Source organism: Lycium barbarum, chromosome 10 (assembly GCF_019175385.1).
Source record: "Lycium barbarum isolate Lr01 chromosome 10, ASM1917538v2, whole genome shotgun sequence".
In the NCBI taxonomy this organism is placed as follows: Eukaryota; Viridiplantae; Streptophyta; class Magnoliopsida; order Solanales; family Solanaceae; genus Lycium; species Lycium barbarum.
In genome coordinates, this window is record NC_083346.1 from 59271165 (window position 1) to 59343253 (window position 72089).

General features: G+C 38.2%; 2 protein-coding genes across 2 annotated transcripts; both read left to right on the plus strand.

Moving 5' to 3' along the window:
• The first annotated feature begins 20937 nt into the window (after positions 1–20937).
• LOC132613824 (E3 ubiquitin-protein ligase CIP8) lies at positions 20938–22248 on the plus strand. The gene has a single exon (XM_060328087.1). The coding sequence runs from the start codon at positions 20989–20991 to the stop codon at positions 22084–22086; it is 1098 nt and encodes a 365-aa protein (XP_060184070.1). The 5' UTR covers positions 20938–20988; the 3' UTR covers positions 22087–22248.
• A 7548-nt stretch (positions 22249–29796) lies between these two features.
• Positions 29797–31113, plus strand: LOC132613011 (uncharacterized). Its single transcript, XM_060327073.1, has 3 exons — positions 29797–30715; positions 30771–30965; positions 31085–31113. The coding sequence occupies exons 1-3, from the start codon at positions 29797–29799 to the stop codon at positions 31111–31113; spliced, it is 1143 nt and encodes a 380-aa protein (XP_060183056.1).
• The last annotated feature ends 40976 nt before the right edge of the window (positions 31114–72089 follow it).

The window sequence follows — 72089 nt, forward strand, 5'->3', positions numbered from 1 at the left end:
ATTACTTTGAACATTTTACACCGTAACTCACAGAATACCGACACGAAGAAAAGGCCCAACATAGAAATACTCGATAGTCCAACACATATATACATATGCTAACCGACAAGGTCACTACAACATCCCGAGTATCCTAAAGCTGACAAGGCTAACAGGAAAGTATCACAGACCAAAACAAGGCCAACATGACCATACACAGAATTTACATACCCCATTATGTCTATGAGCCTATAAGAATGTACATTTAAGCATACATTACATTAATTTGAAAGTACCAAAAGATAGCAAGTCTGGAGTAGTGGCACTTGTTGATACTGCTGAAGCTGGAAGTCCTACTGCGATTGCTCTCCAATAACTCTGTCAGAGCCTGCACCACGAAATACAGCGTCCCATGTAATGGGACGTCAGTACGGGTAAAAGTACTGAGTATGTAAGGATGGAAGCAATAACATAGGTAGAACGGAAATATAAAGAGAGTAGAGGTAACCTGTCAGCTGAGAACATACAATATGCAATGCATGAATCTTAAAAATCATATGCAAGCAACCGCGCGCGCACACACACACACACACACACACACACACATATATGCTGCGTAACGTGCAGCCCGATCCATATATGTTAGTGCCGAGGAACGTACGGCCTGATCCATAAATACCGTATGTTAGTACCGAGGAACGTACGGCCCGATCCTTAAATATTATATGTTAGTGTCGAGGAACGTATAGCCCAATCCATAAATATCATATGTTACATATACATAATGTAAATAATATGCATGAAAGCTACAACTTTAGCAGAGTGACGCAAGGTCGGTAACCTCTGATTTATATTATGGAATTCGTGTCAAATCCAAAGAAATAACTTAACAATGGTAAACATGATAATATACCAAGAATCAATCAAATAACCAAGACTAATTTGGGTTACAAAAACTTGGGCAACATTTCCCCTATATTCTTTACTTCCTCCAAATACTAAAACAACTCCCAACAATACCAACAACATCAACAACAATATCATCAAGATCCTACATGACAAATATGTACAATTCCATCCAACACTTTCTTCAACCTTAATCCATAAGACAACAATACCAACACAACAAACTAAACTCTTATTCTCTTAAATATTCTCAAAATCAATGTTAATAAAGAGAGCTTCTGTCATGACCCGGCTAGAGACCATGACGGGTACCCGGGGCTAACCACCGAGCACCACTCATTCTATTACTTATCATGCTCATTAAGCGTACATTCATTAACATGATACTCAAATCATAGGAAAAACCATTTTTCATTTGGAAACATAATTACTTGCATATACATAAGCCCTTCGGCTATCAAAATAGTAATATATACATATACCATAGTAACATCGTGAGACCATGCTACCCACACATACGTATCTATGAGCCTCTACTAGAGTACTAGACATATGGATAGGACAAGGCCCCGTCGTGCCCAAAATACATATACATATATATATATATATATACACAAAAGGGATAGACCCAATTAGCACCTCCGGAATAATGGAGTGCTTCTGTAAATCTGCTGATAGCTCCTATAGGCCTGCACCGTCTCCCTGTCTACCAGTGGGCATGAACACAGTGTCCAAAGAAAACGGACGTCAGTACGAATATTGTACTGAGTATGTAAGGCATGAATGAAATAAACGTGATAGAGAAATCATAAGTCATAAGGTGAAGGTAAGACCTGCGTGACCTTTAAGGATGAATATATTTCATACACATATCATATATACATAATCGTAGTACATGAACCATCATAGCGCATGCATCATTGTGTCATATAATTCATCATCGTAGTACCGTATCTGCTCATACACATAAAGTATTATCCGTATTCGGCCACGTAGGGGCTCAACAATATCCGTATTCGGCCACGTAGTGGTTTGACAATATCCATAATCGGCCATGTAGTAGCTCGACAATTTCCGTATTCAGCCACGTTGTGGCTCGACAATATCACATACATGCCTTCCGTACCCGGCCATAACAAGGCTCGGTATATCTCATCATCACCATTGCCATCACATACATCTTATAAGCTTATCGTAACCTTTCATTAAAGCATACATTTGAATTTAAAGACAATCTATAACAATATCGGGGTGACATAAGGTCGAGAAACCCCGATTACATTATGTAGCATTCATAAGTATTCTGCCTCTCCTTGAAGTAATTAGCATATAAGGTGAGTGTATACGTCAAACATCATTAATAGTTCATAGTTAACATCGTTAGCTTTGTAGAAACATTATACCATGAACTCTAGAATCTTTAGACTTAAGCTCATCATCTTCATTATTGTGCTCATAATATGTCTCTTATCTTTATTTCACGTGGCTATTTATGAACATAGACCCTTAGTTCCGGAATATAAGAAAGTCATGGAGAGGTAGGGAACATAATATCATAGAAGTTACATGAGAATCATTAGCTTCGTAAGAATGTCATATCCTGAGCTTTAGGACTTCTAGACTTATATTCATCATCGGTATCGTCATGCTCGTGACATATCTCTTTTCTTTATCTTGTATGAAGCTCTTTATAATTATAGACTCATAGTTTTCGATACGTAGGAAAATCATGAAGAATGAGGAAATATCATATCATAGGATTCATGCCTTAGAAAGAAGGGACTAGCCTTACATACCTTTTTCTTTAGCTATTCTACTGCTTGATCGTTCTCCTTCAATGCTCACATCCTTACCTTCAAGGGAGTTCGTATTAACATTAGTTATCGATTATAAGAACGTGTTACTATTTCTAGGAAAAATTGGGCAGCATTTCCTTTGTTTCTACTACTTTCTCCATATCATATATCAACTCCCAAACATAGATAACAACATTCACAATATCACAAGTAACAATCATCATTCATCTACATTACCCACATTTCGAAATTTCGAAATTTCACTCCAATTTCCCCATAATCGTGGTTATAGTTCACTACCGCGTTTTCTCACATATAATACTTATTCCATGTTCTAAATGTCATTTATAGCGGACTTATAATCACAACATACCAATATTCATAATTCACCCCAAACTACTACTCAACAATGACACTAGTCACACATTCATGACCCATTTTCTATATCTTTCTACAATCCAAGTGTTTTAACTTTTCAACACCTTAAACAACATAGAATGATCATAAAACTCACCTTAGATAATGGAAGAATAAGCCTTGAGTGGAAATTCACTTCTTGCACAAAAACCCTAACTCACTTCCCTTGGGATTTCTTGGCTTAGATGAACTTTGGTATGTTTTCTACACTTGATTTTGCGGATTTGATAAAGTTGATCATGAATCTTTCTTGTGTTCTTGTGGATGAAAAGTAGATAGGGTTTTCTAGAGTGTTCTTGAAGTGGGAGGTGAAAATGAAATGAAATAAATGAACTTGGGTCCTCTTATATAAATCATACAATCTGTCTCGACACGAACATACAGACCAACATACGGTTCGTACATTTTATACGGGCCGTATGTCTGGTCCAGTGAAGGTTGCCCTTCTGGGCTAAATATACGGCCTAACATACGGCCAGTATAATTTATACGGCCAGTATGTTGGGCCGTATAATGCCCAGCTATTTCGATTTCGTTCTCGTCGACTCATTTGATCTCCAATCTTTATGGAACCTTCTTGACACTTGTTTAACACCTCAATACCAATCTAAGGGACGTTATCACTCTTCTCTAAGACATCATTACGCCATCCTTAACTTGTCACTTGTAATTCTTACTCGACACACAACATACCCCTTGCTTTCCTTGACAACCTTATTCCCTCACCTCAAATGTCTTTAAAATTTCAATTAGGATCATCAAATGCTATTTCTTACTTATCAAAACATTGTATACGTCGTGCCTTTCGTTAGTCTATTCACTGTACGTTAACGAAAAATTTCCAAGGTGTAACAGATTCATGCCTTACCTTTGCTAGAATAGGAAGATCTTTAATATTTACTTTGAAACCAAAGCCAACTCCAACGTAAGACAAAACTATAATCACGACTATACGTTACCCAGACCTCGATCAATATTCCGTCACTCGATATTACTCAAAATCCTCACTTTGTGTTATATATATGCTCTCATAAGTTTGCTTAGCTTTCTAGACTATTTTAGGAAATTATTATAGAGGAAAATGGGGGTTTTAACCTATATATAGGGGATTAGAGTCGGTTGGCACCGACTCTAAAATCCTTCTGCGAGTTGGCGCTGCCTTTGGCTGCCTTCGCACTGAGTTAGCCAGTGCTACTCTGCATGTTCGCGCCACCTGTTGGTGTGTTCGCCCAGGGTTAAGCCCTGTACGGTAGTCCGTCTTAAAATGCTCATAATTCTCTATTCCGATGTCGGATCGACACACGATTTATTGCGTTGAAAACTATACTTCCCGATCTTCAATTTAGGATTTTCTTTCACTCCAAACCTCCTCATGTACTAAAATATATCCTTTCCTCAAGTAGAGCCAAAATTGCCCCTTAAACTTTCTCTAAAATACAACAGACTTAATTTCCTTGATTCACTTACTCTCCGATCCTTCCGTAACTTATTATATGAACTTAAACCCTCATAACATAAGATAAGCGCATCTTATCTCATGTATCCTTGGAGATATATCCAATGTCTATACTTAAAACAGCCAACGCCTATGAATTTCAACGTACAAAACTACGGGGTGTAACATGTATGCCCTTTTGAATTTGACCCCAAAAACCGTGGATGGGCTTCTATGAGGCCCACTACGTATCTATATCGAGTCAACCCAACTTGGAGCATACGTTTGGACCCGAAGATTTCCCCAAATGCATTGACATAATCTTGTTGGGCTTGGTCGGCCCAATATCCCTATCTCTTTATTTATTTATGCATTTAAATTCTATATTTGTGTATTTATCTATAAATTGGAACCCTTAAGGTTATCCCATATTTAAAGTTTCTTAAACCCGATTTCTAAAACTATGTAATAATCTATTTTGCAAACCTTAATAAGACTTATGACTTCAAACGGATTGGCTTAATATGATTTGGACTAAAACGACTGATTCTATAAAATTATGGGACTGATTTTATAAAATTATGGGACTGATTTGGACGTTCACGAAATATATGGACTTGAACGTATGGACTAATTTGGACTAAACTTCTGGGACTAATTGTGACTATTTAGACTAAAAATTAAAAACAAATGGCTAAAACTTGACCAAAACATAAGAATAAAAATGGACTATATAGTACACTATTAATATATGAATTATAATAGTATGCCTAAAAGTTATTTTTGTTAAAAACTATTTTTATACTAAAAATATATATATTCAAAACTATTTTGGGTGGACTTACGTAGGGTCCTACTTAGGCTAAGAGCCTTCGGGTATTAGCCTAAGTGTTCTAGTCCGACACCCCAAACGCCCAATTTTGGGTAAAATTTTATCACTTTTGATTCTTGAAATGCGCTATTTTTAAACATGACTAATATTCATTTGCGGAAATATTAAATAGAAACTAATTTTTATCACAAACCAATTTATATCTATATAAACATATTATTAGAACCCGTAGGTAAACCGCAATTGAGCGAATCCTTAATACCGGTGTGCCTAACACCTTCCCCGGGGGATCACCAGAACCCTTACCCATACTTTGGTTAGATTAGGATTCTTTTAAAATTTAATTGTTTTGAATAAACCCTTTTCGAACTGATTTTCCTAATTTCCTAAAAATTAGGTGGCGACTCTAAAACAAGTCCATTTAGAGCACCATCCACATAGAAGTATATTTTTTCTTTTTCCCGGTACGATTGACAACCGTACTTCCCCGGGACACTTCCCTTTTTAAATGAGGCAAGTGCAAATGCGAATCGGAAAAAATAAGAAACGCTACATGCATATATAGACCCGAGACCCCTCAGGCGCTATATGCGCGTATATTATGTATTTTATATATATGTATATATATATATATATATATATATATATATATATATATATATATATATATATATATATATGTATGTATGGGTATGGGGAAGGTGACAACATTATATACGCACTACCACCTGATCAGCTGGTCATAAGATGATACGATGATGATGATAGTGATGATGACGACGACCGATACGATAGGATGCCCATAGTGGCTTGACAGGCGTTATATACGCATATATTTATATATATGACCTCATGCATGCATGCACAATATTCATACGTATCATCAACCCTCAGAGGAAGTTCAGACGCATAGTAATTATATACATGATTCACTCACAGGAACAGTTCAGACATACAGGTTGCATTCATTTACCTTACAGTTTCTTAAATCTCATTTATGTTACTTATATGCCTTACATACTCAGTACTTTTTCCGTACTGATGTACTTTTGTTTGTGGAAGCTGCTTTCATGCCCGCAGGTAGACAGCGAGATGCTACAGATCCTTAGGCTGCCACTTCAGGGTTGGTACAAGAGCACTTCACTTGTTCCGGAGTTGCAGTTCAGAATGGTATGGTTCTTTTGTATATGTATGGGCATGGCGGGGTCCTGTCCTGTCCTTAGTATGTTATGCATTCTATATAGAGGCTTGAAGACAGATGTGTACATCTAGATGTTTTATGACCTCCTCGTTCTATACTTTTGATATATCCGATGGCAGCCACGTCGGCTCGTATATATGGGCATAGTTTGATGATATACATATATATACACACATACATATATATATATATATATATATATATATATGTGTGTGTGTGTGTGTGTGTGTGTGTATGTGTGTGTATCTTGGGCAAGTGGTCCTTCAAGTTGTGATATTTACGAGTTAGCTTTATGGCCAACTCAGATCCGACTATGAGATGTACGTTTTGAGGTTCTCAGTAGGCTAGTTCCGGATGCCCGTCATGACCCTCTGGTTGGGTCATGAAAAACTGCTTGCTTCTCTCAATCTCAATAATGAGACTCAGTTTTGCCTTTTTGAGTTCATCTTCGAGTTCCAAGCGAGCTCTAATGGCTTTGCCCTTTCCTTTAAGATGCGCCTTTGTATCCCTTTTCAATTCCTTTTCCAGCATAATATTCAGCTAATTAGTCTCATAAACTTGTTGCCTCATCTCTCCAATTGACACCAACATCTTGTCTCTTTCGAGTTCAGAATCACTGATTTTATGAACGAGTGCACCTTTCTCAGCGATAAGGGCATGATATGCATCAATTAGCATGCCTGACAATGACTTGAGTTTATTCTGAGAGTAGGCTTTTAGGTTCTTCTTTACCTCAAGAAGATTTACCTCTGCCTATTCATTACTCTCATCACTTTCATCTGAGTCTGATTTTTCCATGAGTGCAAAAATTGACTCATACTTAGAGGCTTCATTTTCTGAGACTACCATTGATATGTTCCTTTTTTCATCATCTTCTTCAGACTCACTGGAAGAGTCCCTCAACGCAACAAGTGCTTGTTTTATCATAGCATTGGCAACTTCCTTTCTTCTGAACCTTTTATCGGGAAACTAGTTCCTTCTTGCAGTTCTTTCATAGCTGTCCTGCTTGTTTAGAGGGGCACACTTTAGCAAAATGACCGGGTCTTCCTCACCTATGGCAAGAATATTCATTTCCTTTGAGATTCTTGCTGAAGCTTCCCATCCTCTGGATTCCACCATTTTTTCGAATCAATTTATTGAATCTCTGTGTGCCAAATTTGATTCGTCATCACTTGAGTCTTCCCTAGCTGCTTTGAGGGCTACGCTCCTTTCCCTTTGACTTCATTCTTTTCTTCTTTCTTCATAGACATCTTCATCTCATATGTCTTAAGGTTTTCGACAAGCTCATTGACAGTCAATGTGCTGAGATCTTTGGCTTCGGAGATGGTTTTTACCTTGCTATCCCAGGATTCAGGTAACACACCCAGCAACTTTCTTACCAGTTTGGTGGTTGTGATGACTTCTCCCAGAGAATGAAGCTCATTTATAATAGAGGTGAGTCTAGTGTGCATATCATAAATAGATTCTCCCTCTTTCATCTTGAACATTTCAAACTGAGCATGTTGATCTTAGAGTTCTTCACCTGTGTTTTTCCTTCATGGGAAGTTTGAAGAGCTTCCTAGATCTCTTTAGCAGTTGAGCACGCTGAGACTCGATTGTATTCATCAGGTCCTATTCCACACACAAGGATCTTCTTGGCTTTATAACTTTTGTCCACTGTCTTCCTGTCAGCATCATTGTATTCTTTCCTTCTTTTGGCAGTGGTTTTTATACCATCTTCACCTATGTGTACTGGAATATAGGTCCACCATCATAGATGATATCCTACAATTATCTTCATCCATGATGAAGTCATGCATTTTAGTCTTCCACCACCCAGAGTATTTTTCGTTAAATCTGGGTGGCCTAGTGAAAGATTGACCTTCTTCTGTATTGGGTGGAGCAGCCATTTTACAGATTCTTTCTAGGTGTTAACCTTTTAGAAAGCACCTGCTCTGATACCACTTGTTGTAGGTTGTGTGTCCATCAAACAGTAGATGAAGGACCTGGTTGTGTACCAGTTCCCTTATGCAAAGCAGTAAGTAAAGAAGGCAAGATTTTACCGTGGAAAACTCCTTGCTCAAGGGATTAAAAACCACGACCTACCCCAGTAGGATTTGAACTCCACTATCCAAGCAACTTCAGATCACAACCTATTGCAAACTAGGAATTAACTCCCATAATCCCTCACCCTTACAATAGTTGCAACCTAGGAACTAACCTTCGTAGTCCCTCCACCCTTGCAATACTCCGATTGCAAGCACCTCCACTTGACTAACTCTAGCTAAGAACCACTAAGGTTAACTACTTCTAGCCAACCCAACTAATACACCTTAAAGTACACATTAGCCAAGGGTACCACTTAATAGATTGAAAGGTAAACTGCCTAACAACTACTAAGAATTTGAAATACCTACTACAGCTTCTTATAAGAGAAAAGTAGGTTTACAAGTTAAAGCACATAAACAAAGCTTAATGCAAACTTAGAGAATAAAACATCTTCAATGTTGGAGCATATCCTTCAGTTTGTGATTAGCTTTGTTGAACACTTGGAGTGTCTTGTGACGGCTGCACCTTTTGAGTGATTTTTTAGTTTTCCAAGTGATGCACAATGTTACACCTCGGAAATTTTCACGTCGTTTGCAAATTAACGTAAGCTCAGAGAGGTTATTGAATTCTTATAAGGTTAAGGAATACTCTTAACAAGTGCTAAGCAAGTGTCTAAAGGTTCTGGGATAAAGCAAATCGAAGAAAATAAGTTTGTCGAAAATTTGGCAGAATTTTGGACAGAAATTTTGGGTCAACTTTAGAGAAGTATATCTTTTAGTATATGAAGAGTTTTGACGTAAAGTAAAAGCCTAAATTGAAGTTCATTGAGTCTAGTGTCCAACGCAACAAACCGCTCGTCGATATGACATCGGAGTAGAGAGTTATAGACGTTACAAGTTAGGCTGGCAGAGCAGAAACGCGCAGCTACAGTGTGCGACACGCGCGCTACAGTACCCAAAAATTCTAAGTCGGTCCCAACCGACTCTAGAACACTATAAAAGGGGTTTTACCCCTTATTTAATCCAAACCCCTGTAAACATATCCCAAATCCTCTAGAATATTCCCCCAACTTCCACAACATGCACATATATTCCTACAAGTCTATATGACAATTTTGGTCATTTTTATTTCATTTTTAGCATAACCGCAACTCCTAGAAAGCCCTAGAAACCTCTTTAAATATATTCCAACATATTTCCAAGCCTAAACCAAGGATCAAAGTGAATATTAAAGTGGTCAAGGTTTCCAAGTGAGGTCTACACTTGTCTCCTCTTCTTGAACATGTTTGGGTGAGTATTTTTAAGGTGGAGTAACCATGGAATTGAAGTGTTCTTGAAATTTGATGTAATATTTCATCTTAATTTCATGTTTATGAGCTTGTTTGGTAATTATATTAAGATTTAAGGAGAAGAAAATTGGAGGAAAAGTTCAAATATGCAGTTGATGATATTTTGAGTTGTGAATTAACTTGAGTTATAATTATTAGAATGTTTTGAGAATAATCTTGTTATGAGGTATAATAATGATGTTATGGAATTGTCGTATATGAGTGTATAAGGGTTTGTGTGAAGTTGTTGCTATGGACTGATTATGAAAAGAAGTTTTGGGATTGAATTGAGTATAGTTTGAATGTAATCTTTTGATTATGGAATTGTTGATGTTTTATTGTGCTTTGGGAGTTGTTTTGAAGATCGGAGGGAGTAGAAGATATAGGGGAGATGCTGCCCGAATTTCGACAGATTCTAAAGGGGTTTAATTTGAAGGCTTAAGATAAGCATATGACGATAAGCCTAACAATAATATGAATTCTCATGAATGTATATTTACGAGCTTGGGAGGATAAGCGTTAAGTACTTAAGGAGACCCAAAAGGTATGTTAAGGCTAAATCCCCTTCTTTCTAAAGGCATGATTCTTTATTACAAACCTATATGTGTTTTCCATAACATTCTTATTCTCAAAAACTAGAAGTTCATGATTCTTAGAGTTTCTTATGATACTTAAGATTAGTATGTTCCATGGTGATAATGATGATGATGATGATGATGATGATGATGATTCCATTTGGATATTCCAAAGCTTATGGTTTTGATGCTATTATGAGATTATTGAGCTTATTCCATGATTTTCTTAATTTCGTTCATTATTGTTGATCTCACCTTATGATAATTGTTCCTTCAAGGTGAGATGTAGCGATGATGATTGTTCCATAGTATAATCGAAAGTTACTGACCTTACGTCACTCCGATAAAGTGGTAGCTTTTATTTGGGCTCTCATGCATGCTACTTATATGTATATATGTATATATGGGATATGGGGAAAGGTGAGGCGTTATATACGCATAACCACCTGATCAGCTAGTATACTATGATATCGTCCCGGACACGGGATATATGCTTAAATAGATCGGGCCGTTCGTTCCGCGACAACATATGTAATGATGATATGATATATAGATCAGGTTGCACATTCCGCAGCACTATTATGTTATATATGTATGAAAAATGTTTTTTTAAAAAGAAAGCTAAGCATGTATGATGTTCGCCTCCAGAGGCAATCAGATGTACAGGTTATCCTTATCTTATATTATGTTCCCTATCTCTTGTTATGTTGTTATTCATGTCTTACATACTCGGTACATTGCTCATACTGACGTCCTTTCTTGTGGACGCGGCGTTCATGCCCGCAGGAAAACAGGGAGACGGACCAGACCTTTAGGAGCTTCACCAGCCGAGTCTCAAGAGTGCTCCATTTATTTCGGAGCTGTAGTCTATTGGTGTTACTCATCTGTGTATATACTTGGGCATGGCAGAGTCCTGCCCGTCCCGTCCTTATAATTTCCAGTACTCTATATAGAGGCTCGTAGACATGTGTGGATAGTTACAAGTTTCATAACCTTATCGGTTTATATTGTTGTATTATATTTTGGCAGCCCTGTTAGCTTACGTTTACGGGCATAGTTATTGACGATTATATAGCGATGTGTTATTATCTTGTGATATATGCCCTTACATATTATGACGCCCATGAACTAGCTTTGTGGCCCACCTAGAAATAAGTATGAGATGTATGTTCAGTGGTGCTCGGTAGGTTAGCTCCAGGTGCCCATCATGGCCCTTTGGTTGGGTCGTGACACACAATATGTTGCAACATGTTGTATATATAGTGGGAAGCATGTGGAATCGATAGAGACCACTCATTCAATATTTGACCTAAAACATGGGCTAGCTCAACTGTTGTACTTGTGCAGTGGGTAGCTTGGCTTTACAGCTGTCTCCGCTTACCGTGCAAGGTGCACAAAGAACAGATCACAGACCAGGTCTCTATCTGGTTCTGAATCAGTTTGACAATCATCAAAACACGAATACACTTGAGCTCATCATAATGACTATCCTTTCTTTTCTTGGCATGATCCGTAGATAAAACGTTAACTCTAAGAATTATCATATTTACTTTTTTATTCCTAGATATATATATATATAACTATTATTAAGAACAAAGGTTAAGAGAAAGAGATGAACAATATAACAAGATTCGTGACTGGACAGAGTCCAGATTAAAACAAAATGAAAATTTTGGGAGATAGACAGAAAATTAATTAGAAATATAACTACATGATAAGAAGAAATATAGGAGTGAGGAAGTACCGAGTAGGATTGTTAAAAATTTATTTGAAAACAACATTAATTTCCTGCTTTGTCCTTTGAACTTTTCTTATTGAAAAATTTACTACCCCCCTCTAAGTTTGGTATCAGAGCCAAAAGATTTTTGGAACCTAAGACTCATCTAAGACTATATGAGAAGACCTTTTTCTGCTAGAAGAAAAAAGCAAGCACCTGTACCTACTGTTAGACAAGAGTTAATGAGACAACACCGTTTTGCTAAACATATAAGTTTTCACTATCGCATGATCTACATTACTCGAAAAAGACTAGTAAACCTTAGAAGTTCAAGAAAGATCCTTACCGAACACATTAACTATTTAGACACAACTTATAGAGAAGAACTGAATAATAATACAACAGTATTAAGTTTTCGAAATAATCCCCTTTGGGAAATTCATTTTACCAACGACGAGATATTTAGAACTGAAGATTATATTAGACAGCTAGAACAAAAAGTAAAGTGTATGCCTTTAGGTTAATAGATGCAAGATCATTATTTAGAAGTCAAACAAGAATTAAATAACCTATACCCAGAATATATTAAATTAAGTAGTACTAAAGAAAACCAGTTAAGACTACAAGAATTAATAGATATAATATCAGGATTAGAATATAAGTTACTAGGATATATAAAATCTAGAAAGACCTCGAAGAATCAAAAGCGATTTAGACCGTATTAATTATATGAGAACACTACCCTTTGTTAGACAAATAACTATCAATCATTGGTATTTATATAGAGATATAGAGAAAAGACGAGAATATAGACAAGTAGAAAAAGCCTTAAGTGCGTATTTGGAGATAATAAATTCAGAAACATTATCATCACTAATAAACAATAGACTCTTACAAAGTCAGATTAACGAAGAGACAATCTCTGCTATAACGTGGGAATTACAAGGTATAAGAGAAGATATAGAAAGACTTACAACTAGTATAGAGTACCAGAAGAAAGTTTGTAAAATAAAAATTCCGTTAGGGCAATAAATAAGGCTAGAAAAATAGATACATTAAAAAATCTAGAATACTTAGACTTAAGAATATACCCAGAAAAGAAATATACAACATTAAAAGATCATAGTATTATAAAGTGTAATTTCAGTAACGGAGACCATATATTACATAGTGAAGACAAACAGTTGATCACATTAATAGATTTAGTCATAAATTTTAGTGAAAAAATACAAGAAAATAATAAAGACATTACTAGAATATTAGAGGTGGTAGAAGCATCCCAGACTAAGCAAAAGAAAACTTTCGAAAAATTAGAACAAAATCTCGATTACTTAAAAACACAAGAGTTAAAATTAGAAAAGAAAGTCCAGACTCTAGTTAACAAATTTAATCTAGAAAAATTACCTACAAAGACGGAAATAGAAAAGTTAGTTAAAGTTATTACAGAAAGACTAAAAGAGATAGAACTAAAGACAACCCAAATAGTCTCTAAAATAACGCAACAGGTAGAAGTTTTAACTAGTGATATTAAAGAATTAAAAAAGACAGTAGAAGAACTAAAAGAAGTCACTCTTTCATGAGTAGACCAACCTTAGCTCAAGAAGAAGCCTCAAAATTAATAGAAAAGTCTATACCTTAACCAACAGACTATAAAGATTATATACCTAACGCTAAATCGGATCAAATAACACTACAAAAAAATATTACTATAATTTCATTAATATTAGAAATAATAAAGAAAATAGAAATAATAGTACCAAGGTTAGAATTAATAAGTGAGCGCGTTCGATTGTTAAGTGAACAACAAAAAGAGAAAAATAAAGAGACCACTAAAAATAAAGAAGTTGAAGAATTAATAGACCAATTAAAAAAGGCAGAAATAACACCTCAAAAAAGAAAAAGTCAAAATAACTAGACGCACTGGATTCCATTAATTCTTTTTGACTTATTATCGAGTCTATTTCTATTTCGTCATCACTATATTGCATATCTTCTAATATTTTATCGAATTCGTCTGATTTCTTTTGGTATATATGTTCTACTCTATATCCCCAATTATCAGTTCAAGCTTCACATAATTTAAAGTGACTTATGGTTTCTTCTATTGTTAATTCTCCTAACTTACATCCTTTACATCTAAAAAGTATATTTTTGTTATCTTTATGGAGTTTTTTTGCTTCTTCTATAGCTATGTCTACTTCAAATTCTTCTTGTATTAATTCTATGTCCATAAGGGTTGACTCAGTAGTTTCATTTTCATCTAGAGTACTTTCTTCTTCTATGTCTCTTTGTGATGTATAATTATAATTGGTAAATCTTATAGATGTCTCTCCTCTAGAATTAGTGTACATTATGTGTGACTCTGGCTGTAGAATCTTCTTTCTACTAAAGTCTTCTAATTTCTATTCTAACCCTGCGTATTCTTCAGGATTTATTTTTATAGGTTTAATTAAATTTATTCCTCTAGTTTCCATTAATTCTATGACATCTTCTACTTTAGTTTTAAACTTAGTATTACTATTATTCGTCAGTTTTCCTAAAAATCCTATGCACATTAATAAATTATTACCATTACACATTTCTTCGTATCCTTTAGTCTGTATTCCTATTTTTATATGTTTTCCAAATTCTGCTAAATTCATTATAAAGTCTGGACTAATATAAAAAATTCCTCCATTATTTGTCATATCTACATCTGTTATTCCGATTATTGACTTCTTCATGTCTGACCATCTATCATCGTAAATTACTATTAAGACTTTAGTTCCTAAATTTTTTCTAATTAATTCTTTTAATCCCATTACTATTAATCCCATATGCATTAGCGCCCTTCTAGTATTTTTTATTTGTCTTAAAGCTTCTGGATTTATTAGATTTATAGTAGTAACTTTAGTTCCTATGGCTAACAACTGTTCTTCTCTATAATGTCTATATAATTGTGTTGTTCTTGAAAACTGTCCTATGTTGTATAAAGTCTTTGGATTTAATAGTTTTAATTGATTTTGTTGGAAAATCTGTATGTCTCGGTCTACATCTATTACCTCACTTAACTGTTGGTTGTTTTCCTCTGGTGTTTTCTACTTAAAATTCTTGATAAGAAATTATTACCTATTCTATTATCTGAAAAACTTACTCTTGGTCTTTCTTACCTTTCTGATCCTCCTTCGTTTCTTGATCTAATTGGAAGAAGGTCCATTTTTGTGCTTTTCTAGTTATTTTGACTTTTTCTTTTTGAGGTGTTATTTCTATCTTTTTTAATTGGTCTATTAATTCTTCAACTTCTTTATTTTTAGAGGTCTCTTTATTTTTATCTTTTTGTTGTTCACTTAACAATCGAACACGCTCACTTATTAATTCTAGCCTTGGTACTATTATTTCTATTTTCTTTATTATTTCTAATATTAATGAAATTATAGTAAATGTTGTTTGTTTAAACTTGTCCTACCTAGTACAAGGTAACTTATCCTACCTAGTACATTATATGTCTTATATCGATTAAAAGATCATTACTAAATGTTGTTTGTTTAAACTTGTGCAGGATCCCCCATCAAATATTGTATTCGAAACGTTCAAACCGTATATAGTAAAACTATAAGAAACAGAAAGGGATTTCTCGGGCGTAGACGCGCTTTTGAGATGGTCTTTGGAAATTGGCATACTTCTTTTCAATCGCTACCAAGGTATATGGCAGCTCTACAACATTTTAATAATGGTACTGTTGTAGAGTGGCGGCTTATAGAGGGTAAAATCTTCAACTTCGTATTTTGGACATTCAAACCATGCATTGATGGTTTTGCTCACTGCCGACCACTGATCTCCATAGATGGTACGCATGTATATGGTGCCTACGACATCAAGCTCCTAATTGCAATAGGAATGGATGCCAATGGGTCAATATTTCCTCTTGCTTTTGCAATTGCCGCTAACGAGAGCAACGACACATGGGGGATCTTTTTGACCCATTTGAAAACTCATGTTATTAAGGATCGTACCGACATATGCGTGTTGTCTGATCGTCATAAAGGCATATTGCACAATATGGCTAATTTACCGGGGTGGCAGCCTCCCTTTGTTTACCATCGCTATTGTTTAAGGCACTTGAAGGCAAATTTGCAATCAACGTTTCACAATGGCACTCTGAACAAATTGATGTGGGGGGCTGCGATGGAGCATCTAAATTCATTATAAATTCTGGACTAATATAAAAAATTCCTCCATTATTTGTCATATCTACCTCTGTTATTCCGATTATTGACTTCTTCATGTCTGACCATCTATCATCGTAAATTACTATTAAGACTTTAGTTCCTAAATTTTTTCTAATTAATTCTTTTAATCCCATATGCATTAGCGCCCTTCTAGTATTTTTTATTTGTCTTAAAGCTTCTGGATTTATTAGATTTATAGTAGTAACTTTAGTTCCTATGGCTAACAACTGTTCTTCTCTATAATGTCTATATAATTGTGTTGTTCTTGAAAACTGTCCTATGTTGTATAAAGTCTTTGGATTTAATAGTTTTAATTGATTTTGTTGGAAAATCTGTATGTCTCGGTCTACATCTATTACCTCACTTAACTGTTGGTTGTTTTCCTCTGGTGTTTTCTACTTAAAATTCTTGATAAGAAATTATTACCTATTCTATTATCTGAAAAACTTACTCTTGGTCTTTCTTACCTTTCTGATCCTCCTTCGTTTCTTGATCTAATTGGAAGAAGGTCCATTTTTGTGCTTTTCTAGTTATTTTGACTTTTTCTTTTTGAGGTGTTATTTCTATCTTTTTTAATTGGTCTATTAATTCTTCAACTTCTTTATTTTTAGAGGTCTCTTTATTTTTATCTTTTTGTTGTTCACTTAACAATCGAACACGCTCACTTATTAATTCTAGCCTTGGTACTATTATTTCTATTTTCTTTATTATTTCTAATATTAATGAAATTATAGTAAATGTTGTTTGTTTAAACTTGTCCTACCTAGTACAAGGTAACTTATCCTACCTAGTACATTATATGTCTTATATCGATTAAAAGATCATTACTAAATGTTGTTTGTTTAAACTTGTGCAGGATCCCCCATCAAATATGTATTCGAAACGTTCAAACCGTATATAGTAAAACTATAAGAAACAGAAAGGGATTTCTCGGGCGTAGACGCGCTTTTGAGATGGTCTTTGGAAATTGGCATACTTCTTTTCAATCGCTACCAAGGTATATGGCAGCTCTACAACATTTTAATAATGGTACTGTTGTAGAGTGGCGGCTTATAAAGGGTAAAATCTTCAACTTCGTATTTTGGACATTCAAACCATGCATTGATGGTTTTGCTCACTGCCGACCACTGATCTCCATAGATGGTACGCATGTATATGGTGCCTACGACATCAAGCTCCTAATTGCAATAGGAATGGATGCCAATGGGTCAATATTTCCTCTTGCTTTTGCAATTGCCGCTAACGAGAGCAACGACACATGGGGGATCTTTTTGACCCATTTGAAAACTCATGTTATTAAGGATCGTACCGACATATGCATGTTGTCTGATCGTCATAAAGGCATATTGCACAATATGACTAATTTACCGGGGTGGCAGCCTCCCTTTGTTTACCATCGCTATTGTTTAAGGCACTTGAAGGCAAATTTGCAATCAACGTTTCACAATGGCACTCTAAACAAATTGATGTGGGGGGCTGCGATGGAGCATCAACAACGACAATGGGCTGCAAAAATGGATCTGATCAGGGCAGTGAGTGAACCTGCATATGTTTGGTTGATGAAGCTCGAAGTTGAAAAATGGACGCTTCATGCTGATGGAGGCAAAAGATGGGGCATGCTCACAACAAACAACTCAGAATCTTTCAATGGCTTGCTGAAATCTGCTCGAGGACTACCTGTCACCGCAATGGTGAGAATGACTTTCAAGCAGGTTGTGGAGCGATTTGTTGTTAGGACAAGGCAGGCTAGAGCGATATTAGTCGACGGCGGGGACATGGATGCCAAAGCCTTTCAAAAAGATGGAGCATTATAGAAAAAAAAGTGAGCATCACCAAATGACCGAGTATGACCCAATTCAACATGTGTATGAAGTTAGGACGGGTTATCACAACGGTAAGGGTGGAAACGTGCATACCGTTTATGAGGCAACAAGAACATGCACTTGCGGTAAGTGGCAAACGTATCACATGCCGTGTTCTCATGCTGTCAAGTGCTTGGAGAGAATGAGAAAAACGGTAACAAGTTATGTGGCGGGGGAATACAAGGTCCACAGTTACCTTAGAGCATATTCCGGCCAATTCCACCCACTTGGTAATGAAGCTTATTGGCCAAACGAGCCGTTTTCGATGGTTGCTAACAAGGATTACATCAGGAAATTGGACATTAACTCACGGAGTCGTAGACCCAATCAAATGGATGTTAGTGAAAGAACTTATTCTCGCAAGTGCTCTACCTGTAAGCAATATGGCCATGACAAGCATTCGTGTGGGCAACAAGGCCGTGGTAGTACAAACACGTCTCGAAGTAATAGAGCCTCTAGAACTTGAAGATTGTATTATTATTGTAATTTATTATTGTATTAATTTGAATTAGTATTGTAATTAGATGGAATGAATTATTTTTAATTAGTATAAACCTCTCGTATTGGATAAATTATTATTAAATCAAATATTTATATTTGTACATTCAAATATAATAAAACACTTAAATCAAAACCCTATAAATATGACAAGTTTTAAAACTTACTTCGGGGCACTTTAGAACCCCTAAAACGGCGATCCAAACGTTTAGGTGGACTTGATGTAATGAGCCGGCATTATTGTACGTAAAAAAAGATATTAAGTTTTATATAAAATATTGATATTTTGGGGTTTTGAAATATGACTAATCGTTACCCAAAGTATGGAAAAAAATGTGATTTGAAAGGTAACACCAAAAAAAAAAAAAAAAAAAAACTCTGCTGCTTCACGCACGAATTTCGTGTGTGAAAGGCTCAAAGTGCATTTTTGCAGTTTGGTCCTTTCATGCACGAATTTCGTGCGTAAATCCTATTAATGTGTTTTTTTTTGTATTAGTTTGATTCAACTTTTTTTTTTGTGCTACTTAAGTCGTGGATTCATTAAAATATCAACTGAGGGAGTGATTTACGACGGAGAAAACAGGTCTTGTTTAATAGTTTTGTACTTTAGCTATCACTATCGACGGTCTCCTTCAACTAATTTACCAACTATCGGATCAAAGAATTGTCATCATATCCAACGGCTGTAATTACCACAAGCATCTTACCAATAAACCACATAAATTCTCAATCTTTTCCTTGTTCCTTTTTTTCTTCTTTTTCTCCCCACCAAAAGTCAGTCTCCAACAATGGCCGAGCCTGACACCCCCTCAGTAGTCCTTCATCAACCGGGTATGATCCTGATTACTTAGTCAAATATAATTGATATTTCTTCCGTATCAATTTAATTTTACTGGACACAAAATTTAATGAATAAAATGTGAGTTTTAAATCTTGTGTTTTTAAATTAAAAATATGCGTAATATATAAAATAACATTTGAATCTTGTGCTACTAAATTAAAAATATGTGTAATGTATTAAAATATCATTTGAATTTTAGGATTTTAAACTTGTTCTGTAGCCTGTTTGAATTTTTAACTTACTAAATATAGAAAAATACACTATTTTTTAGACAGACAAAAAGAAAAGTATGGAACTTAAATTGGGACGGAAGGGAGTACAATTAACTAATTTTCTTAATATGTGTGCAATAACTTTTAAAAGACAAAATATTGAAATTTTGTTGTACAGAAAGAAGAATTAAATTATTAACTGAGGCAGTAACTTGATTTTCCAAGGGAAAATACATTAAAACCCCCCAACGTATAGTCGGATTAATTATGACTCACCCAACTTTTACGGGCGACCTATTACCCCAGTCTTAATTTTTCTGTATTTTAGTAGTATTTTTGGCTGACGTGGCAAAAATAAAATAAAATCTGACGAGTGAAATGAGATATTTTAATAAAAATTTATTTATATTAAAATATCTCACCCACCCCCACCCTCCCTCTCTTTCTTCTTCTTTCTCCTTTTTCTCTTTCTTCTTCTTTCTCCTCAACCACCGCTGTCGTCGCTGTCACACCGCCGTCGCTGCCAAACTGCCGCCGCCGCTGCGGCCAGCAGCAGCAGCAACAACAACGGGCAGTGACGTGGGGGTGGGGGTGGGTGAGATATTATTAATGTGTTATTTTAATTATTAATGTGTTAATTTAATTATTAATGTGTTATTTTAATTATTAATGTGTTAATTTAATTATTAATGTGTTAATTTAATTATTAATGTGTTAATTTAATTATTAATGTGTTATTTTAATTTGAATTATTAAATGAAAAAAAAGTGGCGGTGACGTGGCGGAGAGTGTGCAACACTCTCCACTGTGCAACTGGGCTTCAATTTTTTTTGCCACGTCAGCCAAAAAATGCTACTAAAAAACTGAAAAATTAAGACTGGGGTAATAGGTCGTCCGGAAAGGTTGGGTGCGTCATAATTAATCCGGCTATACGTTGGGGGTTTTAATGTATTTTCCCATTTTCCAACGAAGAAAAGATTATTGTTTAATAAAATAGTCACCAATTTATTAACCATCTGATCAAAGAATTGTCATCATATCTAACGGCTGTAAATAACATAAGAATCTTACCATTAAACCACATAAATTCTCAACATTTTCGTAGTTCCTTTTCTTTCTTCTTTTCTCCCCACCAAAAAGTCAGTCTCCCAACGATGGCCGAGCCCGAGACCCCTTCAGTAGTCCCTGCATCAACCGGGTCGGATCCTGAATCTTACTGGTGCTACCAGTGTGAGACACGCGTCTCCGTCGAAACCCTACCCGATCTTCCCAATGATGTCATTTGCAACAACTGCAAGTGTGGCTTCGTTGAGTACGTACCCTCACGCACCGATGATCAGATCGATGATGACCCCACTCTCGGCAATCAGTTCATCCAAGTTCTAAGACTCATCGCTGAAGCCGCGCGTGACAACGACGCGCCACCTCCCCCTCCTTCCGAGCACGATGACGATTACCTCCGTGTCGAACTCGACGGTTGGGGCAACGACGACAACGACGATGAAGACGATGACGAGGATAGCAATAACGAAGTCGAGGTTAGAGATGATGATGAAGATAACGATGATGATGACGAAGAAGATGACGGAGGAAACAACAACGATGATGTTGACGTTGCTGAGGCTGAGGCTGAGGATGACGATGACGATGACGATGAAGTTCGGCGAAGACGGAGGGATGTGCTCCGTCTCCGTCTCCGTGACTTTGCTGCCAGAGCTTCCAATCGGAGAAATCGGATACTCGATTGGGCAGAGATTTTAATGGGACTGGAAGACCACTCTATCGAGCTCCGATTACAAGTTCCTGATGTGGATGGCTATATCGGCAACCCTGGCGACTACGTGGACGCAGCGGGTTACGAAGCGTTACTCCAAACCCTAGCGGAGAGCGATGGTAACGGAAGACGAGGAGCTCCACCAGCTTCCAAGAGTGCAATTGAAGGTCTTGATACAATGGTGGTGAAGGAAGAGAAGGATGTAATGGGATGTGCTATTTGTAAAGATGTAGTGAATGTGGGCGAGATGGCGAAGAATTTGCCCTGTGGACATGGTTATCATGATGATTGTATAGTTCAGTGGTTGGGTTCGAGGAATTCTTGTCCCGTATGTAGGTTTGAATTGCCTACAGATGATCCTGAATACGAAGAAGAGAGAAAGAAGCGAGGAGCATGCCTTGTTACTACTAGCAGTGGTTCTTCGAGCTCGGGTACTGTTGCTGCTGATAGTGATGATAGTAGTGCTAGTTGCCTTTGATCGATGCTTTGTGATAAAATCAGCCGTTGGCATTCTTTTTAGCTTTGTTTTCCCTTTTTCGGGTCTTTGGTGAATGGTTTTCAGTGTAATTCCAACCCTCCCACTTTCTTGAATGTAATAATATGTTTATCATAATGCTGGTATGAATATGCTGTTCCACCATATCGTTTTTACTCTATAGATAATTTTGTGAAAGCTGGTAATTGAAATGGGAACACATTTGCAATCCTTATCCCAAATATAGAGTAAAAAGGAAAAGTTGGCATCACGTTTGCATTGTCTTGCTGGAATCTTCACCAAACTGTAGAGTTGCTTAAAGCTTTAGTTTTGCTTCTTGGAACTTGAATTGAGAAAGATCAGAGTTAAAAAGCTACACAAACTAGGATTTCCTTGGAAAGATGTGTAAGGTATATAGACTATGGTTGGAAGTTGGTATTAATCCTTCAGGGGTGAAGTTTGCGGATTGATGATGGTTTTTATGTTTAGTCTTGCTTTAGAATCGAACTTAGAAGCATCCTATCATGAGGAAAAGTATTGCCAGTGGAGTGGAGAATGGGCATGGAGCTGGTCTGGACTGGACTGAAGATGGGAAGTTGAAACAGAAAGAGGGGTGGGAGCTACTTCCGCAGGTTCGTTTCTTCTAAGTTGGGGAAGGAAGTTGAATAGAAGCTCTGAGTTTTCTCTCATCAACACCTTGTATTCAGTTTAATCATTTCTGGGCTATCTAATCTTAGTGGTGTTTGTAAGTTTTGTTAATGGCTGTTGGCTTAATATTACAAGAGCAGCAAGAGTTGGGAGTTGGGGGACCATTTATCTTCTATTTGCAGTTCATCATTGACTCAATAGTGCAGAAAGCTTCTGGATGGTTGCTTCTATGTGAGATCTATTGAAATATGTCCCTCACTTCCCCATTGAAACTTTGAAACTTATCCTTGCAATTGTGGTCTTCAACAAGTCCAGATTTTCTTGAGGGAACTCCCTTGCAAGTAGTGTGATATGGAACGGAAGATTCCTTGCTAATATGAGTAATGCCCAAAAACTGTTTTACATGTGCTGTGGAAATTTGGTTAGCAGAGTAAGTAGGTTTTTTCTTATGTAATTAGTACAAATAGCTTTTGGGTGTTCTTTCTGGCTAGGAGGTACAGGCGGAAACCTGGGAAGCACAGCGGGAATCGAAGAATGCGGATAATTTTTTTGTGTGCTGTACGGAGGAATCACTTGCTATATATTCCTGCAACTGTCATTTTGTTTAAGATATCCTTTTAACAAAAATAATATAATAACAGGTCATGGTAAGTTTTATTAATTTCAACAGCACCAAGTTGGTGCTATGGGGGTTATAAACGAAAAGGCAAACAAAGGTTTCTGGCTAAGCATGCAGCGAACCCATAAAAATCTACTATAATTTCAGCGTCATTTACAAGTTCCAGATTAGTCCAAGAAGCCATAGAATTAAACTTTCAAATTTTATCTTCTCTGTTGCAAGTTCTCTTTAGGCCTTTGTTCCTTCCTCAACTCTTCCTACACTGTAGCATTTCAAAAGTTTGATCTTGGAATGACTCATGGCGGTCCTACAAACATGTAACACCTACTACTCAGCTGGTAACCTCTTCTTTGCAAGTTTCCATTTTAGTTAAGATATGTTTTCACTGCATTGCTCTTATCTTGAGCTAAATGCAACCTGGGTTGGGCACTTAGCCTCCTACATTAATTTTGTTTTGGGGTCTTATACTTCAGAGTTATATTCTTTTTCAGTACTTTTTCTCCTGGTTTTATACATGGGGAAAAAAACTCGGAAAACTAACCCAAATACCCCTAAAATACAAAATAATTACCCGCCCCATGCCCCTCCTAAATTAATTACCTGCCGTACCCCCCGCCCAAAACTATTTACCCGACGTACCCCTCGCCCAAAACCCTTCCTCCATGATATCATAGCCGTATATTTATATGTCATGATGGTATCATGGAAGACTAAGAAGTCCTTCTCTTAGTCCTCAAGATACCATCTCAGTATATTTATATACCACGATGGTGCCCATGGTTTTGAGGAGTGTCTTATTGAAGGATTGAAGCAGTCTTCCATGATACAATCACAATATATGTATGATATCACAGAGGTTTTTTTCGAGAAAGGTGTGTCTTTTTGAATAAATGAACATGATCATCCATAATTGATAATACCATCTCAGCATATTTATATATCATGATGATATCATGGAGGACTAAGAGAAGGACTGAAGCAGTCTTCCATGATACCATCTCAATATATTTATATACCATGTTGGTATCATAATTTGGAGGCATCTTGGGTAAATAGTTTTGATTTTTTCTGGGGATACGAAAGTAATGGGGGTATGGGCAGGTAATTATTTGGTTTGAATGGGGGGGGGGGGGGGGGGGGGGGGGGCGTTGTTTCCCCAAAAACTCATATATACGGCCCACACTTTGCAGCCGATGTAGCCTACTGTATCGTCGGTGTATGAATAATGTATTTGTTCTGTATAGCTATAAATAAATAAATACACAACTTACACATCTATTTTGCAGCCGATGAATCCCACAGTATCATCGGTGCCTAGATAATGTTTTTGTTTTGTATGGCTATATATAAACATTGCATATACTATGTATATATGATGTATATGCTTTGTATAATCATGTATAAACACACGAAAGCAATCAAATTGAAGTGTATAGATAATGTATTTTTTCTGTAAAGCTATTAACGAAGACAGAAAAAAAGAAATAGAGTATTAGTTTTCTATTAACGTGAACAATTGGTGAATCGTTCCCTCGATTCTTAATAGAATATCTTTTACCAGTTTTGTATTTCAAACCGAAATAAAAATAGAAGAAAAAATAGATGGTCAGTGGAATTGCTACTATTAGAATCTGCCCGAATAAAAAAATATTAGATTATGTTTCATCTCTCATTACTAGTCATGTGAGGCCCGGGCTTAAGATATAAAAGTAGATATTTTAATTAAAAAAATATAATTTGTGTTAGTACAAACAGAGGCGGACCCAGGATTTTGAGTTCGGGGGTGCTGGACCCAGGAATTTTGAGTTCGGGAGTGCTCTATTAACTATTTATATCTGTTTCCTTTATATTTTCTATACAATTATACACTCCGTGATTAAGTTTAATGGGTGCCGGAGCACCCAAACTTTACACATGGGTCCGCCCCTGAGTACAAATGTACAACAACAATAACCGTATACCCATTGTAGTCCCACAAGTGGGTAATTACGTTAGTAATAATTAAATTTCATATAAGTATATTTTCAATATATGAAAGCAAAACTTTCATTCCACTCTTTTAATATTTTAACTTTCATTTTGATGAAATTATTTACTTCAAATCAAATGCGGAGCTAGAATTTGACATTTATAAGTTATGTATCCTAATTTTCTGAAGTTATTTAGTTCAAAATAAATAATCTATACATAGTTAATGAACTTTTAAGACAAATACATAATTTAACTTGTGCAGCGGATGGAGCTGCTCCTTCCTTAATTAGGGGTTAGGGGTTCGAACATGGATATGGAAAAAATCTTTGGAGGGAGCGCTTCCCCCGAATGGGCGCGATATAATGCGAATTATCTGGATTAATTGTGCTCAAATGCGGATATCGAGCACCAAACAGAAAACCAAAGAATATGAAAAATGAGGTAGGGGGTTCCATAACTTTTGAAAAGCAGATCTTGAAAACAAAAAAAATAAATTTGACTTAAATAAATAAGATTAGGATCTAAAAGTAATTAATTAAAAAATTTAAAAAAAATTGGAAATTCTTGTGAGGACTACAAAAGCCCCTAAATTTGCCTTTATATATATATATAGTAATAGAATACATATTTTGCTTTTGTCCAACAAAAGTACAAAAGTAATAAGAGTAGGAATGTGGTTGTTTGTTTAGAAGAAAAACACAGGTATGGCATAACTCTAGAGATATGCTTGATAACATAAAGAGAAAATGGTAACATAAAAGATTGGCCAATGTAAAGATTAACGAAGAGCTAATATAAATTGTCTAGTAATTCCTACAGAAATATGGGTTATTGATCCTACTTTAGTCTATGATTTTAGAGTTGATTAGTCTCAAATGAAATGTGAAAGTTGTAGATTATGAGCCCGTTTGGATTGACTTATAAGTTGCTTATAAGCTGTTTTCAGTTTTTTTTGAGTGTTTGGCTGGCCAGCTTAAAGTCATTTTGTGCTTAAAATAAGCTCAAAAAAATAATTGGGCCCATTCGACTTAGCTTATCTAAAGCAGCTTATAGGCATAAGCCAATCCAAACAGGCTCTATATCTTCTTCTGAGTTGATCTCTTGTAGGAAAAATAATAGCGGAAGCAACGAATAGGTTGATAATGGCTTACACGGTAATAAATAAAGAGTTAGGCCATAATTGATAAGTCAGATTGCCGAATGTATGATGCCGTAATTATCCCTTTATATTTATTATATGCTTTTTTTGTACTTTCTCCTGGATCAGCGGGTTGTGATGGGTTCTGCTGGTAGGATCACACAACCACAAGGACGTACACAATTGTTTTGATAAGCAATGCCACATTTAGTGAAATAAACTAATGAATTATCAGTATAATAATATCAAAAACATATCAAGTTAATAAAGTACATCACTACAACTCTCCTTGATGGATTTTTATATAATTTATTGAATGTATTCTTAATATCTCAATTAGAAATGTGCCAATTTTTTTTTTTATATTAAAAAAAACGTAATCACCCAAAAACTCATCATTCATTCTATTTTGCAAATCAATCTTAATCAATTTCATCCCCAAAATTACAAATTGCTGAGAATGAATAACTTTATGAAAAACTTCGCAACATAAAAAGCAACACGTTTCAGGGATAAAGGACAGTGTCTTACATTACTCCTATTTTTCGTAAAGAAAAGTAAGTGAGAGAGGACCTTCTCTCTACTTCCAAGTGTCCGTTACCTAGCAAATATTACCATTAATTTCAACATTACTCCGATCCAGAACTTCTCCGACAACAATGCCGACGGTGGACCTTCGGGTTCCGCCAGACCCATCGGAAAATCTCACAAATGGAATTGACACTACTAACTTTCCCCTTCTCTCTCACCCCACCCAACTCACTCGTGCTCCCCAAATCAACACTCGGCAGAAAATTCGTAAAACCCAAAACCCTCAAATTCACTCAACTACTTCCTCTGCAAGGGGTCACCAGAATGCTGGTAACAACTCAAACGAAGGTATCTCTCAAATGGAAGAATGTGATGGACCACAAGAATCTAGTCTAAGGGGCCTCACTAATTTGGGAATCGGTACATCAAAACATATCGACAATGTCGTTGATAAGGGAAGCTCTCAAATTTCATATGCTAATGCCCTAGATAGCAGAGAGAATCAGCGACAAAGAATCCAAATTCTCCCACGTGCGTTTGAAAAGCTGAATGGAAAGCCCGTGGTCATATTCATAGAAGAAGAGAATGAACTCTCAGCTCAGACCTGTAAATGGACGATAATTGGTAACTTCTCTCACATTCGACCTTTGATTGATATCATTAGGAAGGAGTTTGCTAGAGTGATTATGGCAAAAGGAAACATCAAAATTGAGGCGTACGATATGCATCATGTTTTCATTGATTTTGACAACCTTGAGGATCATCTTAATGTATCCCCAAGAAACTACATATCCTTGGGAGGTAATAACAGTATGAAAATTGATAATTGATCTACTAATTTCAAACCGGTGGCTAATGGGAATTTGGCTCCTGTCTGGATTAATCTTCTAGATCTACCGTAGCACTATTATGTGTGGGATGCCCTTTGTCGAATTGTGGAACCTATTGGCATACCTCTGACTATGAACAAAGCAACTAGTACTAAAAATAGACCAACGATGACTAAGGTCAAGGTTGAAATTGACTTGACAAAGCCACTAATCAGTGAAATTTTACTGGAAATTAGAAATGGTGAAGGCTATATGGAAGTGATTTCTCAAGCTGTAGATTATGAAACCATTCTTGACTATTGCACCTACTGCAGTATGCAGGGTCACAATGATGAGAAATGTAGAATTCTTCACCCGCAACTGAGATATGAAGGAGGAAATGACAACAACAATAGAAATGGTTTTTTTAGAGGAAATGACAACAACAATAGAAATGGTTTTTTCAAAGGAAACAACACAAGGGAACAAGTAAATCTCAAGGGCAAACTCATATTGAAACTAGTAATCCTTCAAACACAAAACAGGACAACACCACTATTCCAGTTCCAAATGCAATGGAGAAGAATGGTGCTCTTGAATCAAATGATAATGAGGGTTGGCAAATTATAGAAAGGAGGAAAGGGAAAGGGACCAGGAAAGACAACCCTAACACTACCATGACAACTCAAAGAGGACACAAAGAAGGGATCAACATCAAGGAACCAGAAGTAGGCATCACACATATGCAAATCCCTGAAGAAAATATGGAAACTGATACAACAAATCATAGTCCAAATGATAATATGGAGATTGTAGGTATAGAGGAACAAATCCTTAAAAAAGGTAACCAAAAAGAGTACTAACCCCCCGGAGATCCAAAGAGAAAGGAAAAAAAGAGTCCAAAGAAAGAAAACTGCTTATCTTGAACTGGAAGATCAAAAGGCCATCAGTGACAACAAAAATGTGATCCAAATACAAAATGGAGCAACAAGAAATAAAGACATGAAGGGAAAGAAATTTTCTTCTAGAGTTTCTATTACTCCAGAAGTGAAGTTTGTTGAATTTCCATTGTGTAGCAAAGGCCTGTTATTTGGGCTGAATCCTGCTCTTTTCACTGGTAGGAAGGAAAAGGAAATGGAATTGCAAGATATAATATGGCTACTGATTCTAGAGCCAGGTGTCAGGATACTGCATACAAGGATAATGAGATTGATATGGTGATGGAGAAATTATCAAAATATTTTGGCTCTTCTAAATCCGATGATGAGAACAACAAGAATCAGTTGTGTCCCTCAATTGAAGTGCATGATAGAACCAACTCTGTGAAAATACAACAACATGTCACATTCTACAACAACTTGTCTCCAAAAAGTGATTACTCCCCTAATCCAGGAGGAATCTTCACCACTATTTTTGATGAGGCAGAAATCAACAACAATGACAAACTATTCCCCTTTCCAATTATATCGATGATTAATACAATATCATGGAATATTGGGGGGATGGGATCTCAAGGAGCTGCAGAAAAACTCAACCTTCTTAAACAACAATATAAACTTCCCTATATGTTCCTCCAAGAATCTATGGTTAGTTCAAGGAAAATTGAAAAGTTCAAAAGGAAGCTCAGATACAAACATTGCTTCTTCAACTCCAATAATAAAATCTGGATTTTCTTGTTTTCTGATTATGATATTCAAATTCTAGATGATAAAGAACAACAGGTGCTAGTGCTGATCAAGGAAGTTGGTGGCCTTATATCATTTCACCTCTCAGTGGTATATGCTAAGTGTGATGTACAATCAAGAAATAGTCAGTGGGATGATCTGAGAAATATTGCCGACAACATCAATGGACCTTGGGGTGTGGTTGGTGACTTCAATGTCATTACATCTGTAGAAGAAATAGTAGGAGGAAGACCATACAGTTTTAATGAAAGCATGGACTTTCTATAGTGTCTCTCAGATTGTGACCTTCAATATGGGGGATATATAGGTTAAATGTTTACATGGTGTGATAATAGAGATCCCCCTAACACAATTTGGAAAAGACTAGATAGGCTGGTTTACAATAGCCAATGGTTTGACCAATTTGGGGGCACTACTATCACTCATCTCTCAAGATCATGCTCTGACCATGCCCTTCTGTTGATTACTTGCAAAAAGGAGAATACTGATTATATTAGTTACTTCAAATTCCTGAATATTTGGGTTGAACATGATGACTTTCTTAGATTGGTTCAACAAAACCGCTCAGGTTTGGTCATAGGTGATCCTTTGTTTATACTATATCAGAAACTCAAGAGAGTATGTAAATCCCTCAGTACTTGGTCTAGGAGAGCCTTTGGAGATATTAATGAAGAACCAAAGAGGTTGGAAACTACCATTAGAAAGCTTGAGGAAAACTCTTTTAATAACAACAACCCTTCTAATAGAATGAACCTATCTCGAGCCAAAGCTGATTATACCAAATTCCTTAAGCTTCAAGACAGTGTGCTTAGACAAAAAGCAAGGGTGAAATGGTTGCAAGAAGGTGATGCTAATATTGCTTTTTTCCATGGAACCCTGAAGAACAAAAGGAAGAGACTTACTATCCAGAAAATTAAAGATATAAATGGAGATTGGGTAGAAGGCAATAAAGATGTAGGTGATGTTGTAGTTAAATTCTATGAACACCTATTCAGTCCCAAGAATACTACTGAAGACCACAACGTTCTTGAAGTAGTAAGAAGATCCATCACTGATGAGGACAATGTTGGGCTCAATGCAGATCCTACCCTTCTAGAGATTAAAGACAATGTGTTCTCACTTGATTCTGACAGTGCTCCAGGTCCAGATGGACTTAATGGAAAATTCTACCAAGCTGCTTGGAACATAATTGCGGATGACCTATATAGAGAAGTGGTCTGCTTTTTTCAAGGTGCTACTACCAAAATTCTTCACTCACACTTGCATTGTTCTGCTACCCAAAGTAGAATCCCCTCAAGAATTCAAACATTTCAGACCTATAAAATTGTGCAATGTTTCTTCTAAAATTATTGCCAGGCTAATCAAGGTTCTTCCAAATATTATTAGCCCCAACCAGAGTGGTTTTGTAAAGGGCAGGGCCATTTCTGATAACATTTTTCTTGCCCAAGAGATCATTACTGATATTGCTAAACCAAAAAAGGGTAAGAATGTAGTGATCAAGCTTGATACGGCCAAGGCATATGATAGAGTCTTGGCCATTCCTATGCTTCATGTTGAGACAAATTGTTTTTTCTGAAAAATGGATTGAGCTTATCTACAGGTATATCTCCAACAACTGGTATTCATTAGTTGTAAATGGGAGCAGACAAGCTTTCTTCAAGTCTGGAAGGGGATTAAGGCAAGGGGATCCCCTATCCCCTTCCTTATTTGTCCTTACAGCTGAACTTCTCTCACAAATGCTAAATGATCTTCAGAACAACCCAAGATTCCAAGGCTTCTTTATCTGTAATCAAGGCCCTACTATAAATCACATTTCATTTGCAAATGATACCATTATCTTCTGTAGTAGCCATAAACCTTCCCTTCAACTTATTCTGAGAACCTTGGCCACATATGAAAGTGTCTCTGGTCAACTCATCAATAGAGATAAGAGTTGTTACTCGATGTTTTCCAACACTACCCAAAGATCCATCAGAAGTGTTGGAACTATATTAGAGATGACATATGACAACCTTCCAATGAAATACCTTAGTTGTCCCCTATATCCTGGCAAGAAACTGATTTCTTACTATTCAGACATGATCAATAAAATGGTCAATAAGATCAAGGGTTGCAACCTCAAGTTCTTACCTATTGGTGGAAGGACAATTCTTATAAGGCATGTTCTAAAGGCCCTTACTGTGCTTACTCTTGCCACTGCCATCCACCAAAAGGCACTATTGAAATATTGGAAACTTACATAGCCAGATTCTTCTGGTCAGGCAATGCAATTGGTGACAAACACCATTAGGTTGCATGGAATAAGCTTTGTTTCCCTTACCAAGAGGGTGGATCTAATTTCAGAAGCATGAATGATATTTGCAAAGCCTTTACTGTCAAATACTGGTGGAAGTTCAGGACTGCTAATTGCCTGTGGTCTCAATTCCTCAAAGCTAAGTATTGTGGTACTGTTCATCCCATCAACGCACAAATGGACCTGGTATTTCTCACAGCTGGAAATCCATGTGTGAGCTGAGACACACAATTGAAGAGAATATCTGGTGGAGAGTTGGTAAAGGTGAGCTAAGTTTCTAGTTTGACAATTGGTCAAGCCTTGGCCCCCTTTATATCCTTATTGATGATATCAATGCCAGCCATAAAGGTAAATGAGGTATTTAGAGATGTTCATTGGTATTGGAATAGCCTAGATTATCAGTTATCATAAGCAACCAAAGAGGCTATTATTAATCAAGACATTTCCATCTCTCTAAACAATGATGATATTCCTTTTTGGACTTGCACAGATAGTGGGAAATTCAGCATTGCTACTGCTTGGGAACTATTAAGACAAAGAAGACCTATATCTCAATTTGATTCAAGATTATGGCTTCCTAAAGTGCCCTATAAAATGAATTTTCTAGCATGGAAAGCTACTCATAACAGGGTACCTACTGAAGACAGAGTGGCAAGACTTGGAATCAATATAGCATAGAAGACCTACAGGAGAAACAACTGAACATATATTCTACTTTGGTCATTCTGCTCAAGAGATATGGAAACACTATGTTGGAGGGTTGGGCATCAATTATAGGAGTTCATCCCTCAGAAACACTCTATATGCAATCTGGAACTTCAAATGCAAAAACTCTATAGCTTCTTTCATTTTGAGAATCATGCCTCCTATTGTTCTTTGGGAGTTATGGAGAGCTAGATGTGGTGATAAATATGATGATGAAACTCTCTCAATTTGTAGAACCACCACTCTCATAAATCTCAACATCGTCTAACTCACAAAACTTCAGTTCCCTAATTATCCAATCCCTGATAGTTGGTATGGTTTAGCTCAAATGATGGAATTGAAATTGATGGAGACTACTTCTATTGCAGTAGCATGGAGTAAACCTCAGCAGCCCTTTCTAAAACTTAATATAGATGGTTCTTGTATTGAAGGGATCTGTGGAGGAGGTGGTGTGGTGAGGGATAAAGATGGAAAATTTATCTTGGCCTTTTGTTTACCACTGGGAAGAGGAAACAGTAACCTAGCAGAGGCTGCTGCTTTTTTGTTTGATCTTAAATTGTTCACTCAAAATGGTTTCAACATGATTGCTAGTGAATTGAGTCCCTATTGCTACATAACTACATACAAGGTAATTGGCAAAGCCCCTGAGAATTGAAGATATTGTCAACAAGATCAAAGTTTTGACGGAGCACAACCAAGTCACCACCAATCACTATTTTAGGGAGGCTAACAAAGTTGTTGACAAGTTAGCATCTTTAAGCCACTCAACTGGAAATACTTGTATCTACACTAACTATAATACCTTACCAAGAGAGATCAAAGGCTTCTTAACACTGATAGATGGCATCTTGAAGTATCATGGTGCTATCATTTATGATCCACCTTGAAGTAACAACTCTATTGCCACTCGTATGTACCAATTTTTTGCTCATAGAATTGGCTTGATTACCAATATCTCAATATACTCAAGAAGGCAAGGTCTAGTCCTCCTTCAAATGTATCTCTTGATAGTGGCAATAGAATCATGACTCGATTGAAACAAAAAAAAAAAAAAATGAAAATTAGGGTATTAATTTTAATGAAATAACTACCTCAAAAGTTTAATTTATTTATTGTGCTGAAGTAATGATAATTGGGCCTTGGTTCCCTTTAAGGGAAAACGATATAACATTACTATTTTAAGACTCTATAATACAAACCATAACGATACTTTTTCTTATTTACAAAGCATAACAATAAATTTACAAAATATAACAGATCTTCATCTTTCATAACTTTTAATTTTTTTTAAAAGATTTTTTTTTTTGCTCAATGCTTAAAAGATTCGCTCAAGTTTTTGTGTATGAAATGTATGTGAGCGAAATTTTTTATACAGTTTTCATATACAAAATTGTGAGCAAAAATTTTAATACAGTTTTCATACACAAAATTATGAGCGAATTTTTTAAACCTTGATATTGTATGAAAGTTGTATACAATGTTGTTGTAGTTGTACTAGTTTTCAGAAACCTAACATAGACTTTATACACAAAAAATGTGAGCGTAATTATAAGCTTTGAACGAGATATACATATTTCATACCATTTTCATACACAAAAATTTGAGCAGAATTTTTAAGCTTTGAACGAGATATACACATTTCATAAATTTGTTCATACACTAAATTTTGAGCGAACTTTTTAAACCTTGAGCGGGATATACACATTTAGTACATTTTTCATAAAGCTTTCATACACAAAATTTTGAGTGATTTTTTTTTAAGTCCTAAGCGAAATTAAAAAAAAAATTAATATTAAAATATTTTCTAAAGAAATCATTTTTTAGATTTTTTTTTTAAATAACTTGCAAAAAATTTGTATATATTTTGTAAGAAATCTATGATATGTTTTATAAACTAAAAAGTATCATCATATTTTGTAAATATACCATATTCTTATGTATATATAGGTTATTCACCCTTTGTTTAAACAGTTCAAGCCTCATACATATGTAGTACTCCATCCGGGAAATTGTACTTGTCATGTTTTTTTTTCCATGCCCCTTAAGAAAACATTAATTAAAATGATAATTTGACTAAACTATCTTTATTTATTCCTTGATCTCAATTTAATACTACTTTATTTTTCACCACTGTAATCTCTCTCCACATTTATTGAGTAAGTGTCACGACCCGGCTAGGGCTATGACGGATACCCGGAGCTAGCTACCGAGCACCACTCATTCTACTGCTCATCATGCTTATCCTGCATTCATTTACTATTTTCACACATATAGCCATAGGAAAAACTAATATCATTTCCAAGAGCATATCTACATTCACATACATAAGCCTCTCGGCTATCAAAATGATATATAATATACAATGAGGTCATCATGGGACTTCTACTACCCGCGCGTACGCATCTATGAGCCTCTACTGGAGTACTAAACATAAGGACGGGACAGGATCCCGTCGTGCCCAAAATCTATATATACACAAAAGAATGTGATCATAAGTAGCACCTTCGGAATAGTGGAGTGCTCCTATAAATCCGTTGATAAGCTCCTACGGATCTGCGCCGTCTCCCTGTCTACCTGTGGGCATGAACACAGCGTCCAAAAAGAGAGGACGTCAGTACGAACATTGTACTGAGTATGTAAGGCATGAATAATAATTCTAACATAATAGAGAAATAATGGGACATGAAGTAAAGATACAACCTGCTTAACCTTTACGAGAAAGCGCATGTTATACATATCACATATACCATCATCGTTAACCCGCGTCCGGGTAACCATCGTACGCCGCCCACTAGTGGTGTCATGTTCGACCTTCTAGGCACGGTGTAATCATAAGCAGCCCGCATTAGCGGTGACATGTCCGGCCATCTAGGCACGGTGGAATCGTATGCAGCCCGCCTTCACGGTGACATGTCCGACCATCTAGGCACGGTGTGATCTTATCATCATCATACATTTATCATAAAACATGTATTAGAACTCAAGGATAATCTATAACTATATCGGGGTGATGTAAGGTCGAGAACCTCCGATTCCATTATGGAGTAATCGTAATCATCATACCTCACCTTGAAAGGACTAGCATCATAAGGTGAGTCTAGCAACAATGAATAATATCAAAGAGTAGCATAAGGGGCATTAGCTTCGTGGAGACATCATGTCATGAGCTTTAGGATCTTTAGACTTAGACTCATCGTCATCATTACCATATTCGTGACATATCTCTTATCTTTATCTTATGAGAAGCTCTTTATCAACATTTTCTGGAATGTAAGAAAGTCATGGAGAGATAGGAGAATTCATGTCATAGGAGTCATGCCTTAGAAGAAGGTACTAGCCTTACATACCTTTTCGTTTAGCTACTTTATCACCTGAACGTTCCCCTCCAATATTCACATTTCTACCTTCAAGAGAGTTCGTACTAATATTACATAATCGATAACATGAGCATGCTTGAACTAAAGCTAGAGAAAATTGGGCAGCATCTTATTTGTTTATACAACTTTCTCCATATCATATATCAACTCCCAAATGTCAATAACAATATTCATAATATCATACTCAACAATCTTCATCAACCATACATTATTCAATTCTCCTACTTCCATTTCAAGGGAATCCATATCCATGGTCATAATACAACATTACCTTCATCCTCATATAATGTTTCTTCCATACTCTTAATATCGTTTATAACATAACTATACTCGTAACATATAAAGAATCATGATTCGTATGAAGCTACTACTCAAAAACGTCACTATTCTCATACTTGTAACCCATTTTCAATTTTCTTCTATAATCCAAGTCTTTAACCTCTCAATACTCTAAATAACATGAATTGATCATAAAACTTACCTTTGATAGTGTAGGAATAGCCTTTGGATGAAAATACTTCACTTGAGAAAAACCCTAGCTTCAATCCAAAGAGGTTTCTTGACTTCAAGCAACCCTAGCTAGCATTCTTACACTTGATTCCCTTGAATTTATGATATTGATCTTTGATCTCCCTTGAATTCTTGTAGATGAAGTGTGTAGAATATTCTAGAGACTTGGAGAGAAGTGGAGAAGTTAGAAAATGAAAATAATAACGTGGGGTCTTATATTTATAACTGGGAAAAATCTGACCCGTTTTACATGTTGGACTTATTGGATCCTTTGCAATTCATGCGAGGATTGGTCATTGGGGATCTATAGAAAGCCCTTTTTATGAAATTTCTGAGAGGTCAACCGGGTTACGGATGCTTTATTTATCACCAGGTAGAGATGAATACTATATGGTAGCGGCAGGAAATTCTTTAGCCTTAAATTGGGATATTCAGGAAGAATAGGTTGTTCCAGCTCGATACCGTCAAGAATTCTTGACTATTGCATGGGAACAGGTTCATCTTCGAAGTATTATACGGTCCGTATAAGTGACCGTGTAACTCCATCAGTTATGGACCTTCACTGTAACGGTTATACGAACCATTATACGAACCGTATAATATTATACGGACCGTATAAATGGTCGTATAATCCACCTTTTCTCCGATCTTGCTCTCGTCGCTTCGTTGATCTCCAATCCTTATGGAACCATCTTAGCACTCGTTTAACACTTCATTAGCAATCTAAGGGGCATCATAAATCTTCCTCAAGACATTACTAATTCATCATTAGCTCAGTACTTTACAAAACTCTTCTGAAACACAATGTATACTTCGCCTGTCTTAATGAACTTTCTTCTCTTGCTTAAAACGTCTTTGGAATCTTAATTAGAACCATTAAATACTACTTCTCACTTATAGAGACATCATATACTTCTCACATTGCATTAGTCTATCTACCGTATGACGTCGTGAAATTCTCCGAGGTGTAACGTTCTTCCCCCCTTTAAAAACATTCGACCTCGAATGTTAAGTTCTTGGGAATTCTACGAAAATTTCGCCAGAGCTTCCCCTATAATATAGCACTACCACTCTGTCACAACTGTTACACCCCGTAGTTTCGTATGTTGAGATTCGAGTTACCATTCAGGAGGTATGTGAGTTTAACTTATGGTTATAAGGGTTTAAGTGCATATAGTAAGCTATGGAAGGATTGAAGGGCAAGTGAATTAAGGAAATTAAATTTGTTGGAACTTGGAAGAGAATATGAGGGTAAATTTGGCCCAACTTGGAGAAAGAATATCTTTTAGTAGATGAGGTGTTTTGAAGCAAAGTAAAAGCCTAAAATAAAGTTCGTCGTGTCTAGTATCCAGCGCAACAAACCGCTCGACGATACGACATCGAAGTGGAAAATTATGGATGTTACAAGTTAGGCTGACAGAGCAGAAACACTGCTACAGTAACAGGAGCCGCTACAGTACTGCTATAGTGACCCGACCCGAATTTGACCCACTATTTAAGGATCAAATCTGATCCTAAACCTCATTTTTTTTGCAGCCATGAACATTCCAAATATTTCCCAAATTCTCTAGAAAACTCTCCCAACTTCCGTCCACTAAATTTTAATGCAAATTAAGTGAAATCCCCGAATTTAAGTTCGGACAACACATAGTTGCAATTATAATATCGAATTGCGGCGAAACTTGGCTTGGATTCAAGATGGTAATCAAAGATATTGCAATTCTAGCGGGTGAAAGGTATGAATCTTTCCTTATTAGTATTGATTTAAGCTTATCTATAGAGGAAAGGTTACTAAATGAGCGTACAAGGAATTTATGGGTCGAGAAATTGGATAAAACATCGTGTGGGATGTTTAAGGAATATTTTGGTGTTGATAATATTGTTGTTGATGTTGGTATTGTTTTTGTTGTTATTGGTTGCTGAATTGAGATTTTGGGCTAGACATATAAACAGGGGAGATGCTGCCGAAATTTCGGCAGATTCTAGAAAGATTTATTTGGAGGCTTAGGATAAGTATATAACAACGGGGCTAACAATAGTATGAATGGTTTTATATGTAAATTACGAGACTATGAATGATCTTACGTAGATTTCAAGGCAAAAAGTAAGTTGGAAAGTGAAATGTAAGCTTCCAGGTATGTAAGGCAAACCTTCCTTCTTTTGGCATGATCCTTGTTGTCATTCATTCTACATGTACCCCATATGATTCCATTCTTAGACAAGTAAGGTCTAAATGCTTCTTGTGATGGCTTATTGTTATTGTACTCCTATTCTGTTCCGAAGGGAACACCCATAAGGTGCCAAGTTGAGTTGTGTATATGGTTCTACTAACGATTTCGAGGAAATGAGTTTTATACTAAAGGAAACATAAAGTTTGATTTTCAAAACCACTCCGAAGGGGGTGCGAGATTTTACTACTTCATTTCATTTACGATTGATGTTTACATTCCATAGTATCATCCCTTTGTATTGATATGATCATTTATTCTTTGGGTAAGGCGATGAGATGAAATTGAGTAGAATATAGGTAGTAAGAATTTCATAACAATTCTACCCTCAAACCAGGAAGTGTGTCCTCCTGAGTCTAGTGAGATACAAATTTGATAACTTTTATGAAAGCCTAAGGCTAATAACTGGATTGTGATGAATGGATTAGTAACTTATGATATGATTGAAATTGATACTTATTGATTGAGTTTGTGTTGACATGATTGTGATATTAAGCTGGAAGCGGCTGCCCGAAGGGGCCATCATTATTAAGCCGGAAGCGGCTGCCCGAAGGGGCCATCATTATGAAGTCGGAAGCGGTTGCCCGAAGGGGCCATCATTATGAAGCCGGAAGCGGCTGCCTGAAGGGGCCATCATTATTATGCCTGAAGCGGCCGTTCGAAGGGACTATTGTGATGCTAGCCGGAAGCGGCTGTCCGAAGGGACCATTCTGTTAACATTTCGGAAGCGACATGTGTGTTGGATTGGATTATTTACTTAAAGATTGTGTTGAGACTTCGCGTACACATTTATGTTTCTTCCAGTGAAGGCTGCAGGTGTTGAGTTAAATTGTGATTTCTTCTCTCCTAAGTTAAGTTATGATTATGACTTGTTACCACCTTACATACTCAGTACATTGTCCGTACTGATGTCCTTTTGCTTGGGGACATTGCGTTCATGCCCGTAGCCCCAGATTGTTTGGCAGGTTAAGTGTATAGCTAGGATGCTTGGACGTCAGCTGGGATTGGCAAGTTCCACCTCATCCTGGAGCTGTGCTTAGTCATGTGTAGATATGTATGATTATAGGTATGTCAGGGCCCTGTCCTTACTCATAATGTTCAGTTTACTTCTATTACACCTCGTAGTTTTGTTCGTTGAGATTCGTTAGGCGTTAGTTGTCCAAATCGCGGAAACGGGAGTTACCTTAGGATATATGAGATTACATGTTCCCATATTATGGTTATGGGGGTTTAAGCCCATGAAATGAGCTATGGAAGTATTTAAGAACAAACAAAAAAGGAATGGAGTTTGTGGGAACTTTGGTAAAACTTGGCAAAATTTTCGGACAGAATTTGGTCCAAATTGGTGGGGGCATATCTCCTAGAATATGAGGAGTTTTGATGTTTTTATTTTTATCCAAATTGAAGTTCATCGAGTCTAGTTTCCAACGCAACAAACCGCTCGTCAATGTGACGTCTGAGTAAAAAGTCATGGCCATTCTACGATAGACTATCTGAGCAGAAAATTTCTGCGGACCATTTGACGGCCCGCAGGAATTTTGACACCCCGCAGAAAATTCTGCGGTTTGTCAAATTGACACAGCCCAGTGTCAAATGGTCACAGTGACCAATATTTGACTGGGCAGTTCTACGGACAATTTTGTCGGTCCATAGGAATTTATATGGCCCGTCAAAATGGGCGCAGAATTGCCCTACGGGAGTTTAAGTTCCGCTTTATAAAATTCTTTCCACTTCATTTGGACATATTACTTTACCAAACCAGATCCAAAGGCTCTCTAAAAACCCTCTCTTCCACTCCATAAACTAATCAAAGCCAAAATCCAAGAGATATTAAATATCAATAAGCCAGAATCAAGATACCCATGTGCTAGAGGTCTTGCTAGGGTTAATAAACTCCAAAAATTCTTTGGATATTGAAGCTAGGGTTTTCATATAAGTTGATAGCTTGCTCCAAAGCTCATTCCTATGAGATAAAAGGTTAGTTTTCATGATTATTACATATTATCAAGAATGTTTATTTGTTGAACAACTTGGGTAGAATGAAAAGTGGAAGATGAGTTCTAAATGTAGTTTTTTATGAGGTTTTTGAGTAGTAAGCTAACTTGAGTTATGATTCTTAGTATAATATGGGTATAATATTGATGTGAAAAGTAATAATGGTGATGAAGAAGCATTATATGAAAATGTGTTAAAATGGGTATGAAGTTGCTAGCATAAGTTGAACACAAGGATGAATTTTGAAGGCTAAATCGAATGTGAATACTTGATTATGATATTGCGGATATTATTGTGGTTGTTGGGAGTTGTTTTGTGATATGGTGGAAGTTGACGAAGTAGGGGAAATGCTGCCCAATTTTCATTAGGTCATGAATTATTCTAGTTTGAATTTAGGAGTATCATTAAGGCTGTTAGACCCCGTATTTTATACGTCGAGTTATTCGCGAAGGAATTGACGTGAGATAGAAACCTCGGATTTTTAATTTCTAAACTAGAACTAATCGGTTATAAATTTTACTTAGTATAAAAATGTTATTGGAGATTAGGAACTACTTAATTGTGGTGTTAAGTAAAAATTAGTGGCAACAATGAGCCAAGATGAACATGTAACGTGCAATGCCTAAAGATGACTCAAAGTCATCTAAAATAAGGCTATTATGGAAGACATACAAATATGCATTTAAATGTTGATTCATCAACTACACTTTCATTATATTGTGGGCAACTAAATTGGAAGAAAAACAAGTGTGATATTCGGCCAAGGTGGCTGAAAATTGGGGGAGAAAAAGGTGAGGCATGCATTATTTTATGAAGGCATGCATTATTTTATGAAGGCATACAAGTTGGAAGAATCATTATACATTTAAATATGGACAATTCATCCTTGTATGATTACAATGGACAAAGGTTCACATGGGAACCTTATGGAAGACATACCAACATGCATTTGAATAATGATTCATCCACTACACATGCAATTACATTGTAAACAATTAAAAGGGAGGGAACAAAAGTGAGGCTTGGCCGAAAGGTGTAGAGAAAAGAAGTTGAACTTAAGTTTAAAATTAATTGAGTGGCTCAATGTCATGAGTGGAGCATGTGTCCAACTTGTAGGCATCATAGTTTAACCAAATGATGACTAAGAAATCAGCCATTACATTCATTTCAACTTCACAACAAAAATAGAAAACCTAGAGAGGGAGAGAAGGGGGCTCTCGGCCAAGGGGCTGAATTTTGAGCTCTTTGTGTGTTGATCAAAAAAATATTTCTTCAAGCATTTCAACCCTTTAGAAGGTCCCTAGAAACGTGAAGATAGTCTTTGGAGAAACAAGAACCATTATCATTTCTGTTATAACCCGTATTTTGTACGTTCAGATAATTAGAGATAATTATGAAAAGTCAAAGGCAAGACCATTTTCCAAAATTATTTCAATGAACAAGTTGTTTACTAGTATGGAAATATTGAGGAAGGCTAAGGGCAAAAAGGAAAATTCGCAAGATGGCTCATAAAAACATTGCGGAAGGCTAAGGGCAAATTTGGAATTTGAAAAATAAATTTTCATGAATTACAAAACAAAAAAAAAAGGTGGGGAAAAGAAAGTGGGCTTGACTAATTTGGGCCCAAGGTGGCCGGCCATGTGGGGTGGCCCAAGGCCACATGGAGGCCTAATATATATTTCCCAAAAGATGATTATTTGGTCACATTTTTCATTCTTAAAACTTGGAAAATAGAAGAAGCTTGGAGATGGGCAAAGAGAAAGGCCATTCGGCCATGGAAAAAAAAAGAGAGAAAAATTTGAAGCCTCCAAATTTGATCCAAAAAAAATATTTTCTTCTAGCATTCCTACTAGTTTGACGGTCCTCTTTAACGTGGTATAATTGTTGGAGCAAGAGAACCACTATTTGTTGCAAGTTCATAATTCTAGATAAAGGAGAAATCAAGGGAAAAAGGTAAGAATTAATTTCCTTTTATATGTTATGAATGGTTGTGTATGTTGTAGTGTGTAGAAATGGATAAAATTCATGAGATATGTATATGTATGTCTTGGCCGAATAGGGTGTGTTGTGTAGAGAAGATGAAATGATTTTATTTAGTAGTTTGATTGTTGCGTTGTGGATTCCATGATGTGAAATGAATGAAAACCATGAATTTAGTGTGTTGGAGTGGTGGCCGTGTGGTGTAGAGCTTGGCCGTATGTGTGTGTTGTGTTGTATAGGGAAGATGAATTAATTTTACTTAGTATGTTAGTTGTGTTGTTGTGGATTCTATAATGCAAATGAAGGATTAATGATTCAAGTTGAAGTTATAAGTGTTGGAAAGTCATTTTAGAAGCTAATAGGACTATAATATTACTTTTTGTATTTATGGAAAATAATGTTGTTAGCATGTGAAATGTTGATTTAGTTCATGGATTGGGAAGAAGGAAATGGATTGTGGTTTTTTTTGCATTCGGAGGGTTTTGGGTGATGTAATATGTTGATTGGGTTGTTGGAATATTATGTGAATTGTTAGAAGTATTCTTGAATCATGTTAGAAAGATTTTTGATTAATACTTGAATGTGGGATCATTGGTGTTAGCTTGAAAATATGTGATTAAATTGGATAAATGAAATGTCGTGAATTGCGTGACAAGAGTTGTTGATGTTAGAATATGTTTTGGGATTGACTGTTGAAGTTGTTAGTATGATTGTTGGCAATGTTGTTGATGATTTGGCCGAGTTAAATTCTCGGATTGTTGTTGATAAACTTGACCGAGTTAGAATCTCGGGGATGTTGTATTTACAGGGGAAATGCTGCCGAAATTTCGGTAGAATATAAATGAATTCATTTGAAAGACTAAGATGAGTATATGTCGATGAATCTAATGATTATGTCAATTCCCTTGAATGTAGATTAGCAAGTTTGGGCGAATAAGCGTAGCTAGTTGGTCGTGGGACAGGTATGTAAGGCTTACCCCTTCTTTCTTTTGGCATGTCCTAGAGCTACGTAAGGTATGACATAACACGCACCTCGGGGTAATTCTACTCTTTGATTCCGAGTTTGATTATGAGGCTTATTCTCTTTTGTCATGAGCATGTTTCGTATGGTTGAGTCTATTGTATGATTAATAAATGAATAAGCTACTTCATAAGGTTTTGATATGTATCTGTGATTCCGAAACTCTGTTTGATATGTTTCCGAGGTTGTCTACGATTCTGATTCACTTCTGTTATAAGTATGTCTGATATGATCGAGCTTAGTATATGATTGAATAATGAGATGAGTATAAAAAGTTTTGTTTCTGAAAGGGTTCTGTAAGTTTTAATGTCCCTAACTTTTGTAAATGATATTGGATTTGCTTTGAAACGTTCGTAAAAGTTCTGTGGTAAAGATGTCCGTAACTTTTATATACTAACTCCGATTGACTCGAAACGTGTTTATGATCCTTCAAACGTCGGTAAGTGTACGTATCTATCGAGTCTTGACTTATGTGCATATGGTTTCTCACGACTCTGTTCGTGCAAGCCTCAGTACGTTATTCACTGCGTCCCGGGCCAGGTTCTGTTATCGTGCGCCTTTCTCTGCATTGTTCACCGCGTCCCTCTCCCTTGCGAGCCGGGTTCTGTTATATGTATATCTGTTCTGATGATGTGGGATGGCGGCCAGGATGGCATATGATGATTCTGTCCACCGCGTCTCGCAATAGAGGGCTGGGATCTGTTATCTGCACATATGATATATGATTCTGACATGCATTGATGACTCTGTTCACCACGTCCCTTACCAGAGGGCCGGGTTCTGTTATATGTATATATGATACATGATGTCTACGTACATTGATGATTCTGTTCACCGCGTCCTTTACTGGAGGGCCGGGTTCTGTTGAATGCATATGTGATATATGATGTCAGCATACATAATAGGTCCATCCACCGTGTCCCTCACTGGAGGGCCGGGATCTGTTATGTGTATATGTATATGATGACATATGAGGTCAGTACACATGATCTGTATTTGGAAAGTAAGTATTCTGATACTCTGGAAGATTTACTCATTTTCTGTACTTGCTTTTGTACCGTTGTTCCGGTTATGTTTCTGTTTTCTGTATCCCATGCTTTACATACTCAGTACATATTCCGTACTGACCCCCTTTCTTCAGGGGCTGCGTTTCATGCCACGCAGGTACACCCAGAAGAGTAGAAGATTTTGTCAGAAGATGATCCAGCAGATTGGCGAGCTCCATTTCCTCCTGGAGTGTTGCCGAGTCAGAGTATATGTATGTTCTGATTTCTGGTTTGATGTTAGAGACTTTGCAGACAGAGTCGTGGGTGTTGGGAGTCAGTCTGTAAGCGGCTCCATCAGCTGATGTGTCATTTTGTGTTATGATATAAGTTCTACATAATTACAGATTTTGTTTGATTTGAGGACAACGGAAAAGAATATTTCTGAAAGCTTTATTATGTATTTCATGTTTATCTGATTTAAAGGTCTGAAAAGATTATATGTCTATCAAGGGTCAGAGGGTTCGCTCGGCCTTAAGTAAGGGTCGGGTGCCCATCACACCCTAGTAAGGTTAGGGTGTGACAATTTCAATGCACAAACTCTAGCCAAGTTGAAAAGTCGGATTGTCAAGGTAAGATCTAACTTTCTTTTAAATGTGTTAAGGGTGATGTAGATGTGTGAATATAAGTTTCATGCATGAAATGATGTGTGTTGAGCTTGGAACATGATAGTAGACATGAACTTATATATGTAGATGTTGAAGTATGGTTGTAACTTGATGAACATGAATTGCATGCATAAGATCATGAATGTTGGTGTGGGAATGTTGATGTGGCCGTAGGGACTGTTTTAGTGGCCATGGTGGACTGATTTTCTTTAGTAATTATGGATGAGGCTATCATAGATTGCATGGTAAAAAGAATGAAAAGAATTGGAAGGTTAAAGGTGAAGTTGTGTTAGTATGAAAATAAATTGAATCTATGATTTTATGTGAGTGATGTTGAAGCATAGTTAAGCCGTGTAGTGGACTGTTTTTGTAGAAGTTTGTGAACTGATTTTACTTGATATTTTGATTGTTATTGTCATGAATTTTATGATTGAAATGAAGGTGTTTAATGGTTGGAGTTGGAACTAAAGTCGTTTGTGAGTTGTTGTAAGGGTTATAGAGATGACGATGTAGCTTAGTTGCGTATGAATTGATGATGTAGTTGTCATGTGATTGCTGGTCATAACTTACTGAAATTATATGAAAAGAAGACATGAAATAATGTGTAAGAATCATATGTGGTTTGCTTAGTATGTTCGTAAACGTTTGCAAGAATTCCGAACATTGTTATGTTGTCGGTTAGGGACTGTTTTGGACGTGTTGTTGGTTAGGGACTGTTTTGGACGTGTTGTTTTCATTAAGTTGGAAAAAAAATTATAGTTAGGAGTATACATCATGTTGTCATAGTGGTTGGGATGTTATAGAATCGTTTCGACGAAATATTATGACTAAAGACTAACAAGAATAAATTGGATGTGTCATAATCGCATGTACACTATTATCTAGTGTTGTAAGGTACGGGCTGTTTTGACACGTTGTTGTTATTCTTATTGAGCTTGGAAGATTAATGATAATTAAGATTATGCATTGTGTTGTATGTTGGATGGGCTGTTATAAAGTTGTTACATGCAAACATTAAGGCTACGAACTATTAGGAATAACTTGAGAATGTAGTAGCCGTATGTGAATCGTTATTGCATGTTGTGAATGTGGGCTGTTTGGAATGTTGTGTGGGCTGTCCGGATTGGTATTGAACATATAATTATTGATGTTGGATTGGTTGTATGTAGTTGGTTTGGATACAAGAGAAAACATCGTCTAAACATCTAGAAAGGAGTTACTAACGTTAGAATACGTTTTGAATCTCCCCGTAGCTTAACCGTAGTTGTTGGCGTCTTAATATAGGTTGAAGTATTATTGGGCAGCGTATACATATTGTGTGGCGAATAAGCGCTAAAGGTATGTAAGGCTAACCCTTCTTTCTTTTGGCATGTCTTACATGTAAGTGATGAATGATATGAACTTTGGGGTAACTCTATTCATAGGTTCCGAATGTGATTCATGATTCTCGTGCTATTCATTCTATATGTACTCCATATGATTCCATTCTTAGACGAGTAAGGTCTAAATGTTTCTTGTGATGGTTTATTGATATAGTACTCCTATTCTGTTCCGAAGGGAACACCCATAAGGTGCCAGTTGGGTTGTGTATATGGTTTTACTAATGATTTCGAGGAAATTAGTTTTATACTAAAGGAAACATAAAGTTAGATTTTCAAAACCACTCCGAAGGGGGTGCGAGGTCTTACTATTTCATTTCATTTACGACTTATGTTTACATTCCATAGCATCATCTCTTTGCATTGATATTGGTGGATTAAGTTTGTGTTGACATGGTTGTGATATTAAGCCGGAAGCGGCTGCCCGAAGGGGCCATCATTATTAAGCCGGAAGCGGCTGCCCGAAGGGGCCATCATTATTATGCCGGAAGCGGCCGTCCGAAGGGACTATTGTGATACTAGCCAGAAGCGGCTGTCCGAAGGGACCATTTTGTTAACATGTCGGAAGCGGCAGTCCGAAGGGACCATTTTGTTAACATGTCGGAAGCGGCATGTGTGTGAGATTGCATTATTTACTTAAAGAATGTGTGTTGGATTGCATTATTTACTTAAAGATTGTTTTGGAGACTTCGTGTATATATTTATGTTTCTTCCAGCGAAGGCTGTAGGTATTGAGTAGATTGTGATCTCTTCTCTCCTAAATCAAATTATGATTATGATTTGTTACCACCTTACATACTCAGTACATTGTCCGTACTGACGTCCTTTTGCCTGGGGACGCTGCGTTCATGCCCGCAGCCCCAGATTGTTTGGCAGGTTAAGTGTATAGCTAGGATGCTTGGACGTCAGTTGGGATTGGCAAGTTCCACCTCATTCTGGAGCTGTACCGAGTCATGTATAGATAAGTATGATTACGGGTATGTCAGGGCCTTGTCCTGACTCATAATGTTCAGTTCACTTCTTAGAGACTTCTACAGACAGTGTCCTGTGGTATGTTTGTCGAGATGTCGACGAAATGATATATCAGTTGAGTCATTTATGGGTTTTAAAAGAGTATGTATTTTAGATGATATAGCTTGGTCTAAAGTACTTATTGATTGAAAGTTTTCATAATCGTTATAGAGATAATGATTTCTATTTGGAAAAGTTTTATATTCTTAAAAGTTTTTGAAATGACAGGTTTTAATAGAGCGGATGTCTAAGGGTTCGCTCGACTCTGATGAGAGTCGGGTGCCCGTCATGCCCTACCATTGCTAGGGTGTGAAAAAGGCTTAACCATGTTGTGAATCCTTCCAAATGTAGATTATTCAAGCTTCGACGGGGAACATTAAATAGTTAAAGAGACAAAGAGGTATGTAAGGCTAACCCTTCTTTCATTAAGGCATGGTTCCCTTGCTATATGCATTCTTTCATGAGCTCCATAATGTCTTCCAAATGACTTTATCTCTAAGGTTTCCAAAGCTTACGATTCTCGATACGTACACGATTCTATTGCCTCTTTTATATAATAGTTGATCCTCTAAGGATAAATATAACGAAAATGATGATGTCAATGATGACGATGATACTCATGAACTCTTATGTATACGGATTTAAGTATGTAACACCGAGCTTATATGGCCGGGTATGGCACCTATGGCGTGCACACCACTGCAGTTGGGTACGGATAACGCTGAGCCTTGGTAGGGCCAGGTATGTATGACACCGAGCCTTGTCATGGCCGGGTATGTGAAACCACCGAACCTTCATGGTCGGGTACGCTATGGGTACGAATATGTATATGAATATGGATACGAATATGTATATGAATGTGGATACGGATATGGATATTTGTATATGTATATATGTATGTACACGAGCACTCACTAGAAATGGAAGGTCCCTATGAAAGACAAGTAAGTAATTATGATGATGGCTCTACTACTCCTTGATTCCCCCATCCTATGCTATTTCTTGTGTTGTCTTTTATCCTCATATTATGATATTGATTATGCTTTACATACTTAGTACATTATTCGTACTGACGTCCTTTTGTTTGTGGACGCTGCGTCATGCCCGCAGGTGGACAGGGAGACAGGACTGATCCATAGACTTCTCACTCAGGGACTACATAGAGAAGCTCCATTTCATTCCGGAGCTACAGCTTTTGGTATTATTCTTTTGTGTACATACCCATGGGCAAGGCAGGGTCCTGTCCTGCCTATATGATGTGACATACTCTCCTTAGAGGCTCGTAGATAGTTGTATATGATTAGATATCCTTAGCCTTGTCGGCTCATATTTTATATGTTATTTTGATAGCCTCGTCGGCTTATGTATATGGATATGGGCATTATTATTGATGATGATCTAAATGTGTTGTTGCCCAACGAGATTAGCACTATTGATGCATATAAATTATAAGTAAGTCATGTGGCTCACCTAGATGTGAATATGAGAGTACGATAAGAGGTGTCCGGGTGGGTTAGCATCGGGTACCCGTCATGGCCCTCCGGGTGGGTCGTGAAAAAGTGGTATCAGAGCAGTTCTGTCATAGGGTGTGTCTACGAGCCGTGTCCAGTAGATTCTTGGTTATGGGTGTGTTGCGCGCCACACTTATAAACAAGAGGCTACGGGCATTTTATGAATGAATGACCTTCTTTCTTCATAAGATCGTGCGATAGAGCTATGACATAAGAACTTCTTTTTCCTTAACTGTGTTTTATGTATTTCAGAGATGCCTGTAAAGAGAAAGGCTACGACAGCCCAAAAGGGCAAGACAACAGCAGAAAAACGGGCTGAAAGAGCACCGCCAACGGTTGTAGAGGAAAGTGAGTCCCAGAATGCGGCTCAATCTCAGTCCTCCCATTCAGTGCCTATTTCTGAGGAGCGTGAGGGAGCCTCAGCCCTAGCTCCTGCACCTCCGGCTCCTCCACCGGATGCTGCAGGCCAAGATGTAAAAGAGGCTATTCATTTGCTTACTCAATTGGTTGCCGCCCAGAATTAGCGGCAAAGTACAGGGCAAGGTGATAGGGCTGTTAGTGCAAGGGCCCGTGATTTTATTAGCTTGAACCCTCCGGAATTCTTTGGATCAAAGCCGGATGAGGACCCTCATAATTTTATCGATGGAATGTTGAGGACACTTTGATTGATACATGCTTCGGACACCGAATCGGTGGAGTTAGCATCTTCTAGATTGAGGGATGTTGCGGTTCATTGGTACACGGTTTGGATGGCTTCACGGGGAGCCAATGAGCCTCCCCCGGTATGGTAAGAATTTGTAGATGCCTTCCGTCGACATTATTTGCCTCCAGAAGTTCAGCGAGCTAGAGCCGATAAGTTCTTGAATTTGAGGCAAGGAAGCATGAGTGCTTTAGAGTATAGAGTCAACTTCAATTCTTTGGCTAGGTATGCTTCGGCCATGGTAGCGGAGATGGGTGACCGAGTGCACAGATTTGGGAAAGGCCTAGGGCCATATTTAATGGATAGGGGCTTGACTATGTCCCTTCTGGATAATATGGATATTTCACGCATTCAAGCCCACGCTCAAAATTTAGAAGAAAGCCAAAACAACAAAGAAGTGAGCGTGAGCATGATAGAGGGTATAACAAGAGGGATAGATCTTCGTGTTAAACCTAGAAAATTTTTCGTGAGCCAACAATGAATAGACCAACGAAGAGCATGAGTGTGTGATGTTTTGCTAAGTAGGGAATGACTATTTATGAACTTTGGAAATAAGAAAGTTGTAGAATTTCATTTCAGCCAGTGGTCGTAAAATGGAATACGGCCCGTAAAGTGATTTACGGACCGTAAAGTGCCATCGTCCTTCAACATTCCAAAATTTCAACTTTCTGTCAAGTGCATCAAATGGTTAAACACGACTTGGAATACGGGGACCGTAAATTGAAATACGGCCCGTAAACTGAGTCGTAAACTGCCATGATCTTCAGCCTACCTTTGTGGTTTTGATATGCTTAAATACGTTCGTGGAGGACGAAACGTAAACCAGTATACGGCCCGTAAAGTAGGGTTTACGACCACTGTACACCCCGACTGTTGTTCATTAAAAATCAGATTTTGAGTTATTAAAAAGGGACCCTAAGCTTATTTTATTTCATTTCTCACCTACACGGTTCAAGAACTCTCTAGAGTTATCCAAAACACTTCATCCACAAGAATTTAAGAGAATCAAAGGGAGATCAATATCAACCACGTTAAATCCATGAAACAAAGTGTGTGAAACTCAAGTGAAGTTCATCCAACCAAGAAGTTCCAAAAAGAGGTGAAGTAGGGTTTTAGTGCTAAAGGAAGAACTCCACTCTAGGCTTGTTCCACCACCATCCAAGGTACGTTTCATGACTTTATCATGTTGTTTAAGGTATTGGAAAGCCAAGATGCTTGAATTGTAGAAAGACATGGAAAATGGGTCTTAAATGGGAGAATAGTGCCATAATTGAATGGTAGTTGAATTGAATCATAACTATTGATGTGCCATGATTATGAATATGTTGTAAACGATGTTTATACTAGGAAGTGAGCATTATATATATGAGAAAACGCGATAACGAACTATAACCATAAATATGGAGAAAATGGATAAAAATGGTGGATTTTGCTCAACGTATATGAATGACGATTGTTGATAGGATATTGTGAAGTGTTGTTGCAAATGTTTAGGAGTTGAAATTGAACGTGGGAAAAGTAGTGGAAACAAAGGAAATACTGCCCAATTTTTCCTAGAAATAACGATACGTTCTCATAACCGATTAACTAACGTTAATGCGAATTCTCTCGTGAAGGTAGCGACGTGATATTGGAGGAGAACACGTGAATGATAGCTCAGTTAAACGCCAAAGGTATGTGAGGCTAGTCCTTTCTTTCTATGGCATGAATCCCATGATATGATTCTTCTTCCTCTCCATGATCCTCCTATATTCCGGAAAGTCAAGAGCCTAAGATCATGAATAGCTACATGAGTCAAGAGATATGATATGACGTTCTTATAAAGTAAATGATGTCATTCCTTGTATACACTCACCTTATGTACAAATCCCTTCAAGGTGAGGCGGAATGTTCATAAAACGTTCATAATGGAATCGAGGGTTCACGACCTTACGTCACCTCGATAAAATATAGTTACTCTAGAGGCCTTATGCATGTACGATGATACGAATATTTTGATAATTATTATAAGTATTTTATGATGAGCATGTTATAATCGTATTACACCGGGCCTAGTTGGCCGGGCAGTCACCGCAAAAGCGGGCAGCTTATACGATACACCATAGCCAGTTGGCATGGGTAGACACCAGTAGTGGGCGGCATGAGATGGTACCCCGGACGCGGGAGGCCTGGACGCGGGCTAATGTTACTGATTATCACACCGCACCTATATGGTCGGGCAGTTTATATATATATATATATATATATATATATATATATATATATATATATATATATATATATATATATGATATGCATACATGAGATGATGATAAGCTTAAAAGTATGTCAGCATGCATTACTTTTCATGAAATTCCCAGTCAGGTACAGTTGCTCCATACTTGATGCCTCCCTTATTTCCTTGGTGTATTATATTGTTCATGCCTCTCATACTCAGTACAATATTCGTACTGACGTCCGTTTTCTTTGGACGCTGTGTTCATGCCCGCAGGTAGACAGGGAGGTAAGCTCGATCCAGATTCTTAGTAGCTGCCAGCTGATTGCGAGCACTCCATTGTCCCGAGGTGCTCATGATTATTCTCTTGGTATATGTATATTTTTGGTATGGTGGAATCTTGTTCCAACTATATGTATAGTATGTCAGTAGAGGGTCGTAGATGCGCAGTGTGGGTAGATGGTCTCACGAGAGGCTTTTATGTATATGTATATATTAATTTGATGGCCGCGAGGCTTATGTATATAAAAGTATTTTTATGTTCTCAAATGAAAAGATGATTTTCTTATATCCTAAGCATGAGTTGATAAAAGAGCATTAAATGGGTAAGGTGAGTAGCAGGACGAGTGTTGCTCGGTGGCTATCCCCGGGTACCCGTCATGGCCCCTAGCTGGGTCGTTACAAAAGTGGTATCAGAGCAGTTCGTCCTAGGAAGTGTCTACGAGCCGTGTCTAGTAGAGTCTTGTTTATGGTGTGTAGCGCGCCACATCAATAAACAGGAGGCTACAGGGCATTTAGGAAAATGACCGTCTTTCTTCTTATGAGATCGTGTGATAGAGCCATGTATAAGATTTTATCCTTCCTAAAAGTGTGTTGTGATTTCAGAATGCCGCCAAAGGGAAAAGTTATAGCCGCCTAGAAGGGCAAAGCCATGACGAAAAGACGGGCAGAAAGAAAGCTTCTGATGAATGTAGAAGAGGGCGAATCACAAAATGAGGCCTCACCCAACATGGAAGAGCAAGGAGGAGCCTCCGGTCCAATTCCTCCACCAGTCGCTTCAGGTCAGCAGGTGACTGAAGCTATTCATCTATTGACGCAATTGGTAGCCACACAGGCACAATGACAGAATGCAGGCCCGAGTGATTGTTCAGCTAGTACAAGAGCCTGTGATTTTATGACACTAAATCCCTCGGAATATTTTAGGTCGAAGCCGGATGAAGACCCGCAAAACTTCATTGATGAAATATTGAGGACCTTAAAGATTATTCATGCCTCCGAGACCGAGTCCATGGAGTTGGCCTCTTATAGACTCCGCGATGTAGTGGTATTATGGTACAATAATTAGATAGCATCGAGGACAGAAAATGCACCTCCTCCCGTTTGGTAAGAATTTGTTGACGCTTTTATTTGCCATTATTTGCCACCCGAGGTCCGCCGAGCTAGAGCGGACAGGTTCCTGAATCTAAAGCAATGAAGCATGAGTGCTCGGGAATATAGCTTGCAATTTAATTCTCTGGCCAGGTATGACCCGATGGTGGTGGCCGACATGGGGGATCGAGTGCACAGGTTTGTGAGTGGTTTGGGACCACATCTGTTCAAAGATTGTTTGACAGCTTCATTGCAAGATGGGATGGACATTTCCCGCATACAGGCCCATGCTCAGAATCTTGAGGAACGACAATAGCCGCCGAGGAGAGATCGTGATATTAACCGAAGGCAAGGTAAGAGGACTAGGTATATGGGAGCAAGCAGGGAGTATGGAGGGGGGTCGAGACAGATGTGTTCTAAGCACTCGGGACAGTCAGTGACTAGTGCGCCTCCCAGATTTTCAGACAGAGGGTTTGAACTTTCTTCCCGATCAGGACAGGGCTAGAGTTCGAGGGCCTCGGATTGTCAGTTTAGGGGAGATTTTAGTCAAAGGAGACCTCCGGTACCGCGGTGCAGCCAGTATGGTAGATTACATTCCGGACGATGTTATCAGGGTACGGATGCTTGCTATGCTTGTGGTCAGACTGGGCACATGATGAGGGATTGCCCGTCGGTGAGAGATAGGGTTGGGGCTCAGCCCACAGGTTCAGCAGCGGGATTTTCTTCAGTACGCCCTACAGCACAGACTCCTCAGACGCCGGCAGGTAGAGGCAGAGGCAGAGGGGGAGCATCTTCTTCAGGTGCTGTTCAGCCTCGCGTATATGCTTTGGCTGGGCGACAGGATCTTGAGTCCTCCCCAGATGTTGTCACACGTACATTGACTATATTTTCCCGTGATGTGTATGCTTTGATTGATCCGGGTTCTACTTTCTCGTATATTACTCCATATGTTGCTGATTTTATTGGGGTGAAACCCGAGCCAATTAAACCTTTCGAGGTATTCACTCCGGTTGGTGATTCCGTGATAGCGAGGAAAGTATATAAGAGTTGTGTCGTTGTGATATGTGATCGCCAGACCAAAGCCGATTTGATTGAGCTTGAAATGGTAGATTTCGATGTAATCATGGGCATAGATTGGTTGGCTTCATGCTATGCAAATGTTGATTGCCGATTGAAGGTGGTTCGATTCCAATTTTCGGGAGAGCTCATACTTGAATGGAAGGGGAATACGGCATCCCCAAAAGATAGGTTTATTTCCTACCTCAAGGCAAGGAATATGATAGCCGAGGGCTATATTTATCATTTAGTTCGAGTTCAGGATATAGAAGCAGAACCGCCAACTTTCCAATCTGTTCCGGTAGTGAATGAATTTCCGGATGTATTTCCAGACGAACTCCCAGGTCTTCCACCAGAAAGAGAGATTGATTTCGCTATCGATGTATTACCGGACACCGAGCCAATTTCTATTCATCCGTACCGAATGGCTCCGGCAGAATTGAAAGAGCAAAATGCACAGTTGAAAGATTTGATTGAAAAGGGGTTTATAAGGCCCAGTTCATCACCGTGGGGAGCACCAGTTTTGTTCGTGAGAAAGAAAGATGGTTCCCTACGGATGTGCATTGACTACAGACAATTGAACAAAGTGACGATAAAGAACAAATATCCTCTTCCAAGGATTGATGATTATTCGATCAGCTGCAAGGTGCTAAGTGGTTTTCTAAAATAGATTTGAGGTCGGGTTATCATCAAGTGAGAGTTAGAGAAGCAGATATTCCCAAAACAGCTTTCCGAACGAGATATGGCCACTATGAATTCCGAGTAATGTCATTCGGGTTGACTAATGCTCCGGCTGTATTTATGAATTTAATGAACAACATATTCAGGCCTCTCTTGGATCTATTTGTGATAGTATTTATCGATGATATTCTGGTGTATTCTCGCACAGAATCAGAACATGCAGTCCATTTGAGAATTGTACTTGGCATTCTTCGAGCCCGAGAATTGTATGCAAAAGTTTCAAAGTGTGAGTTCTGGCTGAATTCTGTAACATTCTTGGGCCATATTATTTCAGATGATGGTATCCGAGTCGACGCTCAGAAAATTGAAGCGGTGAAGACTTGGCCAAGGCCTACGACGCCCACAGAAGTCCATAGTTTTCTAGGTTTGGCAGGTTATTATCAAAGGTTCGTAGAGGGCTTTTCATCTATTTTGGCCCCATTGACGAAGCTAACCCAGAAGTCGACAAAGTTTCAATGGGATGATGCCTGTGAGCGTAGTTTCCGAGAGTTGAAAGACAGGTTGACCTCAGCTCCGATCTTAACACTCCCAGAAGGGTCAGATGGCTACGTGGTATACTGTGATGCTTCTGGTGTTGGACTAGGATGCGTATTGATGCAGCACGAGAAAGTTATTGCATATGCTTCGAGCCAATTGCGGAAATATGAGAAGAATTATCCAACTCATGATCTCGAACTAGCTGCGGTCATTCATGCCTTAAAAATGTGGAGACATTATTTGTACGGTGTGCACGTTGATATCTATACAGATCACAAAAGTCTTCAGTACATCTTCAAGCAAAAAGAGTTGAACCTGCGGCAGAGGCGGTGGTTAGAATTATTAAAAGATTATGATGTTAACATTTTATACCACCCCGCGAAGGCGAATGTAGTAGCTGATGCACTTAGCCGCCGATCAATGGGCAGCTTATGTGGAATCCCTCCGGAAAGAAAAGAGATGGTTCAAGAACTTCACCGATTAGCAACTTTCGGAGTGCGTATAATTGATTCGGGCGATGCCGGGATTAGTATAAATGATTCCACAATTTCGTCCTTGGATATGGAAGTGAAAGAACGGCAATGCGAAGATCCGCAGTTATGTCGTTATAGAGACACATCTCATGGGGAAGAAAAGTCTCCGTTTGAAGTTTCTATGGATGGAATTCTTAGGTACCGAGGCAGGTTATGTGTGCCGAATGTTGCGGATTTGCGCCGACGAATTCTAGAAGAAGTACATTGCTCTCGGTACTCTATTCACCCAATACAACCAAAATGTATCGTGATCTCAAGACGATGTATTGGTGGGATGGCATGAAGAGAGACATAGCCAAGTTTGTAGCACAGTGTCCAAATTGCCAACAAGTAAAAGCTGAACATCAGAAGCCAGGGGGCTTGTTACAGGCAATAGAAATCCCTACCTGGAAATGGGAAGTGATCAACATGGATTTCGTCGTGGGATTACCCCGTTCCCATGGCAGGTATGACTCTATATGGGTGATCGTGGATAGGCTGACGAAAGCAACCCATTTTCTTCCAGTCAAGACCACGTACTCAGCAGAAGACTATGCACGGTTGTATCTCAAAGAAATTGTGCGACTCCATGGTATCCCATTATCCATTATCACAGATAGAGGAGAACAGTTTACAACTAAGTTCTGGAAGTCTTTTCAAGAAGGTTTGGGCACGCAAGTGAAGCTTAGCATGGCATTTCATCCGCAAACTGATGGGCAGGCCGAGCGTACCATTCAAACCTTGGAAGATATGTTACGAGCATATGTGCTGGATTTTGGTGAAAATTGGGACGATCATTTACCCCTTATTGAATTTGCATATAACAACAGCTATCATTCCAGTATTCAAATGGCTCCATATAAAGCTTTATATGGGAGGAAATGTAGATCTCCAATTGGATGGTTCAAAATAAGAGAAGCACAATTAGTGGGACCTGAATTGGTCCAACAAGCAATAGAAAAAGTCAAGGTGATCCAAGATCGGTTGTTGACAGCCCAAAGTCGCCAAAAGTCCTATGCGGACAACCGCCGACGAGACTTGGAATTTCAAGCCGATGATTGGGTGTTCTTGAAAGTGTCGCCAATGAAAGGGGTGATGAGATTTGGTAAGAAAGGGAAGATATGTCCCAGATACATTGGACCCAACAAAATCATCCGCATGGTGGGTCAGGTAGCCTATGAATTGGATTTGCCTTCGGAGCTTGAATCAGTCCACCCAGTTTTTCACGTTTCGATGCTCCGCAAGTGTATTGGAGACCCCACCAGGATTGTCCCGATAGATGATGTGCAAGTGACAGAACGACTTACCTATGAAGAGGTGCCTATTGCTATTTTAGATAGGCAGGTGCGGAGACTTCGAAATAAAGAGGTAGCCTCAGTTAAAGTCTTATGGCGGAGTAGAAATCGGGAAGAAATGACTTGGGAAGCAGAAGAGAGCATGAAGTACAAGTACCCACACTTATTCCAACCCCCGGGAGAGATCCAAGACGAAACGCCGACGATATGAGGTATGTACGCTTCATTTTTATGCTTTTGGTCGTGTGTGGCCATAGATATGTTGATATTGTGATGTAGCCCTGTGAGGCGATGATATTATGGGTTGTTATGACACGCTGGTAGTGTCAAATTACAGGGGAAACTCTGGCGAAATTTTCGTAGAATTCCGAGTGTTTAACATTCGAGGACGAATGTTCCAAAAAGGGGGGAAGAGTGTTACACCTCGGAAATTTTTCGTGAGCCAACAATGAATAGACCAACGAAGGGCATGAGTGTGTGATGTTTTGCTAAGTAGGGAATGACTATTTATGAACTTTGGAAATAAGAAAGTTGTAGAATTTCATTTCAGCCCAGTGGTCGTAAAATGTAATACGGCCCGTAAAGTGATTTACGGACCGTAAAGTGCCGTCGTCCTTCAACATTCCAAAATTTCAACTTTCTGTCAAGTGCATCAAATGGTTAAACACGACTTGGAATACGGACCGTAAATTGAAATACGGCCCCGTAAACTGAGTCGTAAACTGCCATGATCTTCAGCCTACCTTTCTGGTTTTGATATGCTTAAATACAGTCGTGGAGGACGGACCGTAAACCAGTATACGACCCGTAAAGTGGGGTTTACGACCACTGTACACCCCGACTGTTGTTCATTAAAAATAAGATTTTGAGTTATTAAAACGGGACCCTAAGCTTATTTTATTTCATTTCTCACCTACACGGTTCAAGAACTCTCTAGAGTGATCCAAAACACTTCATCCACAAGAATATAAGAGAATCAAAGGGAGATCAAGATCAACCACATTAAATCCATGAAACAAAGTGTGTGAAATTTAAGTGAAGTTCATCCAACCAAGAAGTTCTAAAAAGAGGTGAAGTAGGGTTTTAGTGCTAAAGGAAGAACTCCACTCTAGGATTTTTCCACCACTATCCAAGGTAATTTTCATGACTTTATCATGTTGTTTACGGTATTGGAAAGCCAAGATGCTTGAATTGTAGAAAGACATGGAAAATGGGTCTTAAATGGGAGAATAGTGCCATAATTGAATGGTAGTTGAATGGAATCATAAATGTTGATGTGCCATGATTATGAATATGTTGTAAACGATGTTTAGACCAGGAAGTGAGCATTATATATGAGAAAACGCGATAACGAACTATAACCATAAATGTGGAGAAAATGGAGAAAAATGGTGGATTTTGCTCAACGTATATGAATGACGATTGTTGATATGATATTGTGAAGCGTTGTTGTAAATGTTTAGGAGTTGAAATACAACGTGGGAAAAGTAGTAGAAACAAAGGAAATGCTGCCCAATTTTCCCTAGAAATAACGATACGTTCTCATAAACGATTAACTAACGATAATGCGAATTCTCTCGTGAAGGTAGCAACGTGATGTTGGAGGAGAACACGTGAACGATAGCTCAGTTAAACGCCAAAGGTATGTGAGGCTAGTCCTTTATTTCTATGGCATGAATCCCATGATATGATTCTTCTTCCTCTCCATGATCCTCCTATATTCCGGAAAGTCAAGAGCCTAAGATCATGAATAGCTACATGAGTCAAGAGATATGATATGACGTTCTTATAAAGTAAATGATGTCGTTCCTTGTATACACTCACCTTATGTACAAATCCCTTCAAGGTGAGGCAGAATGTTCATAAAATGTTCATAATGGAATCGAGGGTTCACGACCTTTCGTCACCTCGATAAAATATAGTTGCTCTAGAGGCCTTATGCATGTACGATGATAAGCATATTTTGATAAGCATATTATTATAAGTATTTTATGATGAGCATGTTATAATCATATTACACCGGGCCTAGTTGGCCGGGCAGTCACCGCGAAAGCCGGCAGCTTATACGATACACTATAGCCAGTTGGCATGGGCAGACACCACTAGTGGGCGGCATGAGATGGTACCCCGGACGCGGGAGGCCTGGACGCTGGCTAATGTTACTGATTATCACACCGCACCTATATGGTCGGGCAGTTTTTTTTTTTATATATATATATATATATATATATGATATGCATACATGAGATGATGATAAGCTTAAAAGTAAGTCAGCATGCATTACTTTTCATGAAATTCCCAGTCAGGTACAGTTGATCCATACTTGATACCTCCCTTATTTCCTTGATGTATTATTATTGTTAATGCCTCTCATACTCAGTACAATATTCGTACTGACATCTGTTTTCTTTGGACGCTGTGTTCATGCCCACAGGTAGACAGGGAGGTGAGCTCGATTCAGATTCTTAGTAGCTGCCAGCTGATTGTGAGCACTCCATTGTCCGGAGGTGGTCATGATTATTCTCTTGGTATATGTATATTTTGGGCATGGTGGAGTCTTGTTCCACCTATATGTATAGTATGTCAGTAGAGGCTCGTAGATGCGCAGTGTGGGTAGATGGTCTCACGAGAGGCTTTTATGTATATGTATATATTAATTTGATGGCCGCGAGGCTTATGTATATAAAAGTAATTTTATGGTCTCAAATGAAAAGATGGTTTTCTTATGTCCTAAGCATGAGTTGATAAAAGAGCATTAAATGGGTAAGGTGAGTAGCAGGACGAGTGGTGCTCGGTGTCTAGCCCCGGGTACCTGTCACGGCCCCTAGCTGGGTCGTGACACTTCGGGTCCAACAAGTGAGTTTAGAGGTGGGCCAAGACAACAGTTTTCTAAGCATTTAGGCCATTCTATGACTAGTGCGCCTCCACGATTTACAGGCCAGAGATTTGACAGATCTACTTATTCCGGGCTGAGTCAGAGTTTCAGAGCTTCGGGTTCCCAGTTCGGGGGAGATTTGGGTCAGGCTAGGCCACCCGTGCCACGATGTTCCCATTGTGGGAAGTTACATTGGGGCTAGTGTCGACTAGGTTCAGAGGGTTGCTATACATGCGGTCGGCCAGGCCATATCATGCGTGATTGCCCTTCAGCTGGTGGTAGGGGTAGAGTTCAGCCTTCAGGATCGGCAGCCGGGTCTTCATCATCGATACGCCCTATAGGGCAAGGTTCACAGGCGCCGGTCAGCCATGGTAGAGGTAGAGGGAGAGCTCTTAGTTCTAGTGGTCCTTAGCACTGTATTTATGCCTTGGCGGGACACCAAGATCTTGAGTCATCTCCTGATGTCGTCACAGGTATATTATCGGTATTTTCTCATGATGTATATGCTTTGATAGATTCGGGATCCACATTGTCATATGTTACTCCATATATTACGGGTCGGTTTGGGGTCAAACCGGAGTCGATCAAACCTTTTAAGGTATCTACACCCGTTGGTGAATCGGTAATAGCTGGCCGGGTATATAGGAATTGTGTAGTTGTGGTTTGTGACCATCGTACTATGGTTGATTTGCATGAGTTAAAAATGTTGGGCTTTGATGTTATCATGGCCATAGATTGGTTGGCTTCTTGCTATGCCAATCTTGATTGTAAAATGAAAATGGTTCGCTTCCAATTTTCGGGAAAACCAGTTTTAGAATGGAAAGGAAATACTGCGTCCCCAAAAGGTAGGTTTATTTCCTATCTCAAGGTAAGGAAAATGATCGCCACAGGTTGTATTTACCATCTAGTTCGGGTTCATGATGAAGAAGCTGAATCACCAACTCTTCAGTCTGTCCCTGTGGTGAATGAGTTTCCAGATGTGTTCCCGGAAGAGCTTCCAGGCCTCCCTCCAGAGTGGGAGATTGATTTTGCTATAGATGTGCTACCGGATACAAAGCCCATATCTATTCCTCCCTATAGAATGGATCCCGCAGAATTGAAAGAGTTGAAGGAGTAATTGAAAGACTTACTCGAAAAAGGCTTTATAAGGCCTAGTTCATCCCCGTGGGGAGCACCCGTGCTATATGTGCGAAAGAAAGATGGCTCCTTGCGGATGTGTATTGACTATCGACAACTGAATAAGGTGACGGTCAAGAACAAATATCCCCTTCCAAGGATTGACGACTTATTCAATCAATTGCAAGGCGCCAAATGGTTTTCAAAAATAGATTTGAGATCCGGGTATCATCAGGTGAGAGTTAGGGAGAAAGATATCCCTAAGACAGCCTTCAGAACAAGATATGGCCATTTTGAGTTCCGGGTGATGTCATTTGGGATCCAAATGCACCGGCAGTATTTATGGATTTGATGAACAATGTGTTCAGGCCCTTCTTAGATTTATTTGTGATTGTGTTCATCGACGATATCCTAGTGTATTCTAGGTCCGAGACAGAACATGCGGATCATTTGCGTACCGTTCTTGGAGTTCTCCAAACCCAAGAGTTATTTGCCAAATTTTATAAGTGTGAATTTTGGTTGAACTCAGTGAACTTTTTGGGGCATATTATTTCAGCCGATGGTATTCGGGTAGATACCCAAAAGATTGAAGCGGTGAAGACTTGGCCAAGGCGAACAACACCTACGGAGGTTCGTAGTTTTCTGGGCTTAGTAGGTTATTACAGGAGATTTGTAAAGAGATTTTCGTCTATTTCTGCACCACTCATGATGTTGACCCAGAAATTAGCTAAGTTTCAATGGACAGAAGCTTGTGAACGTAGTTTTCAAGAGCTAAAGGATAGATTAACTTCTGCCCAAGTCCTGACACTTCCAGAGGGAGCAGAAGGTTATGTTGTCTATTGTGATGCTTCAGGCGTTGGGTTAGGCTGTGTGTTGATGCAACATGGTAAGGTGATTGCGTATGTTTCAAGACAGTTGCGGAAACATGAGAAAAATTATCCGACCCATGATCTTGAATTGGCTGTAGTAATTCATGCATTTAAGATGTGGAGACATTATTTGTATGGCGTCCATGTTGATATTTATACAGATCATAAGAGCCTTCAGTATATCTTTAAGCAAAAAGAGTTAAATTTACGACAACAACGATGGTTGGAATTGTTGAAAGACTATGATGTTGACATCCTGTATCATCCCGGGAAAGCAAATATAGTGGCTGACTGTCACAACCCACCATTGGTAAGGTGTGATTGGCACCCGACACCTTACAGGAACCGAGCGAACCAACTTATAACTTACATCCTTCGTGTCTCAAATGGAAACAATAGGATCGAGAGGCGAAATACGAACATAATATCATGCATAAGTATATGTACATTGGACCCATGATGCCAACATTACTATCGTCACACTATGACCTAGCTGTACACAGGAACTGTGTTATATCCCGCATTTTGTGCCTTCGGATAATTCAAGACAATTGCAAGGAGTTAAGGACAAGGCTATATTTTGGTCTTGTTTAAGACACAAGTTGTTTATGAAAATTTTGAAGTGGAAATATTAAGAAAGGTTAAGGGTAAAAAGGAAAATTCGCAATATGACTCATGGAAATATAGAGGAAGACTAAGGGCAAATTTGGAATTTGGAAAAAATTAAACTTTCATGTAGTGCAAACAAAACAAAAAAAAATGGGCTTGGAATTAAAGGGGCCATTTGGGCCGTCCAATTGGAGTGGGCTTAGGCCCACCTAGAAGCCTAATGGACAAAATAAAAAGATGACAAAGTCATCTTATTCATCTTATTCCCTAGAAATTTCAAGAACCTTAATGAACAAAAAAAAGAGAAGGAGAAAAAACCCAAAGGACATTCGGCCATGTCCAAACCAACAAGGACCTTGGATTTTTTTTTATCAAAAATTATTTTCTTCTAGCTAAACTATCCATTGAAGGGTCCTTAGCAAAGTGAAGTGATCATTGGAGCAAGAAAAACACATATTCTTACAAGTTACAAATCTTAGCCAAGTGAGAAGTTAAGGGAAAAAGGTAAGGTTTAATCCTTTTCTTATATGTTATGGATGATTATGTATGTTGTAGTAGGTAAAAGTGGACGAAATTCATGAAAATATGGAAGCATGTTGTGGCCGTGCATATGTGTGTATGTGTAGGAATAATGATTTAATTATTTTATCTAGTGTTTGGTTGTTGTTGTTGTGGATGCTATGTTGATAAGGAAAACTTGATGATTCTAGTGAAGTTGTGATGGTTGGAGAGTTTGTTTTAGGGGTTAATGTGATTTGAAAATAGTCTTCTTGTATTTATGGAAGATAATGTTGTTAGTGTGTAAATTTTTAAAGTTGTTAGTATGGTGATTGGTATTGTTGTTGATAATTTGGCCGAGTTGAATTCTCGGATTGTTGTGGATAAAATTGGCCGAGTTAGATTCTCGGGGATGGCGTATTTACAGGGGAAATGCTGCCGAAATTTCGGCAGATCATAAGTGAATTTATTTGAGAAACTAAGGCAAGTGTATGACGACGAATCTAATAATTGTGTAAATTATTTTGAATGTAGACTAGCAAGCTTGGATAAGTAAGCGTAGCTAATAGGACGTGGAGCAGGTATGTTAAGGCTCGTCCCTTTCTTTCAAGGCATGATTCTGATGTTATGATTTCATAATTGCTTCCATATTTCCTTGTTTTCAAAAGTTAGATGTTTATGATTCCAAGACATGATTCTCTTCCCGATAACTCGTAAATGTTTTTTTTCAAAGTGCCCGTACTCTATCAAAACAGATGTTTATGATTTTGTAAGTTTTTATGACCATAACGATGGATATGTTTCGCGATGACAATGATGATGTCAAAGATGAGAATATTTCTATGATGACGATGATAAGAATGATTTTCCAAAAATGACTTCTGAAATGTTCGTAAAAGGTTCTGTACTTTAAACGCTCATAACTTTTCTTATACTAAATCAGATTAACCTGAAACTTGTTTCTGAGCCTTCAGGTGTCGGTTTATGTATGCTGTTATTCGTTGCTCGTCTCATCTTATAATAATTGTTCCTTCAAGGTGAGACAAAGCGGCCATGGTTATTCCATAATGTAATCGAAGGTTACCGACCTTACGTCACTCCGATGGATATATAACTTTCTTTGGGCTCTTATGCATGCTGCTTATATGATATATGTATATGATATATGTATATGTATATGGGGGATATGGGGAAAATGGCCATATGTTGCGCTATAGACGCATTGCCACCTGGTCAGTTGGCGTAATTTAGCATCCCGGACGCGGGATGCCCGAACGCGGGACATATGTGGGGGAGCCGACGTTGCTCAGCGCTATTACATGTTCTATTTTCTATGTATATGAAAAAGAAATGTTTTCAAAGGAAAGATAAGCATGCATGGAATCCATCCAAAAAGGCACTCATATGTACATGTTACTCCCTATCTCACTATATGCTCTATGATCCCATGATACTATTATTCATACTTTATGTTCCTTATTATGCTACTTTTCATGCCTCACATACTCGGTACATTACTCGTACTGACGTCCCTTCTTGTGGACGCTGCGTTTCATGCCGCGCAGGTAAGCAGGTAGACGGGTTCGATTCCTAGGAGCTCCATCAGCGGCACATTGAGAGCGCTCCAGTTGTTCCGGAGCTTCAGTTCATTGGTACTACTTTTGTGTACATATTCGGGCACGGCAGAACCCGGCCCCCCTTGTGATTATATGTATCTTGTTTAGAGGCTCGTAGACAGATATGTACAGTCAGATGTTTCATAACCTTGTTTGTCCTTGTCGCTGTATAATATGTTAGTAAAGTTTATTGCCACTAGTTTACGAGTATGCTATTAATGATGGTGTTGAGTAAAGAAATGACGGTATCGTCCATACGGCCCACTCAGTAGTAAGAGTAAGATGCGAGATAAGAGGTGCTCGGTATAGTAGTATCGGGTACCCGTCGTGGCCCCTAGTTGGGTGGTGACAAACTGTCTGCAAAGCCTCTATGAACATGACTGAAGTATACAAGTCGGGACAGGGCCCCCGACATACCCTGGACAAAATCATATATATATATATATATATATATATATATATATGTATATATCTAGACTTGGAAGTGCTCCAGGAAGAAATGGAGCTCACCAATCAAAACTGGTACCTGAAAGCATCCTACTGCGGAAGATCCTCGTCTCGTCTACCTACACCTGCGGGCATGAACACAGCGTCCATAAGAAGGGACGTCAGTACGAACAATGTACTAAGTATGTAAGGCATGAATGGTAGTATGATATTAGAGTGAAGAAAACATAAGATAAAGTAAGTAATTATACCTCGTACTCTTTTTAAGATCTCTGTCATGTAAACTACTCGTCTACAGGAAAAACATTTCATACACAACATACATACATATGCATTCATATACACTTACTATACATACATCTGTCATATAAGTACCCGGCCCTTTCGGGACTCGGTGTGATCCATACCCGGCCCTCTCGGGACTCGGTGTGATCCGTACCCAGCCCTTTCGGGACTCGGTGTTATCCGTACCCGGCCCTTTCGGGACTCGGTGTTATCCGTACCCGGCCCTTTCGGGACTCGTTGTTATACCCAACTGATCAGTGGGACACAATGCATACATACATACATATACATAAAAATACATAAATGAAATCAACATCATCATTAGCATTAACATTATCACTATATCACTCCTTGAAGGATCAACCATCGTAAGATGAAATAAATAATGTCATGAGAGTATCGAGAACCATGAACTTAGATAGCATTAGAAATAGAATCGTCATCGCTATATCTCACCTCAAAAGAACAAGTATTATGATGTGGGATCAATGGCAAGGAATAGTCTCAAGATCATGAATAAGCTCAATAATATCGTAAGGATCATGAGATTCATTGGCTTCTAGCATTTGTGGAGGCAAGGATATGATGGATATGGTACAAAGGTTTATAATAAGGAATCATGCCTTTAAAAAGAAAGGGTTTAGCCATACATACCTTTTTGGTCGCTTTGACTTTAACTACTCAATGCTTGTCTTAGTCCTTCAAATAAATCTTTCTAGAATCTGCTGAAATTTCGGCAGCATCTCCCCTGTTTATATGCCTATCCCAAAATAAAAATTCAGCAACCAACAAAAAAAACATCAATACCAACATTAATCATAATATTCTCAACACCAAAATACTCCATAAACATCCCACACGATGTTTTCCCAATTTCCACAACCAACCAACTCGCTATACAATTATTTAACGACTTTATCTCCATAAATAAACCAAAATTAACATTAATAATAGGATATTCATACCTTATTCTTGTTAAAACAGAGATATCCTCAATATCTACCTTGAATCCACCGCAAAACCATACTAGAATCACATCCATGCGTTTATCCGAGTTTCGATTAATGCTCCTCGCTTGAAAATTGCTCACTTTGTGATCCCCCCCCCCCCTCTCTCTCTCTTCAATTTTCTGGTAATTTCTGGGAAAATCTGGTAGAAGAAAAGGGGTTTTTCTGGTAATTACTGTAGCATTTTACTGTAGCAGATCGGTTACTGTAGTACGCGTTTCTGCTCTGTCAACTGAACTTGTAACGTCCATAATTCTGTACTCCAATGTCCTATCGATGAGGGGTTTGTTGCATTGGAAACTAGACTCGACGAACTTCATCTTAGGCTTTTGTTTCACCTTAAAAAACTTCATATGCTAAGAGATATGCGTCCCCCAAGTTGGACCAAAATTTTCACACAAAACATTGCCCATCTTTTCTCCAAAGTCGTACTACTTCATTTCTTCCACTCATTTCCTTCTAAAACCTTCCGGTATACCTTATATACATCCTTCACTCATTAAATATACTTAATAATTCTTGCTCCTTCTATTCCAAAGTGGTTTTACTTAACCCTAACTCGACGTGCTTATGTTTCAAATTTGATATTTGCTCTTTGAAGATACAGGGTGTAACATCCTTCCCCCGTTAAAAACATTCATCCTCGAATGTTGTTGCTTGCGAGCTTACGGTTCCTTAATTAGTTTCTTATCCTCATTTTCTTATGTATGTAGTCAGTGGTCAACTGATATCTAGTTACCATCCTGGGACTTGTTGTCATTAAGATTGTCTTAACTCATGATTGCTATGGCCCCCGACCGACATGTGAGCACCCTTAATTTTTGTACAGTTTTTCCTTGCTCCTTATCTCTCTACTGGTAGACAAATTCTCTTATTCAAATATGGCACCTTTCCTTTCTTACTTCTCTGGTGCTATTCTAGATCCTCCCCTTTTGTACTAGTCGACCTTATATATATACCATATCACTTTTTTTTTATCCCTCGGTCGGACTCTTTCATCCCTTACAATACAATCATAGTTCCACTTATGGTAGCATCCAGATGATTTGTAATATCATTTCCTTGCTAGTGACTTATTATTCTCAGTGATTATCGTTTCTCACGTTCTTCGTCTCATACACACTTAGTCATGACTTCCTTTTAATGTGAGTATACTTCCCTCCTTATGTCCCACTCATCAAAGCCTATTTTCTGACCCCACATATTCCTCTTTTGTTCCATACTGTCACACTTTATCCAATTCGCTTGCCTACCCTCAAATTTTTACCCAAATAGTCCCGTGATTTGCCCGTCGTCTCTCTTGGAGGCTTCACTCCCTCATGTTTCTTACATCTTTTTCCTTTTCTCAAGACATTCTAATCCCTTTACTTTCTGTAAACTCACTCCCTTTCTTTTCCTGACGTTATTGCGCTAGGACTTTCCAACTCTAATCTGTAGTGAAAATAGCATCAACTTACCTTGTAACATTTGTAACACTTTTGTCACTTCAATTTTGTCACTTGAACTTCATTACCTTGTTCGATCAATGCCTTCAGTATATACCAACGCCGGTTGCTGGGACACACATACCAATTTGGCGCGGTCACATATGGGATATCATACCTATACATATATGTGGTTACTATCCCCTCACTTACAAAGTATCTCCAAATACTATTCGAACGCATCCTAATTCTAGAGCTATGATGCACCTTCTTTCTCGTCACTGATCTAGTCCGCCTTGTCCCTCGCGGCCTCTTAAGGTTTCCAACCACTCGGCATACTCCAATTTCCCTTAAGCTACTTTAACGTCTTATCTGTCCCCTATCTCTGAATTTGTAAGACTTTTAGAATACTTCCTAGGGGGTCACCCATCCTAGTATTACTCTCACTCCAGCACGCTTAACCTTGGAGTGCTGATGGGATCTGGTGCATTAGTGCTAGTATGATCGCATCCACCGTACTTCATGACTTTTGTCACATAACCTAGATAAGCTGAAATTCTAACGGATTCCGATAAATCCTCGTGATGCATCTTCCCCCAGATTAAAAGGATTCCTTATTCTTCCAACGAAGCAAATGCTATTTTAGCCTTTGGAACTCCCGATGACAAGCCATCAATCGACATATACAACTGCTTTCCATTCCTAAATTTTAAGATTCCTTGTAGCGGTAAAACTTCTTAGTCACAGTTATCTATAAATACTTTGGTTATCGGTCCCTTCAAAACTTCCATTTGTCAACTATCAATGGTATCCTGCAATAGTTGTACGCACATAAGAAGTTCCAATAAAAGACTCATATACTTGTAGCCGGCCTGTCCTCCTCTCGGTCTGGAGGGCTGTAGAGTGAAGTATCCTCCTCATCGTACTAGCTATCTCATCATGGCGATTGTTTGTATGGTTCTATATCATATACTCTCACAATTGCTATGACTAGCAGCTTGAAATTTCACGAGGGTTCATTGTCACCAGCTTGTTTCGACCAACGCAATATCCTTGAATCCTTTGCTTGCGATCTTATCCCCGTCTACTTTCACGGCTTCTCCTTGCATTTCCTTAGCTCATCTAGCTTCATAGCTCCCTATTACTTTTCAATTGCCCCACTGTCGGGTGTCATAATTCCTCCAATACATTGGTCCGTCTTTGTGCTCGTACTCAAGCTTACTTGCTTTCCCCCCTTAAAGGTTTTACCTTATGGTGTTGTACTTTATTGCCATTCTCGATCGGAATGTATGGGGATACTCGAAATAGAGATGTGCCCAACTATCTGTATAGTCGGAATAGTACTTTTGATTCCAATAACTGATGCCCGATGTCCACTTGTAGCGTCGTCTTTATTTTATCATCCCATATCAACGTGTCCTATACTTTCCCTTTAATCAATCTGTAGCAATCATAGACGTATAATCTTTATTATCTCTTAAATCCTTGGTCATCGTCCTTAAATTTTAGGAAAATTTTGACAGACTTTCCCCTATATTTCTTACTATCCAAACCTGCATGCAGCCCAGAAAATACATGCAATGCCTCACAGGGCCCTCAATATCGAACAGAAATGCAAAGATGACGAAACTTACCTCACGCGTCACAACTCGGAATATGCTTGAACGTTTATCAATCGTCCTTGGATATTTTCCTGGTCACTTTCTCTTCCATTCATTGGTTATATATTTCAATAATACTTGCAACATTCTTACCATATCTGACTTATAATCCTTTTTTCCATTCCTTACCTCTGTACTGATTCCTTGAACTTCTGTCGTTTGCAATCTTACAACTGAACTTATTATTAAATTATACATGTAACTAATTCCCCTTGCTTTACTATACAATTAACTTATCTTGATTATGACCAATTTATTCTCATAGAAGATGTACGTAATTTCAACAAAGTTACTTACCTCAGTAATCCCAATATCATCATCCTCTTCCTTTGTCAACACCATTCTTCCACTGAAATTAAGGGTTTGTACAAGGAATTTCATTTCCTATGACTTGGCTCTCATCGCACGATCTAAGATAGAAAGAAAGGTCAATGATTCCTAAATGCCCTGCAGCCTCCTATTTATAAGTGTGGCTAGCTTCAAACCCATAAACAGGACTCTGCTAGACACGGCTTGCAGACAACCCTAGGACAGAACTACTCTGATACCAATTTGTCACACCCCACCCTTGGTAAGATGTGATTGGCACCCGGCACCTTACAGGAACCGAGCGAACCAACTTATAACTTACATCTTTCGTGTCTCAAATGGAAACAATAGGATCGAGAGGCTAAATACGAACATAATATCATGCATAAGTATATGTACATTGGACCCATGATGCCAACATTACTATCGTCACACTATGACCTAGCTGTACACAGGAACTATCTGCAAAGCCTCTATGAACATGACTGAAGTATACAAGTCGGGACAGGGCCCCCGACATACCCTGGACAAAATCATACATATATATATTTATCTAGACTCGGCAGTGCTCCAGGAAGAAATGGAGCTCACCAATCAAAACTGGTACCTGAAAGCATCGTACTGCGGAAGATCCAAGTCTCGTCTACTTACACCTGCGGGCATGAACGCAACGTCCATAAGAAGGGACGTCAGTATGAACAATGTACTAAGTATGTAAGGCATGAATGGTAGTATGATATCAGAGTGAAGAAAACATAAGATAAAGTAAGTAATTATACCTCGTACTCTTTTTAAGATCTCTGTCATGTAAACTACTCGTCTACAGGAAAAACATTTCATACACATCCATACACAACATACATACATATGCATTCATATACACTTACTATACATACATCTGTCATATCCGTACCCGGCCCTTTCGGGACTCGGTGTGATCCATACCCGGCCCTCTCGGGACTCGGCGTGATCCGTACCCGGCCCTCTCGGGACTCGGTGTTATCCGTACCCGGCCTTTTCGGGACTCGGTGTGATCCGTACCCAGCCCTTTCGGGACTCGGTGTGATCCGTACCCGGCCCTTTCGGGACTCGGTGTGATCCGAACCCGGCCCTTTCGGGACTCGGTGTTATCCGTACCCGGCCCTTTCGGGACTCGGGGTTATCCGTACCCGGCCCTTTCGGGACTCGGTGTTATCCGTACCCGGCCCTTTTGGGACTCGGTGTTATACCCAACTGATCAGTGGGACGCAATGCATACATACATACATATACATAAAAATACATAAATGAAATGAACATCATCATTAGCATTAACATTATCACTATATCACTCCTTGAAGGATCAACCATCGTAAGATGAAATCAATAATGTCATGAGAGTATCTAGAACCATGAACTTAGATAGCATTATAAATAGAATCGTCATCGCTATATCTAACCTCGAAAGAAAAAGTATTATGAGGTGGGATCAATCACAAGGAATAGTATCAAGATCATGAATAGGCTCAATAATATAGTAAGGATCATGAGATTCATTGGCTTCTAGCATTTGTGGAGGCAAGGATATGACGGATATGGTACAAAGGTTTATAACAAGGAATCATGCCTTTAGAAAGAAAGGGTTTAGCCATACATACCTTTTTGGTCGCTTTGACTTTAACTACTCAATGCTTGTCTTAGTCCTTCAAATAAATCTTTCTAGAATCTGCCAAAATTTTGGCAGCATCTCCCCTGTTTATATGCCTAGCCCAAAATAGTAATTCAGCAACCAACAACAACATCAATACCAATATTAATCATAATATTCTCAACACCAAAATACTCCATAAACATCCCACACGATGTTTTCCCAATTTTCACAACC

What these genes read in the sequence shown, in the direction of transcription:
- LOC132613011 (XM_060327073.1), top strand. Translation starts at nt 29,797, where the DNA reads ATGTTTACATGGTGTGATAATAGAGATCCCCCTAACACAATTTGGAAA. An exon ending in AGTGGTCTGCTTTTTTCAAG is followed by an intron (nt 30,716 to 30,770) that starts GTGCTACTACCA and finishes TACCCAAAGTAG; the next exon opens with AATCCCCTCAAGAATTCAAA. An exon ending in TATTGCTAAACCAAAAAAGG is followed by an intron (nt 30,966 to 31,084) that starts GTAAGAATGTAG and finishes GCTTATCTACAG; the next exon opens with GTATATCTCCAACAACTGGT.
- LOC132613824 (XM_060328087.1), top strand. Translation starts at nt 20,989, where the DNA reads ATGGCCGAGCCCGAGACCCCTTCAGTAGTCCCTGCATCAACCGGGTCG.